The sequence below is a fragment of the Tiliqua scincoides genome, chromosome 14 (genome assembly GCF_035046505.1).
Source record: "Tiliqua scincoides isolate rTilSci1 chromosome 14, rTilSci1.hap2, whole genome shotgun sequence".
In the NCBI taxonomy this organism is placed as follows: Eukaryota; Metazoa; Chordata; class Lepidosauria; order Squamata; family Scincidae; genus Tiliqua; species Tiliqua scincoides.
Window position 1 is genome coordinate 3,387,014 of NC_089834.1, and position 72,089 is coordinate 3,459,102.

The 72,089-nt window shown below is 47.1% G+C and overlaps 1 pseudogene; it reads left to right on the forward strand.

The window, feature by feature from the left end:
• The first annotated feature begins 38,765 nt into the window (after positions 1–38,765).
• Positions 38,766–38,881, forward strand: LOC136634779 (5S ribosomal RNA; annotated as a pseudogene).
• The last annotated feature ends 33,208 nt before the right edge of the window (positions 38,882–72,089 follow it).

Genomic DNA, 72,089 nt, shown 5'->3' on the forward strand with positions numbered 1-72,089 from the left:
GCTGAGCTCCCCACCTCCACCAGCAAGCGTCTCCTTGCACTCCCAGCCGAGATTCATCAGGATGTCTTCAAAGCCATTTGAGATTGTCACAGTTAATCAAAAGGGCTCCCAAAGAGAGACTATTGGGAACAGTAAGTTCTTGGAAATCAGGTCACTGTACAAGATGTTTTGCTGTCGGTTTGAAACGGAAAGCATCGCACGCACCTGGGGGCCTCTGAAGTGTGGCTGTTGACAATCAGCTGACATGTTTTTTTCTCTTTTCCTTTCCTCTCTCTGCCCCTTCTTATCAGCCCTCCAAAAAGTGCACTTTACAGTCCAGTCTTAACTAACCTGCCCCCTGCACTATTGCAGCTACACCAACAGAGACCCCACTGTATTCTGCAGGGAGGACAATCACAGATATCTCCTTCGGGTGAGGGAACATACATTCCCATACCTGGGGGTAAGCCTCCATTACCCCATTACCTCTGATCTGTACCAGCTGCTTTGCGGTTGCAGCTCAAAGGAGTAAAAGAGAAAGACAGGGAAAAATAGGACAAGGATACCAATGCAAGTCACTGACACACCCAGTTCCACACACACCCCTCTCGGACACTCCCCTGTCTCTCCCCACTCCTGCTGCCAGCTTACCTGCTCTGCTGGAGGTAACCAGCTGCAGGAGTGGGCCTCCAGCCTTGTCACCATTTGCAAAAGTGCTCCCAAAATGTGCACCGGTCGTGACTTGATTTCTGGTGAGTCCCACAGAGCCTCCATTGAAAACCTGGGTGATGGAAAGATCAGAGAATTCATTGCCTCAAGTCCTGAGGCTATTCCAAAATTAGAGAGCTGCTGACTGCCCTGCAAAGAGCTCAACTCCTGCAGTTTGCAAGATAGCTGATAACTGCATTACAAAGAGCTGAGCTCCTACAGTTTGCAAGATAGCTGATAACTGCCTTACAAAGAGCTGAGCTCCTACAGTTTGCAAGATAGCTGATAACTGCCTTACAAAGAGCTGAGCTCCTACAGTTTACAAGATAGCTGATAACTGCCTTACAAAGAGCTGAGCTCCTACAGTTTGCAAGATAGCTGATAACTGCCTTACAAAGAGCTGAGCTCCTACAGTTTACAAGATAGCTGATAACTGCCTTACAAAGAGCTGAGCTCCTACAGTTTGCAAGCTTGTGTCAATATAAGGAGATCAATGTTTGAGAATCTTTTTTCTGGTGTGTTTTTTTCCAAGTCCATCAATGACAGGTAGTGGGGGCAGGTGAGGCTCTTCAGAAGGGCCACCTCATTACAAGGTGTTTTGTTTTTGCAAGCAAGCAAACAAACAAATTAAAATATCATTTCTTTCTAGAGCACCTTTTTTTTTAAGTCTGGTAAAATTAGGTGAGTTCCAGTGAGTGTCATTTTAGAAAGTGGGTCCTGGTGCTAAAACGTTTGGGAACCAAATATGCTCTGTTTTTTGAAACTGTGAGAGAGGGAGGAGGACACTCTCAGAGGAGTTTAAGAAATTCCTCCACCCTGCCCTGTGTTTCTACACCAGAATAATCAACGGATTTGTGATCCACGTGTTCTCTAGAGCCTGGTAATTATCACGCCTCTGATTCTTGGAATAACAGGGCTGGGTTATAATACCATCAGACGCCACTTTCTCAGTAAGCTTTCAGCTGGGATTTGGGTAGAAAGAAGCATCTTTCCTAAAATGACAGCAAAACTTCAGAAGCTCCCAGGGGCAGCCACCCTGCGAAGATCTTTTTGACTTTCATCTGCTTACCCTGAAGAATCATGTAACGCTCTGCAGGCCTGCTCAGATAGCGTAGCCGGCTCTCAAAACATCACTGTGGAATAAATGCGTTTGTTTGATTCTGAAGTGGATCGTTTCAAAGCCCCCCCATTGCATCTCTGATCGCTTTATTCCAAATACAGTAATCAGCTTATGTTCCTGCAACAAATTTCTGCACAGAGAGCTCGCCCAGACCAAACAGCTGTATTCTTTTATCAGTGGCACATAGACAGTGTGGGATTTCTGGTAAGGCAATCGAGAATTCCTGTATTCTGAACAGAAAGGATGGGCAACTCAAATTTGGGCAAAGAAAAACCCCGGCGGAGATCAAGGTCAGCAGCTGACCCCCATGCAAAAGGAAAGGCTACAGCGTTTGGGGCTCTTCAGTCTAGAAAGAAAGCATCTGTGGGGGGCATGACTGAGATGTACAAAATTATGCAGGGGATGGATAGAGTGGATGGAGGGATGTTCTTTTTCCTGTCACACAACAGCAGCACCAGGGGACATCCACAAAAACTGAGTGGTGGGAGAGTCAGGACAAAAGGAAATATTTACCTGGCGTCTAATTAGTCTGTGGAACTCTTTGCCACAAGATGTGGTGATGGCATCTGACCTAGAAGCCTTGAAAGAAAGATTGGACAGACTTTTGGAGGAAAAGTTCATCACCGGTGACAAGCCATGATGGGTATGTGCAACCTTCTGGTTTTAGAAAGGGGCTACCTCAGAATTCCAGGTGCAAGGGAGCGGCAACAGGATTCAGGTCTCTTATTGCCTTGTGTGCTCCTGGAGGCATCTGGTGGGCCACTGTGAGATACAGGAAGCTGGATCAGACTTGATCCAGCCGGGCTCTTCTGATGTATTGCCTACCACTGCCCACTGATCACCCCCAACCAGTCCTGCAATCCTCATAAGAACATAAGAACAGCCCCACTGGATCAGGCCATCGGCCCATCTAGTCCAGCTTCCTGTATCTCACAGCAGCCCACCAAATGCCCCAGGGAGCACACCAGATAACAAGAAACCTCATCCTGGTGCCCTCCGTTGCATCTGGCATTCTGACATAGCCCATTTCTAAAATCAGGAGGTTGCGCATACACATCATGGCTTGTACCCCATAATGGATTTTTCCTCCAGAAACTTGTCCAATCCCCTTTTAAAGGCATCTAGGCTAGACGCCATCACCACATCCTGTGGCAAGGAGTTCCACAGACCAACCACATGCTGAATAAAGAAATATTTTCTTTTGTCTGTTCTAACTCTCCCAACACTCAATTTTAGAGGATGTCCCCTGGTTCTGGTGTTATGTGAGAGTATAAAGAGCATCTCCCTATCCACTCTGTCCATCTCCTGCATAATTTTGTATGTCTCAATCATGTCCCCCCTCAGGCGTCTCTTTTCTAGGCTGGAAAGGCCCAAACGTCGTAGCCTTTCATAAGGAAGGTGCCCAAGCCCTGTAATCATCTTAGTCGCTCTCTTTTGCACCTATTCCATTTCCACTATGTCTTTTTTGAGATGCGGCGACCAGAACTGGACACAATACTCCAGGTGTGGCCTTACCATAGATTTGTACAACAGCATTATAATATTAGCCGTTTTGTTCTCAATACCCTTCCTAATGATCCCAAGCATAGAATTGGCCTTCTTCACTGCCGCTGCACATTGGGTCGACACTTTCATTGACCTGTCCACCACCACCCCAAAATCTCTCTCCTGATCTGTCACAGACAGCTCAGAACCCATCAGCCTATATCTAAAGTTTTGATTTTTTGCCCCAATGTGCATGACTTAACACTTACTGACATTGAAGCGCGTCTGCCATTTTGCTGCCCATTCTGCCAGTCTGGAGAGATCCTTCTGGAGCTCCTCACAATCACTTCTGGTCTTCACCACTCGGAAAAGTTTGTTATCGTCCGCAAACTTTGCAACCTCACTGCTCACCCCTGTCTTCAGGTCATTTATGAAGAGGTTGAAAAGCACCGGTCCCAGGACAGATCCTTGGGGCACACCGCTTTTCACCTCTTTCCATTGTGAAAATTGCCCATTGACACCCACTCTCTGCTTCCTGGCCTCCAACCAGTTCTCAATCCATGAGAGGACCTGTCCTCTAATTCCCTGACTGTGGAGTTTTTTCAGTAGCCTTTGGTGAGGGACCGTGTCAAACACCTTCTGAAAGTCCAGATATATAATGTCCACAGTTTCTCCCACATCCACATGCCTGTTGACCTTTTCAAAGAATTCTATAAGGTTCGTGAGGCAAGACTTACCCTTACAGAAGCCATGCTGACTCTCCCTCAGCAAGGCCTGTTCGTCTATGTGTTTTGAGATCCTATCTTTGATGAGGCATTCCACCATCTTACCCGGTGTGGATGTTAGCTCAAAACCCATTTGTCTCCCTTTTCCTCTCCCACCAAATCATGCCTGGTCCCTGCCACTGAAAAAAACAGAGAGGGCAGAGAGGGCAGGGAAGGGAGGCAGAAGAGTAGAGATTAGTGTTCTAGATTGGCTCATTCCCCCACTTCCTTTCCCTTCATGCACTTTCTGTTTTTGAAATTCTCTGCTCTTGAGTGCTGAGCAGCTGGTGACTGGCAGCTGAAGATGTGTGAACTGACCCTTCCCAAAAAGCCATGCATGTGCGACAACAGAAATATTATGGTGGTTGTCTTATACCTATACTGGCAGTGGCAGTGGCATCGTTTAGGGGTGTATGGACCATAAGAGGTGACAACACTGAGGTGACACAAGAGGTGACACACTAGGGGTGTGTGACACCAATAGTGGCCAAAATTTTGGAAACCCTTTTGGAAAATTTACATTTACAAAGAATACCATCATGCTTTATATAAATGGACAGGTAATTTAATGCAAAATGCAATGAAATAAACTGCTTTGAAATGTCTGTATTCTATCAAACTTTATGGACGAATAGCCAGAAAAGAAAAACACAACTGCCTTATGTCACTGAAAGTTGATTTTCTGAACTCAAAGCTGACCATTGACACTGATTGTTCTGAGAGCCAATGAGGTGTGATGATGACACAGCAGGGAACCAGTTAGGTGTCAGCTCTCATTTCCATGTGTCAGGCCTTTGGCATCCTAGGCCCTGAATTGTTGTAAGCCAGGATGTGGCAAGAGGGGCCTTGGCCTGGTATAAAATGTAATTAAAGGAACAGCAGCAGCTGCACTGTCTATTTATGCTGATGCAATCAGCTGCACCTGTCACAGGTGGGAGTCACGTGACTTGGGGAGAGATGTGTGCAGAGTCACATAGGCAATGGAGGAGTGGTGCAATGCGCCACTGGACAGCCAATCAGAGTGGGTCACAAGACAGTCTTGTGACTATGAAGTCACCCTACTCTGATTGGCTGGCCCCGGTATATATGGGGCAAGCACAGACACCAAGGTGTGGGTTGTTGTGGTGGAGTTTCTGCGTGCCGTGCTTCTGGTCTGTGTACTGATTTGGACTGCCTTCTTGTGACTGTGACCTGCTGTATCCCTGACTTCTGGACCGTTTGACTGACTACTCTTCTGCCTGCTCCTTCACCAATACCTGCTTCTGCAACAAACAAGCCTGTGTCTGCTTCTTTGGCTCTGTTTGGGATCGCCTACTTCTTGTGCTGTCCTCCAATGCTCCTGTGCCACTTCGCTATCGGGAAAGCAAGGGCTATCCTCCCCTGCTGACCTGACACCATGGATAAGAGCTCAAACTAGAACATTCAGTTGTGTGAGTGTCATCAAGTTGGCCACTGGTTTTCTTTTGTGGGTTACTGATTTGTGACCTTAAATAAATAAATAAATAAATAAATAAAGGGAATGGGGGTGACACCAACCCTAATAATGCCACTGCACTTAGGTTGTGTGCATGATATTGTTATTTATTCTGTATGGTCTGGTACAGGAGAAAGTCCATCATGGGGGTGATGCGATGTGCTCTTGCACCAGGTGATGCAAACCCTAGTTTGCCTCTGGTCTGTTCACACATTCGCATCAGCTCTGGGTGCTCCAGCTGCACAAAAAAAATCACAAATGCACAAACCAGCATAGCTCTCCTGCCATGAAGTCAATGGGATGGCCTCAGCATAAGGGCTAATACAGTGGGTTGTCTATGATTCTATATTTTCTGCCCCCACCCCTTCAGAAGGAATAATATGTTGCCCTGGAAGGGCTGTTTATACATCATTGGTTTTTACAGCCCTCATTCATGCTGAGTACATTGATTCTCACTGTATAGATTTCCAGCCTCTGTGTGGCACTAAAGGATTTTATCCGTTTTCTTATTGTCATGTTTAATTCCACACTGTCAAGTTTATTTCATCTTAATTGCCGAGACTTTTAGGTGCAAAGAGTTCCGTGGCATGGTTTGCAGCCATGTGGTTTTAAAAACAGATTCTCTGCACAGGGGCGTCAGACAGAGAGATGAGCAAGTGTGCAATTGTACATCCAACTCACCATGTAATGCATCTTGAGAAACCTTGTGTGAAGACAATGGCACTACTATAGGATGTCGCAGCTCGAACAGAGAAAAACGAATCAGATTCTCTGCAGTTTCTCCAGACGAGATGCAGAATAAAAATTAAAATAAAGGAGAAACACACTCACCCCACCGGATCAAAGATCTGTGGCCATAATCCACTATAGCAGTGGTCTTCAACCTTTTCGTTGAAATAAACTCTCCAAAATAAACAATGAGACTGGGGACCCCCTGCTGATCCACCCCCTCTGAGGACTCAATCTGCCCCCATCATCACTGCTGCCTGCCCCGTTTTCCCAGTACTGCTTGTGTCCTCACAACAACCCTGTGAGATAGCAGGACTGGCCTTAGGAGCTGCAGGGCGAGACGGAGAGAAGAGGTTGTACAGGATTAGATCAAGAACTCAGTTTTGATAAGACAGGACCATTATTGGATCGGATCCTTGCCCTCTCTTGCACAGGCTTGGAAAGGTTGACCGCCCAAATGAGGCTTTGCAGCCCCACTGGGGTCATAGAAGACTGCACTATAGGATGCACAGACTGCAAAAGAGTCAGGCTTTTGTGTGTGTCCAAAGTGAACATTCCCTTGTATTTCATTTAAATTATCCTTTAATTCCCCCTCCCATGTTTGCCCCTCTCCCTTCCCCAGAATGCCTCTGTGCCACTCAACTGTCAACTTGCACACCTTTGGCTGTGAACTTAGCACTGTCTTCCCAGCACAAACTTCTTTCCAGCACTCCTGCAACAACCATTGCCAGGGCTGTGTGCCGAAGACCAGTACTATGACCTTAGTGGCTTGGGCTGTAAGCTTAAATTGATTTGCATGAAACAAGCCTACCTTTTTCCTTGGTCTTTCCCTGCGTCTACTTCCCTCCTGTTCCTCTGTTCCATAGCAAACTCCTTATACTGAGCCATACGCTTGTCTGACACAGTACTCTATGCTCCGGGCTCGCCAAAGCTTCAGGTGGCAATCTTTCTTATCTGTCTCCTTTCCTTTTAGATTGTAGACTCCTTGGGGCGGGGGCCCTTCTTCTCCTTTTACATAAAGCAGCGTGCATATGGACTGTGCTCTGGAAAAAAAAAAAAACTGATATTGATGGCGGTGAATTCTGTTAACTGCATATTGGGTGAAGAAGTAATTTGATATTGACATCCTGAGATGGCACAAGCAAATCAATTATGCCCCCCTGTCCAGCAAAGGGACGTGCCTTCGGTTTTCTGCCACGGAAGTCTTAAGTGGAGCTCAGTGTGGCTGATAATAAAAACGACCTCTCCAAATTATCCCTTCCCTTGACAACATCAATAGCTGATCTCTCCAAACAGGAGGTTAAGCAACAGCTACTCAGGAGCATTAATGAGCAAACTATTAGGATCCACTGAATTTTATTTTTGCTCTGTGATTGTCTAATTATAAACCTAATTGAATACACACCACACTCTTAAATGACGGAAAATCTGTTTTTAATAATATCTCCGAAATTACCTCTTTTCTTGTCCTGACCTAATGGAATCTGTTTTTCACTTGTTCCTCTAAGTCTAGATGTCTATCTGTCTTTGGGGTTTACTTTGGGGTTTGGAGCTAATGAGGCCTTGGGCAGCTCATGCTTTAGTCTGATCTGATGGCAACACTATCAGGTTCTTCTTGCAATGTATTTGCACTGTCTCAGAATGCTCTTGTGGCATTCAACACTGCTCTATACCAAAAGTCACACTTTTTTTTCTTGGAGGGGTCATTGAAGCAGTGATCAGATTCAGATTCAGACACCTTTATTAGGCATTATTAAGCATACAAAAAAAATAACATAGCAAACTACAAATAACACCTATAACCAAACACTTCAGAGAGTAGGGGCACGCTTCAGATTAGTCATCTGAAGCAGTGGTAGGTGTACCCCCAGGAGTATTTGCCAGGACCTTCAAAAAGAATTGAATAATGGCAGAAAAAAGCAGGTAGCATCCCATAATGCCTTGCAGGCAGAGGCATCACTAGGGTATGGCCCACACCGTGTGACATGTACATGGGGGGTGATATGCACATGGGGGGCTCACACACTAAAATAGCAGTTTGTAGGAATAATGCCGTCATGTTATATACCATTCGATGTGTAATTTACAGCAGAATGCAATGAATGAAACCGCTTTGAAATATCTCTATTCTTTCAAAAGGTATGGCCAAAAAGCAAGTGGGGTGGGGCAATGGTACATCACCACACCCACCACCTGAGTTTTTGCCTCGCCCACTGCATGGGAGGAGGTCAACTATGGGGGTGATGCTCTGACCTCCCACACCAGGTGATGCAAACCCATTTGACGCCACGGCTTGCTGAGCCAGCAAGAAGGGCCAGTGCGAAATGACTCCCCCCACCATCAATTTTTCAGCCACAATCCCACTCAAGGCTACAACCCCCCCCCCCCCGGCGGTTTTTAGATACAAACCAAAAGTTTGGGAGGAAGATACATTGTGTCACATGTTCCTTCAGACTGACTCATCTTCCACTCTTGGTTTTTAAAAGGTACATGCTAGACAAATACGAAATTAAACATTGGAGAGGACCAGGCTCGATAATGGATGGTTTTCATTCTCAGTCTGTGATCTCCTATCAGTATAAGTAACATTAATCAAAGTTCATGTTTTATTGATCTCTTGGAAGGGAAAAAAACAACATGAGCAACCCTGGAAGGGGCAGCTAACTGTCCTGCAGTTGTAAAACTTTCATCCTTATCTGTGGGAAGAAGACCTGGGCTGGTGGCTAAGCTGTCCAGATCAGGAACATGGATTGATTTTTCCTCAGTGGGTCATAACCCCAGTGGATCCTGAAGCCTTATTTGGGGAGGAGGTCACAGCAACCTTTCAAAGCCTCAAGGGCTTCGATCCAGTCCAATCAAGGTCCTGCCTTCTCAAAACCGAGTTCTCGATATAATCCTGCACAGCCTCTTCTCGCTGTCCTGTCCCACAGCTCCTATGGGCTGGCCCTGCTCAGGTTGCTACCTCACAGGGTAGTTGTGAAGACATAAGAGATGGGGCAAATTGGGTGGGTGGATTGTTTCCTGGGAGGGGGCAGGTTCAGCAGTGGTCCCCCATCTCATTATTTATTTTGGAGGCCATGGCATGAAAAGGGTTGAATTCATTGTCCTAGTGAATTGAAAAGAAATGACCACATGGTTATTTATTATTATCAGGTTTTATAAACTGCTCTTCTTCTTCTTCTTCTTCTTCTTCTTCTTCTTCTTCTTCTTCTTCTTCTTCTTCTTCTTCTTCTTCATCATCATCATCATCATCATCAACAACAACAACAACAGTTCCTTCCAGCCCCCCCCCCCTTTACTTACACAAACATGCTTTATGGCACATCTGTGACAGGTAAATGCCAGTGTAATACTAGGGGGTCAGGACATTGGTGGTACCATCATCACCAACCCTTCTCCTTCCTGGAACTCCATCCACACATCTCGCCCCTCCCTCGGTCTGTTTCACCCCTCCCCACTCCATCTCCACCCTCCTGCCACCCTCTCTCATCTCGAGAACTGCCAACACAGGCCTTCCCAGTGGCGCTCCCAGCAGCACACTAAGGGCCCAATCCTATCCAACTTTCTAGCACTGGTGCAGCTGTATGGGACAACTGTTTCCATACCTTGAGGAGGTCTCTGTGATTGCCTCCCCACCACCCATACCTTATCTCTGTGATTGCCTCCCCACCACAGGATGCAGTGCATGCCCTGTGGGCATGGCTGCACTGGCACTAGAAAATTAGATAGGATTGGGCCCTAACTCACATGCTCCCTTAGCACCTACTGCAGTCGGTGCTATCACAGAAGAGGAACCAAGGACGGGTGGCTCTCCATAGTAAGAGCCAGTATGGTGTAATGGTTCAGGAGTTGGACGTAGACCTTGAAGATCCAGGTTTGAATCCCCCCTCAGCCATGAAGCTTCCTGAGTAACCTTGGGCCAGTCACTTTCTCTCAGCCTCACCTACCTCACAGGATTGTTGTGAGGACAAAAGAAGGGGAGCAGCTGTGTACACTGCCTTGAGCTCTTTGGAGGAAGGGCGGTAAGAAATGTGAAAAATAAAATAAATACTATGATTGGGCTCTAAGTGAGGAAGCACAGCAGGCGATAGATTTTATTTGGAGTTGAACCTTTGGCTGTAGGGCCTCAACCTGAAGTCCTTTTCAATCAATGCAAATGTGCAAAATTAGGGAGCATGTCAAGGTGTGCAAGAGCAGCTGTCTCAGCACAATTAAGGTGAGCATCACTCTCTGAACAAAGACAGATGATGCCCAGACCGTGTCCAAAACTGTGGCTGAATGAACAAAAGCCCCCTTAATTGCATTAAAAGCCCGTCATCAGTGCTCTGTTAAGTCCTTGAATTTTGTTTTTGAAAGAATTAATTGCTTTAATGTAGAAATAAATTGCTCTCCGGGTCTGCCTTTGTTCCCTTGCTGGAAAATGCTCCCAGATGTAATTGCAGGAGCTAATTGGAATCTTTTGTTCCGGGAAAATATGGCCAGGCTGGGGTGGGAGAGGTGTAAAGGGGTTCTGTATCATCCCATCACTTAAAGCAAGGTAAGCGGGCTTTTAGAACAGGTGGCACCACTAAATACCTGTATTATTGTTATTAAATGAAAGTCAACCTGTTGTTGCTCTTCATGAAATGTGATTGTAGGTGGTGGATGAGAACCAATCCTTCTTCTATGGGGGTTTTCCAATCCAACCTAACCAATGACAGTCAGTGGCAGTGGGCCAAAGTCCTGACTGCATTCCCAGCACTGTGTGCTGTTACTGCCACCACTGTTGAGGGATGGAGGCTGTTGAACCTGATCATGTGATCCACAGAGGAATGTGAGCTTGTGACCAACCTTCTGCTCTTCCCAAACCCTGAAGCTCATTCCTATGCTTGTCAGTGTAATAAAAACATAAGAACAGCCCCACCAGATTAGCCATCTAATCTGGCTTCCCGTATCACACAGTGGCCCACCAGATGCCTCAGGGAACACACAAAACCACAAGATGCCTACATCCTGTTGCCTCTTCCTTGCACCTGGCATTCAGAGACAGATTAACCAGGATAACAGATTAACAGGATAACAGATTAACCAGGATAACATGTATTCCTGTCATGGCTTTTAACCTGTGATGGACTTTTGCTCTATCAATCTGTGGAATCCATTTTTCAAGGCATTTAGGACTTCAGGTGCCATTACCACATACTGTGGCAAGGAGTTCCACAGACTAATGGCACAATGAATAATAATAATAATAATAATAATAATAATAATAATAATAATAATAATAATAATAATACAGGTATTTACATACCACCTTTCTTAGTCTTTATTCAAGACTTTATTCAAGGCGGTTTACATAGGCAGGCTAATTTAAATCCCCATAGGGATTTTTACAATTGAAAGAAGGCTCTATCTTTCAAGAGCCACAACAATTCAGATGTTTCATTCTGGTCTCCGTCCTGGCCTCCATCCTCCCACACTCAGAGCAGATGGAAATAGCTCGTCTCAGCTTGTCAGCTGCTTCAAGGTTGCACGGTGCCGGTGGCCTCGAACTGGCGACCTTGTGGATGTTATCTTCAGGCAAATGGAGGCTCTACCCTCTAGACCAGACCTCCTGCCCTGCACAATGAGTAAAGAAATATTTCCTTTTGTCTGTTCTTGATCTCAAGTCTCTTCCTACCCTTTTCAGCACATAGTGTACACCTGGAGGTCCCCAGGGTCCTGTAATCTGTAATCCCAATCAGCTTTCAGTGCAATCCTGTTGCCACACGATGCCAGCCTAGGGTGTTGCAAATCTGCCGTAAAGCACATTGTGACACCCAGAGAGCAAGCAGTGCTGGTAGGAAGGCCTGCACCATCCAATCAGTGCAGCATCCCAAAAGAGCACCTAACAGAGTGGGAGAGGGTTGGGGAGGGTGAATTCACAGAAGTCTAAGAGCCCAATACTGAACTTGGCATGTCGGCTCACTGCTGGGACACACTGGCACAAATGTGGTTTGTGAGCCCTAGCGCTGGTGGCTACCACTGGGCAAGCACTGACGCTCCGCCACTCAGCAGTCGTGCAGACTGCCGAGCAGTGGTGAGGTAGGGAGAGGCGTTGGGGGAGGCAGGGAGGAGGCGTTCTGGGGTGGGGGAGGTGGAGGGAGAGCGGGGAGAGGGCAGGATGGTGGCCCGGCACCGAGGCTCAAAATTCTATGCCGGCCCAGTGGTGCGCATGGAATTGAGTAGCCCCATTGTGGAGCTACTCGGCTTACCCAGGGGAAGGGAATGACAGTTCCTTTCTCCCGAGGAACTGCCAGCAGCACCTACAAAGCAGTGCCATTTTCAGCCAGGCAGCTCAGGAGCTCAGGGCTAGTAGTCAGTCCATCCTTGAAACTTCTAAGGTGCCCCATCTGGAAAAGGAGATGCAGCCGCGATTTCCTCTAAAACCTGCAGATTGCATCCTCACCTCTCGAAATCAGCAGAATGCCCCCCCTCCCCACTTGTGTAGCCTGCAGATGGAACTCTGAAGCTGATGAGGGCACTCCAGCTCAGACTGACTTTTAACAAGATAGTTCCTTCACAAGCCATGTTTCTAAATTGTCCTGTATTTGCCAGCCATGTGGGAGATCATGTAGACAGAATGGCATCTTAATCAGGAGCTTGTGATCTGTGGGGCTTCCGCCCCAGTGGATGTGTGAAAGGACATAAGGTGCTCCCAAAAGCAAGGAAAAATATGTGCCCTGATTCATTTTTTTTTATTTGATTGGAATTTAAGGTTGTTTTTTGAAGTTCCACTTTTAGCTATACGATGTACAGCTCGTATATGTCCAAAGCAATTTCAGAAAAATAGTAAATAATAATAAAAATAACAGAAATGATGATGATGATGATGATGATGATGATAGATAGATAGATAGATAGATAGATAGATAGATAGATAGATAGATAGATAGATAGATAGGAAGGAAGGAAGGAAGGAAGGAAGGAAGGAAGGAAGGAAGGAAGGAAGGAAGGAAGGGAGTCCATGAACAGATTGAAATTCTCCTGCAGGTGCATGAGGTTTCTCCTCTAAATGAATATACATTCCTTATTCTGAATCTACATGCACAAACTAGAAACTAGGAAGACAGACAGATAACAAAGAGTTATGTTCATGGCTGTTGGCTTTTTCCATGAAGGATGCAATGAAATCCACCCGGGTTGCAATATATAGAGATTTAAAGCCGAACAAACACCCACTTTATATTGATTTTAATTTGCATTTTAAATAAAGTCAGTTCTCTCTCTTGAAAGATAGTGGGAGGGGAAGAGAAGAGGGAGGTTTTGAAAGCCAAAATGTAACTTTTTATTAATTCCGGGAAGGCAATTCTAAATATTTTCGCCCACTCTAAATATCTTTGACCATCCTACTTCTAGATGGTCTGGATAGTCTAAATTCTGCTGATTCGAAGCAGGACAAATGGAGACATTTGGTCACTCCCAGTTCCTCTTTGAGGAAGTGAAACCGTGTGGTCAGGGCCCATGATAAGAGGGTACAGGGGGTAATTTGTACCTGGGCCCAGGTCAAAAAGGGGGCCCAGGAGCCAGAGGCCCCAAAATTTCCTGGGATCTTACATTTTCTGATCTCACCCGGACTCACTACCTGTGCAGGATGCTGGGGCTGCTACCGTGAGCGCATGGTAGTGGCTGCCGCAAGCCACATGAGCTTGGCCAAGGAATGTATACATGACACTGCTTAACGTAGTGTAATATCTGGGAGGAAAAAGGCCTGCTTTACAGTTGTTCTTTGGCTTGTGGATCCCCTTGCCCTGAAGGAGTGTACAGGAGTTCAGGGACTCCACTGCTGGGCTACAGCTGCTGCAGTAGTACATTTTGGTGCACAGAGAACACTTTCCATTCCAGTGTAAGCCTAAATACAACAATGCTAATTTTTTTGCAGTGATTTTCTATATTTAAAAGTTTTTAGGAATACTTAGAGTGCAACCTTAACTTGCACTGGACACAGAGAGCCTGAGCCATATCCAGCGCAGGTTTGAGGCTGACTGAAGGCCAACCTGGAGCAAGGGGAAATGTTTCCCATTACCCCGTTTCGCTCTGCAGCAGTCCCAATGGGACTACTCAGATCTGCGCCACCTGACAAGGTGGTACAAATTCGAGCAACCCTGGACTGCTCTGGGCCGCCCAGGAACAGAGTCAGGATCCAGCAGAACTGTGGGGTCCTGGCCCCGCCTCCCACACCCTACCCACCCACAGTCCTGCCTGCCCTGAAACACCTCCCTCCCACCTCCTCTCCACCCTTCCCACCCCCTCCTGACCCCTGTGTTGGCCACGCTCGGCCAATGCAACTCACTCTCATCCCGGGATCTGTGGCAGAGCGGGGAGGCCAGCGCACATCCGTATGCCGGCCTATCTCCCCAACAAGTGGTGCAAAAGTGCTTTACAGCACTTTTGTGACACTCTCGGGCCGGTGCAAAGGATTTGCTTAAAGAAAACACAGGTCATGGTTCAGGATGTGGACTCACCTCCCTGCATTACAATCTCTGCGCATGAACTGGAGGTTGTCCATGACTTTGTGTACCTTGGCTCGACGATCTCCGACACTCTTTCTCTCGATACCGAGCTAAACAAACGCATTGGTAAAGCAGCTACCATGTTTTCCAGACTCACAAAGAGAGTCTGGTCCAATAAGAAGCTGACGGAACATACCAGGATCCAGGTCTACAGAGCTTTCGTCCTGAGTACACTTCTGTACTGCAGCGAGTCATGGACTCTCCGCTCACAACAGGAGAGGAAACTGAAGGCTTTCCACATGCGCTGCCTCCGACGCATTCTCGGCATCACCTGGCAGGACAAAGTTCCTAACAACACAGTCCTGGAACGTGCTGGAATCCCTAGCATGTATGCACTGCTGAAACAGAGACGCCTGCATTGGCTCGGTCATGTCGTGAGAATGGATGATGGCCAGATCCCAAAGGATCTCCTCTATGGAGAACTCGTGCAAGGAAAGCACCCTACAGGTAGACCACAGCTGTGATACAAGGACATCTGCAAGAGGGATCTGAAGGCCTTAGGGATGGACCTCAACAAGTGGGAAAGCCTGGCCTCTGAGCAGCCCGCTTGGAGGCAGGCTGTGCAGCATGGCCTTTCCCAGTTTGAAGAGACACTTTGCCAACAGTCTGAGGCAAAGAGGCAAAGAAGGAAGGCCCATAGCCAGGGAGACAGACCAGGGACAGACTGCACTTGCTCCCGTTGTGGAAGGGATTGTCACTCCCGGATTGGCCTTTTCAGCCACACTAGACGCTGTGCCAGAACCACCTTTCAGAGCGCGATACCATAGTCTTTCGAGGCTTAAGGTTGCCAATACAAGGTTATATACCATTCGATGTGTAATTTACAGCAGAATGCAATGAATGAAACCGCTTTGAAATTGGCCAGAACCACCTTTCAGAGCGTGATACCATAGTCTTTCGAGACTGAAGGTTGCCAATATATATATGTATCTAGCTGCCAACATCGCACAGGTGGATACACCTGGGCTTCTACACCTGGGCAGAACTGGCTCCAAAGACTTTTCCAGCTGTCACCACCATCCCCCCTGCTCTGTTTTCTCCATCCCCACCCCTTTGGGGAAGGGGCCTAAAACTTTGTACCCCCTGATAAAAAATTCTCTTGAAGGTGGTGATCTGACTTGCAAATAAGTGCCATTAACACAGGCTCAGGCTTGGCAAAGCCTGCAAGAGTTCAATACTTGCCGCTAGGAGGGCCAAGATTAGGAAAGGCAGCTTGCTTCTTTGGCAAGCAGGCAAGAGAACATCAAATTTATCTAAATCTGTGGATGCTCAGCCTGGCCTCACCCCATAAATCTCAAAATCAGTGCTATCCATCAGATTCCTGGACATCTTAACTTTTGCTTGAAAAATGAAGGCAAAAAAAAAAAAAATCTCCCCAGCTCCTATGATTACCCAGAAGGAGAATAAGTGCTTCCTAACAGCTCTAGGATAAAACGGAATCAGTCTCCCATGATAAAAGTACCGATAAAGTTGCACTGAGATGGGAGCATCAATGGATTGGGCAGTGCAAGCTACTGAAACAAGATCAAAGGGGATTTGGGGTCAGGTCTACATCTGACGGAGGAGGACAATGGCACTGTAGCATGTCAGCTGTGGGGGGGGGGGGCTGGTGAAAAGCCTCTTATGCCATGGTGGAACCTTGCATATCCACGTTCAATATTGGAACTTGATTGCAATGCCACCTGCGGGACTCTGGAGGGCAGCGCAATCTCCAGGCACCTGAGACTCTCTTACCTGCTTGTACGAGACCTATAGGAAGTGCACCCCTTTGTGCAACTTCTTTCCTGCCCTTTCCCCCACATGCGCTCTCTTTCTCCCTGACCACCAAAGGAGAAGGGTGTTGATCCTGAAGCTCTGTCCTCCAAAATGGTGGACAGCCACTATGAACATGCCCCCACACACTCTGAGAGGACAGAGATGGGGTTCTCTGTTCCACACATAGTGGGAGCCTCTGAAAACTTTAGCAGATGCGTATTCTTGAGAAACTTGGAGTGAGTGAGTAAAGTACTTCTTCTGAAAGGTCAAAAATTAAAAAGATTGTACAGCTGGCCCTTGGTATCTGTGGGGGTTTAGTTCCCACTCCATGGATACTGAGATCTGCAGCTACGAAGCCAGAATACAACATTTCCTACTGTGGCACTGCTAAACTGCAGTGTTTGCAGGGCGTTCAGTGGTGCTCCGGAAGCCATTTCAGGTTTTTGTCACCCCTTGCCCTTGGCTTGCTCCAGGGTGACCCAGAAGTGGCTTCTAGAGCACTATTGAGTATCCTGCTATGACTTTCTGCAACAACTTTTTTTTCACCTTTTGGGCACAAGGCTGCTAAAGTTCTGTCCCCCTCCCCCCACATTCTGCACCCCTACCAAACCTGTTCTCCCCAAAGATAGCCAAGCGGAGCAGGAACATACAGCCCCCATCTGCGACTGCCGTATGTTTCTTATATGCTATCGGTAATCATTTTAACTAGCTAGTTTGTTGCTGCATCAAAGCACTAAATTACAAATGTAATGACTTTTTCATTGATTTCTGAGGGCAATTCCCGCCCCCCAGGGAAGGATGTCCCGCTTTCAATAATCCGTGATAAATTACACACAGCGGTACTCTATCCACACGCCTGTAATTGTCCTACTGCTGCAGAGGAACCTTAACCATTTGTGGGGTTAGGCAATGCTCGGCCCCCACCAAACATGGAAAAAAACACATGGAAATCAGTTTCCCACAGATGTGGCACATATTTGGATGCAAAACCCCTGCAGCCTTCCTTATCCCTTAGATTTTTCCCAGGGAATAAACCAAGTGCCCATAATCTGGTGCCCAACCTCTTCACACCAGTCCTGTTGCCAACACTCATGATGGTATTCTTAGAAACTCCCCCCCCCCCCAGTGATGAATCATCATTAAACCTAGGAAGGCAAGGAGTGAAATGACTGGTCCTATTTAAAATCTCCTGGATTGCTTTCATTACACAGGGGATCCACAATATCCTCAGGGGATCCAATACTGGACCCACTGCGGATACAGATCTCCGCAGATAATTGAATCTGTGCTGAGGTAATCTGTGGATGCTGAACCCACACAGATAAAGAGGGTCCCCTGTTCTCATCCGGAGACCAGTGCCACTTCCAAAAGACTTCAGGCCAACTTGGAAGGGTTGGCAACCTCCTTCCTTCCTTCCTTCCTTCCTTCCTTCCTTCCTTCCTCTCTCTCTCTCTCTCTCTCTCTCTCTCTCTCTCTCTCTCTCTCTCTCTCTCTCTCTCTCTCTCTCTCTCTGTGTGTGTGTGTGAGAGAGAGAGAGAGAATTCTACTGAGATTGTAAAGCACTGTGCTTAAACACTTAAGGGTGTTCTGCCTATATTAATATCTCTTTTATCTCTGCTTTAAGTGAAATTTTGCATCAGAGGAAGGACTTATTAACTCAAAACATGTCAAGCATTTATCATTACTCCATCAAAACTTTGCATATATATAAATATCTAAATCCCTCCAGCACTTTGGGGTCCCCCCTGTTCCCCCACTTTGCAGAAGTTCTAATTTTCTTTCCCAATTGGGGTGGCTCAGCTGACCACATCCAGGATCTGCTCAGATCCATCCAGCCTACTAAGAGAGCACTCTCCAGCCACTCTCTGTTTGGTTGAAACAGTGCTGTCACTAGGGAGTGAAGGGGGTGCAGACCACATCAGGTGACACCCTCAGGCCACCTAGTAGTGGCCAAAGTTTTGGAAACCTTTTAGAAAATTTGCATTTATGAATAATACCATCATGTTATGATATCATTGGAAAGGTACTTGCAAGCATAATTTAATGAAACAAACAGTGTCGAAGTATATCTGTATTATATCAAAGGTTATGACTGATCAACCAGAAAAAGAAAATACAATGGCCTTATGTAACAAAAAGTGGATTTCTTTCACTCAAAACCCACCAATGAGACTGTTTGTTCCAAGAGACAATAAGGTGTTGTTATGACTTAGAATGGAACCATTCGGCATAAGTCAGCTCTCATTCCCTGCCTAAGAGATCATACTAGAATTTTTATTCAGTTGTGTGAATTGTCATTAAGATGGTCACTGGGATTTCTGTAGGTGACTAAGGGCCAAATCCTATCCAACTTTCCAATGCTGGTGCAGCCATGCCAATGGGGCATGCACTGCATCCTGTGGTAGGGGGGCAGTCATGGAGACCTTTTCCAGGTAAGGGAATGTTTGTTCCCTTTCCTTGGGGCTGCATTGCGACTGCACTGGCACTGGCAAGTTGGATAGAAATGGGCCCTAATTTGTTGGGACTGAACTGTTCTATATTAAACCAGAACCTGAACTATTCTATATTAAAATAAATAAAATTCTTGGGGGTTCCACCAACCCTAGTGATGCCTCTGCATTTAGGCGATACATCTGATATCGTCATTTATTCTGTATGGTCTGGTCCATACAGAAAGGAGGTGGTCCCCATGGGGGTGACACAATGAGCTCTCACACTGGGTGACTGAAACCCTAGTGACATTGAAAGTCTGGGCTTACTCAAGAGCCAAAGTATGGATGGTGCAGGAGATAAGACAGATTGGCTGCAGGATAGTGTGGTCTGAGACCACACTCCACCTGCACAGCACCCCACAATGTATGTACTGGATCTCATGAATGGGCTGGCCCCCCGCTGGAGATGTCAGGGATTGAACACTGAACTTTCTGCATGTGTTCCGATACAAATATTTGTCTCATGAGCCAAGGGGCTGCTTTCTTCACCGAAAAGGCAAAAAATCCTTTGTGAGCCAGATCACATTTGGAGACAGTTATCAATGTTCTCTGTTTCTTCCAAGTCTATTTTTAAAGAGATTAAAACTCACACACAAACACACCCACACACCAGCATCACTCTCAGGTTCTCAATTGAAAGCCGTCTCCACTGGTAATTAAATCATTAAATTGCTTCGACGGCTGTGTTCACTGGGGTACCTTCTAACGCTGATCAGATAGCCACAGCTGTGAGTTTTTGATAAAAAATAGTTTCTGTTGCATCCATTGTCCTCTGTTATCTTCATTAACATGGAAGCGAGTTTCTAATTCTGGGGCGGGGGGGGAGTATGGGAAAAAAGAAAGAATACCTGCTTTATTTGTTCCTTCTTTAATCTTAAATTATCATTTCATTTCCTCTTGGAAGCCTTTAGAACTTCCATCCAATACATGAATTGGGGGGTGGTGAATTTATAATAGCTTATTTACATTTGACAGGAAACTGGGGAGGGGACCTTGAGGTCTACATTATGCAACCCATAGGTGTTTCAGGAGCACTGTCTGCTTTCCTGGGACACAGCAAGATTTCTGGTGCTAAGAGTGAATACAGAGTAGGGCTGAATTTTTACGGGGAGGGGGGCAAATGTAATTGTTTCATAGCACAATCTTATGCATGTCTACCCCAAAATAGAGAGGATGATGTAATGAATCAGGAATTGGACTGAGACATAGAAGATTCAGGTTCAAATGCCCCTCAGCCACAAAGCCACAAAGCTGGGTGACCTTGAACCAGTCATTCTCTCTCAGCATCACGTACCTTACAGGGACAAGAGGCAGGGAGGAACCATGAACACCATCCTGAGCTCCTCGGAGGAAGGTGGTATAAAAATGTGAAAAATGAATAAACATGTACTGTTGAAAGCACAGTGACTGTTCCATCCCGTGAGCTACAGCCCGACAGGACAGATTGATGGAGTAAGTGTCCATCATAGATTACAAGCCATGATGGGTTTGTGCAACCTCCAGGTTCTAGAAGTAGGCTACCTCTGAATGCCAGATGCAAAAGACTGGCAACAAGATGCATGTGCTTCCCAAGGCAGCATCTGATGGGCCATTGTGAGATACAGGAAGCTGGACCAGATAAGCCCTCTTCGGACTGATCCAGCAGGGCTCCTCTGATGTTCTATCATGGCCTTGCCCTTGACCAGCTGCAATGGCAAGACCCCCCACTCCTGACAAACCCACCCTGAACACTGCATGAGAAGCAACAGTCCTTGGCTCCCCTTCTCCAGCCCTGCATGGGCTCTCGCAACACCAGAACCAGGGGACATTCACTAAAATGGAGTGGCAGGCAAGCTGGAACAGACAAACGGAATTATTTCTTTGCCCTGCATGTCATTAGTCTGTGGAACTCCTTGCCACAGAGTGTGGTGATGCCATCTGGCCTGGATGCCTTTAAAAAGGGATTGGACAGAGTTCTGGAAGAAACACCCATCACAGGTTACAAGCCGTGATGCGCAGACACAACCTCCAAGTTTTAGAAGCAGAACTACCTCCGAATGCCAGATGCAAGGGAGGAGCTATAGGACATAGGCATCTTGTTGTCTTGTCTGCTCTCTGAGGCATCTGGTGGGGTACAGGAAGTTAAACTAGATGGGCCTTTGGCGTGATCCAGCAGCGCTCTTCTTATGTTCATATTATTATTATTATTATTATTATTATTATTATTATTATTATTATTTGGTTTGGCTGCACTTGTACTTTGGTTTGGCTGTATTCAGTTTGCCTGTACTTGAGGCGACTAAACAGCCACCGGGTAGATGGAGCTCGTCAGCCTGGGAAGGCAGCTCATCTGAGAGAAGGAAAACTCTGATCCCAAACCTCCACTGCCTTGTGGCTACATCCAGTTATGGAAAAGGCTTCAGGAGTCAACCTCGAGGCAAAATCCAGAGCCGGAGTCCCTGAGGCAGTTCATGGCTGAACACAGTCATGTTCTGGCAACTCCTGCGACGCCGCTGGAACCAACCATATTGGCCTCTGCCTTTCCATTGGACCATTTCAGCGACGTGGAGAGGGGGAATTTGCTGCATGGGTAACAGCCTATCCTCCATACCTACTTTACCCAGGCTTCACGCACTGGAGAGGACACTCTGTTCCAGAACCACCATTCAGAGCGTGACACCATAGTCTTCCAAGACTGAAGGATGCCAACTTATTATTATTATTATTATTATTATTATTATTATTATTATTATTATTATTATTATTATTAACTGTATGAATTAGAGCAGAAGATTTCAAGCGCATATTACATTTCAAAGATAATTAAAACAGTTTGGGGGAACCGCATCTGCAATCAGAAATGCAGCAAGGGAGGTGTTTCTCAAACTGTGATTTGGGACCCGCTTGGTGGGATGACCTGATTTCTGATGGGTCCTGCAGTGCCTCAAAAGAAAACACGGGTGATGGAAAGATCAAATAACTGATTGCCTTAAGCCCTGAGGCTATTCATAAATCAGAGAGTTGCTACTTGCCCTGAGCTTCTGCAGTTTGCAAGCCTCTGTCAATTGAGAGCGATCAATGTTTGGGTGTCCTTTTCCTGGTCTGTTTTTCCCCCTTAGTCTGTCAGTGACAGGTGCTGGGGGCAGATGAAGGCTGGGTCACATATCTAAGCCCCTTAAGCCCTGAGGCTATTCATTAGGGCTGCTTCTGAGCTGTCTGTGACAGATCAGGAGAGAGATCTTGGGGTGGTGGTGGACAGGTTGATGAAAGTGTCGACCCAATGTGCGGCAGCAGTGAAGAAGGCCATTTCTATGCTTGGGATCATTAGGAAGGGTATTGAGAACAAAACGGCTAATATTATAATGCCGTTGTACAAATCTATGGTAAGGCCACACCTGGAGTATTGTGTCCAGTTCTGGTTGCCACATCTCAAAAAGGACATAGTGGAAATGGAAAAGGTGCAAAAGAGAGCGACTAAGATGATTACGGGGCTGGGGCACCTTCCTTATGAGGAAAGGCTACGGCGTTTGGGCCTCTTCAGCCTAGAAAAGAGACTCCTGAGGGGGGACATGATTGAGACATACAAAATTATGCAGGGGATGGACAGAGTGGATAGGGAGATGCTCTTTACACTCTCATATAACACCAGAACCAGGGGACATCCACTAAAATTGAGTGTTGGGAGAGCTAGAACAGACAAAAGAAAATATTTCTTTATTCAGCGTGTGGTTGGTCTGTGGAACTCCTTGCCACAGGATGTGGTGATGGCAACTGGCCTGGACGCCTTTAAAAGGGGATTGGACAAGTTTCTGGAGGAAAAATCCATTACGGGGTACAAGCCATGATGTGTATGCGCAACCTCCTGATTTTAGAAATGGGCTATGCCAGATGGAAGGGAGGGCACCAGGATGAGGTCTCCTGTTATGTGGTGTGCTCCCTGGGGCATTTGGTGGGCCGCTGTGAGATACAGAAAGCTGGACTAGATGGGCCTATGGCCTGATCCAGTGGGGCTGTTCTTAAGTTCTTATGTTCTTATGTTCATTAAAATAAATTCAGTTTTTTTTCAAACAAAATATTACTTGTAAATACTTCTAAATATATAAATAAAAATATTATTTCTTTCTTGATCATCTTTTTTTTAAGTCTCAAGAGGTAGGTGGGTCCCAATCAGAGTGTCATTTTAAAAAGTGCTAAAAAGTTTGAGAAACACTGAGCTAGCGCAAAGCCTCAAAGCCCCCCACTCCCTCCCCACCAGCATGTTAAAAAGACCCCAATCCCAAAGATTAACCTATGAGTTTAGTGTTAATCAATGCAATTTGATCCTTTATTCGTGTGAATCCTTCCAACACTGACAAGACCAATTAACCTTCTGCACTGTCTTTGGACAATACAGTTCTGTAAAATATAGACGCAACCAGGGCCAATATGCAAGCTGTGTCCATGACACAGCCCCCTTCCCCCCTATGGGAAAGAACAGCAGTGATCATGGCTCATGCGGCTGGGAAGAGCAGGACCATCCCACAAAGTTCGAGTTAATCTCTCAGCAAAACTGCAAACCTTTTATCTAATTAATTATAGAGCCCAAACAAGAAATCAAGAGGGGGCTGAGGCTACACATTCCCCCTTTTTATATATACATATAAAACACTTCTGAGTCCTCCCAAACCCAGAGGAAAAATTCCATTAACAGCCTTATTAGCTCTATTTTCCATCGCTAATTACAGCCGACGCGAGATGGAATGTCTAATCATCAGTTTATTCACTCCAAGTGCCGGATAACACAAGGAGAAAGATTTCCATAGGAATGAGATGAAAGGTTTGGGGGGGAGGGAGAGAGACGGAGCGAGAGAATTGGATTTTATGTCATCATCAATGAAGACTGAGCTGAGCTAGAATGAAAAATAGACAAGAAACATGGTGGGGAGATGATCTTGAAACATCCTGATTATGTTCCTGGCAACGTTCATGCAAGTGTGGGCTGCTGTATTTGCAGGGGGCAGGAAGACAACCTATGAATGTAGTCACGGAGTTGAACGGGGTTTCCAAATGCCCCAGACAATAGCTGCCATTATCCTTTCTGCTTCTGAAAGACCGTACAACAAAACCTCCAGCGAGAGGCTGCATACAAATTTCCTGGAGGTGCATTATATGAAACCAGTGTTGAAAATATGTATCACGGCTGTCCGTCCGTCCCCCCCATTTTAATCAGCTACCTAAAAGCACATGGAACAGACAGCTCAAAGCTTTCACCTCCTTGTTTGCAGTGAAAAGTATTGCCATTCCATTCTCTAAATTGACATTCCTGCCCATCGGTGTCAGCGAACGAAACCATTTCCAAAGTCTAGTGAATTTTCTTTCTTTCTTTCTTTCTTTCTTTCTTTCTTTCTTTCTTTCTTTCTTTCTTTCTTTCTTTCTTTCTTTCTTTCTTTCTTTTATCCATCCATCTTCCCGTCCTCCTACCTTTCTTTCTTTCTTTCTTTCTTTCTTTCTTTCTTTCTTTCTTTCTTTCTTTCTTTCTTTCTTTCTTTCTTTCTTTCTTTCGAAGGGGAAGAGGTGGTGCTAGTCTTGGAACAAGAAATTTCTTCTTATTCTTCTTTAGTATTTAGCAGGTGCTTGGGGAGCATGTCATCCACTCAACCCAGTGTTTCTCAAACTAGGCAGGTCGCGAGCCAATTTCATGTGTGTCCCCATTCATTTCAATATTGTATTTTTAATATATTAGACTTGATGCTACCCTGGTATGTGACTGCATTAGGGGAAATGTGACAGACCTGTACTTTTAAGAAGCTACTGTGTATATTCTTTTAACAATGATAGTAAATGGAACTTACTCCTGTGTAAGTGTGGGTAGGATTGCAGCCTAGGATAGTTAAAAATTTTCCTGCTTGATGATGTCACTTCCGGTCATGACATCACTTCTGGTGGGTCCTGACAGGTTCTCATTCTAAAATGTGGTATGTGTAGGTCTGTGCAAGCTCTTGGTTTTAGAGGCAGGCTGCCTCTGATTGCCAGATGCAGCGGAGGGCACCAGGACACAGGTTGTGTCTGTGGTCTTGTGTGCTCCCTGACACAGTGGGCCACTGAGAGATACAGGGAGCTGGACTAGATGGGCCTTTGGCCTGATCCAGCAGGGTTCTTCTTACATGGCTCCCAGTCCTAAATGTGTGAGAACAACTGACTCAACCAACACACAGCTGCTGCTGTAGGTGCCACTGAGCATTATTCCTGACCCACTCCTGGTGTTGGTTTTTGTCACCTCATTAATGGTCAATTGCTGGTTTCTTAGAATGTGTTTGAGCCTTGTTTTCTTTGGTCCTGTCTGTTGAACTTTCCAATAGGAAGGTTAGAGGAGCTTAGGTGTGTAAAAACACAACACAACACAACACAACACAACACAACACACACACACACACACACACACACACACACACACACACAGGCCTGCCTAGGCTCACAGAGTCCCCATGCCACTGTTCTTCTGGGAGCTTCACAACCCAGAAGTTTGGCGATGACATCACTTTGCCCGGAAAGGTTGCTGACCCCTGCCTTACCATATTGGGAGATGTTCTGGGCACTAAGCCAAGGTCATGGGCCAGGATGAAGCCTCATCTAAAGGGATTGCATTAGCTACTTTTGCTTTGGGGAAGTGTAGAGAAAAAGGTCCAAAAATGCCATCCGTCATGCATCTGGTGTAGGTGGTGCAGACATGGTACACAGCATGCCCACCAGAGGAGCACATTTGCAGGTGCCACTTCTACTGTGAGGGATGAAAGAACACTACAGTGGGTTCCCTGCATCTGTGGGTCCTATATCCACAGATATAACCATCCATGAATACAGAGGGTCTACATGGGTGCCTCTGGAGGCGTCCCACAATTACTTACCTAGAGCTCCGGAGGCTTCTCATGTGTTGCGCAAGGCTGGCGACCCACTCCATTGGCCTCCACAGGGGGGGGTCTGGAACCAAACCCCCGCAGATAAGGAAGGTTCACTGTGTATTTCATTCTGTTTGTGTGGGGTCATTGCTTGCGCAAAGCTAATGAATCCAGTTTCTGACTTTCTCACACTGGTCTGTTCCATTGCTTTCATATCCAGACATCTGGTAATACATCCATAGCCTTGACGGCTCGAGACACAAGGCCACCAGAGGCAGGGCTGCAGCTTTCCACTCTTCCAAAGACAAGGACCTCCAGTGAGAGGGAAACCAGGATTGCCTTGTATGCCTTCCCCACTCGGTTTGGACTTGCACTGAAGTAAACATGTTTAGCAGCAAACAGAAGGGGAGTCGGAACTTCACGCATCACCGCATCAAATTAACTGGAGGCAAGTCATGAATTATACAGATAGTTTTGTAATTCATTTCCTTCACATTGTAAAGCTAATTAAAGGCTGTATTTTGCCCGTGAACTCCATAATTACTCTGACTTATGCTAACCAAGCATTTCATTCCTGGCCAATCCCGATCTCCGTATCGGAGTCGTCGTTAATCGAGCTCCCTGGGTTCTGGCGGTAGCTTGAACTGTTAAATTAATGGCTGCGGTGCCCAGGTTTATCGGTGATCCAAAACACATTGCCTTCTTGTCCGGAGGAAATAAACTTCTTTGCAATGCAAACACTCAAGGAAGCTGTGGAGGGGCTACTAAACGATCTGCAACTTTAATATGGCAGCTGGAAAACTGGGATCCAGATTCAAATCCCCACTAAGCCATTCAGGGCGCAATTGCAGAAATGACTTTGGCCAGAGCAAGTCCCTGGCATCGGCCTGGGAGGGTTGCAAAGGTGCCGTAAAGTATGTTTGCACCTCCTCTAGAGGAAGCCAGGCCAGCGCTCCAAGAAGCGCCGGCCTGCGGAGGCTGACATAGGCCTCTGTGTCATCTTCTGGACTGGGCAGATGCAAGCAGAAAAGGGAGGTGGGGATGAGGTGGGAGGGAGGCATTCCTGGTTGGGGGAGGGTGGGTGGTGGGCGGTCCGGGGGGCAGGTGGGCAGGCAGGCGTGGAGTGGGAGGTGGGGCTGGAATCTGGCAGTTATCCCAACCCCCTTTCCTAAGGAGAATGGCTTGAAGGTGCTCCGCTCTCCTCAGACTTGTGCACCTCTCCAGAGGTGGCACAAGTCCGAGGAGACCCATAGGGGCCAGTGGCCCATACCTAGGGGTAAGGGGAAACGTTTCCCCTTTCCTCTGGCTAAGCCGCTTATGGCCACTATCCTGCACTGGATACAGCGCAAGCCTGAAACTTCCTGGGTTACCTTCAGCCAGTTACTATCACTCAGCCTTACCTACTTCACAGGATTGTTGTGAGGACAAAAAAGGACGGGAGGAACCAGGAACAGGAAACAGCCCTGAGCTACTTGGAGGAAAGGAGGTGCAAAAATGTGAAAAAACAAATAAATAACTATGCCACAGAAAATCAGACAAAGAAAGAAAGAAAGAAAGATGCACAGGAAATGTTGTCTGTTAAGCCAGACAGCAGCATAATTTGCACACACTGATGTCCCAGGGATTTGTTGTTGTTGTTTTTCAATTATCTTGTCATCAGTGTTATGAATGCACATTATAGGCGGACAACGAGAACGCCATCCTTCTCCTGACACGGAGCCTTGCTGCAGTCATTCCAAGTGAGCCATATGATTGTCGGAGCGCAAATGATTTTCTTTTTTAACCCCTTCCAATGAACTGAATTCTTATTGCTTATTCAGATGCTCTTCCAATGTAAATCACAGGCCGAACGTAATCAAATGGAAGAAAATAATCCGGCCTGTTGAGAATGTTAAGCGAATTGCTTTGCGCAGAAGGCTATTCTGAGCCTTGACTCCAGGAAAAGTGTCTCTCTCTCCTTAAACTGCCATTCAGCTCATCCAGCCTCCAATGTTACTAGTTCTCCAGCACATTATTCAATAATAGCAGCTTCTGTTTCCTCATTGCTTCAATAGCCATGGCTATTCAATAGACATTCAGTGGATATGGCCATTTTCAGCTTCAATGCTCATAAATTTCAGCTGTCTCCCCCCCTTTTTTTTTTAAACTAAGACAGTCCTTATTTTCTAGTCCTATCTCAGAAATTTGGGGCCAAACTACACATTACATGATCAAAGCTGGAAGACATCTAGACCAGTAAGTAAGAACCACATACAATAAAGTGATTTTCAATCTTTTTGCATCTCGTGGCATACTGACAAGGCATTAAAATTGTCAAGGCACACCATTAGTTTGTTTGACAATTGACTAGGCACACCACAGGGACTGCAGGTGCTCACATCCCCCAGTGGCCCTACTAACAAATGATCCTCCCCCAGATTCCCATGGGACACCTGCAGACCATCCGTGGCACACCACTGTGCCACGGCATAGTGGTTGAAAATGCCTGCAATAAACTTCAGATGTTTGAGAGCAGTGAGAGAGATTAAGAGTCTCAATATTTAAGAAGGATTTAAATTCTTAAGAATATAGGGTGCAATTCTATGCATGTCTACTCAGAAGTAAGTCCCATTCTGTACTTAATCCTATGGTCCCATGGTATTTACTCCCAGGAAATGTGTATAGGATTGCAGCCATAGGAACATAAGAAGACCCCTGCTGGATCAGGCCAAAGGCCTATCTAGTCCAGCTTCCTGTACCTCACAGGGAGCACACAAGACAACAAGAGCCCTGCATCCTGTTGCCACTCCTTTGCACCTGGCATTTGGAGGTAGCCTGCTTCTAAAGCCAGGAGGTTGTGTGTACCTCTCATGGCTTGTAACCTGTGATGGAATTTTTCTCCATACATTTGTCCACTCCCCTTTTAAAAGCATCGAGGCCTTCAGGTGCCATTACCACATCCTGTGGCAAGTAGTTCCTCAGACCAATTACAAATATTTAGAAGTTACGTTTTCTTTTGTCCGTTCTGCCTCTCCCAACACTCAGTTTTAGTGGCTGTCCCCTGGTTGTGTGAGAGGGAAAAGAACATTCCTCTGAAGACCTGGATGCCTTGAAAAGGGGGATTTGACAAACTGATAGAAAAACTCCGTCATAGGTCACAAGCCATGACTACTAAATGCAACCTCTGGGTTTTAGAAGGAGCCTCTCTCTGGATGCCTGATTCAAGGGAGTTGCAATAGGCTACAGGTCTCTTGCTGTCTTGTGTGCTCCTGAGGCATCTGGTGGGCTGCTGTGAGATGCAGGAAGCTGGACTAGTTGCGCCTTTGGCCTGATCCAGCAAGGCTCTTTTGATGTTCCTTATGTTCTTAGGATTCAAAAGTATTTCCTGCAGTAATGGTGCATTGTGACAGCAAGCCCTTGACAGAGGAAGGTGAACTTCATAGGTTCTCTGTTTGTGCAGAAATGCAAAGGAGACCTTGGGAGACGGCTTTGAAGCCATTTGTTCTCTGCCTTGTTAGAAAGGGCTGGAGCTGGTCGTTCGCCTTTGTTGTGTCTAATTCAAAAGCATGAGGGTTCCTCCCCTTGGACACACTGGCAGCCACAGGAGATCTGATGGAGGCTTTGGTCTCATTCTCTCTCTAGTGCAGTTCAATCTCTGGCCAACAAAACACTCCAAGGGATACGAGGAGGGTCAGACGGCCCTGCACACAAAGGTGCACATTTGCTCCTTTGATTCTTTTAACATATAGTGGAGTTTTGCTGGGATTTGAAATGGCTCAAAACTGCAGAGGAAGGGCAGGGGGCTTTGGTACTGCTTGTTCCCTAGATATGGAAAACCTCTGATGGAAATGACAGTGTCCCTTCTTTGGGCACTTCCCTTACGAGGAAAGGCTACAGCATTTGGGGCTTTCATAGCCCAATCCTAACTCGCGCTGGGGCGGGCAGGCCAGTGGGCCTGTGCTGTATCCAGCACAAGTTTTGGGCTGCTCATGGGTCAGCCTGAGGCAAGGGGAGGCTTTTCAGCTGCACTTGTGATCAGTTTGTTCCTAGGCATCAGTCAAGATGCTGCCTTCCCTTGCATGGACCTATCCGTCCATGAAGTTTGGAGATGGAGTTTCTCTTCTGTACCACACTGCCCTCTACAGTTAGGTTTGAGATGATGCAGGACTTCTCGGTGGTGGCCCCCCAAATGTGGAATTCCCTTCCTTGTACTATGTGGCTGCCTCTCTCCTGCTAGTGCATCATCGGAGGCTGAAGACCTGCTTCTCAGAGTTTGCTTGAATCATTCTTCCTCTTCATGATATTGTTTTAATGACCGCTGTTAATTGTGGTTTTGCATTGATTGCTTTCCACTTCATCAGACACAAGTTTGTGCATGTATTTATTTTATGTACATATGTTCAGGAATGCAGAAAAAGAAAACAGCAGAATTTATTTCAATGGACTAGAACAGAATCAACTGACTTGCCTGTCAGTGGTGTAGCTAAGTAATCTGGCACCTGGGGCACATCCTCATAACACCCCCAAAAAAATTTTAACACCCTCCCATACATCTTAGAGGCCTTCCAAAGGCACTTCTTTTTGAGGCACTGGTTATCTATAGTAAAAACCTGAAGTGCCATTTGAAAGCCTCTAAGACACCCCCTCAAGGCATAGCACCCAGGGCAATGTACCCCTTGCAGCCCTTAGCTATGCCACTGATGCCTGTCATGTATGATGTCAAGATTAAAAATATACAGGCAATTGGCAACCTCCAGAGTAACGTTAATTAAATCTGCAATTCCCGTGCTGATGTGAGCCCCAGAGCCTGGTAAAGTTGTGCCAGCTGAGCTCTGCTGGTGCGGGAGGTCTGGGAGTGGTGTGTGAAGGGCAGAGAGGAGACAGGAGGAAGGAATTTTGGAGTATGGGAGGACAGGAGGTGGGCATTCCTGGGGGCAGGTGGACAGGGAATGGGAGGCGGGGCCAGGATCCAGCACTTATGCTGTATCCTAACCTCATTCCCGGGGAGCTCTGGGCTGCTCAGATTTATGCCGCCAATTTTGGTGGCGCAGATCTGAGTAGCCCCATGGGGCTGCTGCGGCTTTCCCTGGGGTAAGAGGAAAAGTTTCCCCTTGCTGGCCTGCAGTCAGCCCCAAACTTGCACTGGATACAGCACAGGCCTGCCAACCTGCCTGTTCCAGCCAAGTTAGGATTGCACTGTAAATCTCTTGTCTAGCTTAATACCCCCTGCGATGGCCTTGAGCTTTATTTGAAATTCTCATTCAGCTGCTTCATGCAGTAACGGACCTTCTTTCATTGGAGGTTTACAAACAGAGGCTGTGGATGGCCACCTGTCGGTTGCTTGCCCTGACTTAGACTAGACGGCCTCCGAGGTTCCTTCCAACTCTAATGTGCTACGATTCTATAATCAGTCCCTCTGGAAATCATCTTATGAAGTTGATTCATTTGATTCAGTACCACTGGACTAAATAACATTTTATTGATTTACTAGCTTCCTGGATTGCTTTTGCTAGAGATGAGCATGGCTTACCAAAAAGAATTGAAAAGTAACAATCAGTAGCGTAGCTGAGGGGGCGGGTACCCGGGGAGGGGTCAGATGATGCAATGACACCCCCATATCATTGTGTCACCCCCATGCCTGCGCAGTCACCCCCTAGCCTCGGGAATGGCTTCTGGGAGTGCATCTCTGTTGGGTGCCGTCTACCCCATCGTTGTTGTCCCCACACAGCTGAGGCTGTGGAAAACTGCCTGTCCTAGGGGGGGCCCAATGGACCCCCTTTCCCCCCAGTTTAGCTATGCCACTGGTAACTTATTAATGAAAGAAAAGCCATTTTTACAGGGGAGTTTGAATATGATGTATCAGCTTTGGGAAAAATGACAGCTGCGCATCTTTCATTTCAAATCTTTTCTCCAAAGAAGGGGTCAGGAAATAGCAGTTCTCCCCACATCTGTTGAGCTGGCTTCTCTGCCCCTCAGGTTTGCATTGCTGGGTGCCTTTCTCCAGGAAAGCACCAGCTGTCAAATGCTTGAGCACATCCTGGAACAAAGTCTCCCCGTGATGGTTTCTGTTCCGTATCCAGACAGACGAAGCAGTTGTCGTCATGACCTTTCTGCGCCAGCATCCGACGTCTGCTTTCCCCGTCCAGATAATCCTTCGGAACGGCTGTACCGCCAGCGCATCGTTAACTAGCTTCTGTCAAGCTGTTATCAGGTATCTGCACCTTTTGCTCAGACTAATAGTTGGAAAACAAAGAAACGACTCACAGAAGTGATGCCAACGGGGGAGAAGATCCTGGAGTACGTCTGCAGGCAAACGGTACTAATGAACCAGTTTTATCAAAGTAAATGTCCCATCCGGGTTTCAAGGACAGAGTGGAAGAGACCGATCGAAGGGGGAAAGTTCTTAAGGTCAAAGTGGTTTTGACACCATGGACAGTGGGTAGATCTGTCTCAGTTTGCTCTGCGAATTAAGGAGAATGGCTTGTTTTGTGGAAGGTAATTAGAACCCTGTTGGGTCAGGCCCTTACAAGGCCCTGTCTATCATAGAAATAGAGTTGGAATGACCTACAAAGTCATCTAGTCCAGCCCCCTGCCTGGAGCAGGAAATCCTCCCAGAGCATCTCCAGCAGGTGTCTGTTGAACCTCTACTTGGAGATCTCCAGGGAGGGGGAGTCCACCACTTCCTCGAACCTCCCTGACGGTCAAGAATTTCTGCCTGATGTCCAACTGGAATCGCCTCTCTTGCAGTTTGCACCCATCAGTGCAATCTCTACTACTCTCATTGATAGTTGAGAACAAGTCTGTTCCTTCTTCCATATGATAGCCCTTCAGGTACTTTGAAGAGCACCATCATATTCCCTCTCAGCCTTCTCTTCTCCAGGCTAAACATACCAAGTTCCCTCTTCGGACTTGTTCTCCCGCCTTCTGATCATCTTCAATGCTCTTCTCTGAACCTGCTCCAATCTAGTCCATCATCTTCTTCAGATGAACTCGCATCTTGATCTGGTCAAAAACCAGTCGCAGTGAGGCTTGCGCCAAAGACCCAGGAGCATCTACAGGGGGGTAGTAGAGTCATCTATGGCAGGCAAACCATTCTTGTGCAACTCTGAGCACGAGGGCCGCACAGCACAAACCGTGGATCTTGGATTAATCATGTTGATGGGGCTTTCTGCAGCCCCCAGGGGAGATCTGAGCTGTCATGGAACAGTAGGCCCATTTGGAAGCACTCCTGAGGAACCTAATGTACACACATCCCACTCTGACATGCCATTTGTCAAAGTCGTTTAATTCAGGAAACAATTCTTCCCTGGCTCTGCCTTTCAGAGAGGCCACCCCCCCCCCCACACACACACACATGCTGTTGGGAAGAAAGCAAATTCTATTCTACCATTGCTGATTCTAAATACAGACACTGTAGATCAGTGGTTCTCAAACTTGATAGCACCAGAACCCACTTTTTAGAATGACAATCTGTCAGGTCCCACTAGAAGTGTTGTTGTTAACCTGGAAGTGATATCATGGACAAAATGGCATAATCAACGTGCCGTGCAATCCTATCTTGCCCTGAAACAGGCAAACCAGGAGGCCTCTACTGGTGGTTCAAGTTGGTTGAATCAAGTTGGCCTCTACTGGTGGTTCAAGCACAAGGTGGTTCAGTTGGAGGCAAGCGGAAATTCTTCCCCTTACCCCAGGTAAGCCACTGCAGCCCCTATGGGTCCCCTTGGACTTGCACCACATCCAGAGGTGGCATAAGTCCAAGGAGAGCGGAGTGGCTTGCAACCACTCCACGCTGCTTGGGATTGAGGGCTAAGATCCGGCACATCTGCCAGGTCCCAGCCCTGGCTCTGTCTCCCCACCCACCTGCTCCTGGGACCGCCCTCCCCTGCCCTCTTCCCACCCCAGAATGCCTCCCTCCTGCCTCCTTCCTACTCTCCCCAGACCCTTGCATCAGCCAAACCTGGCCAACGCAACTAGCTGGGGCAAGCCACCACTGAGGCTAGATGGCGCGGCTTGCTCCTGAGGAGCAGAGGGTGGCAAAGGGGGCTTGCATAATGGTTTGGGAAGGGCATAAAGCAGAGCAGGGGTGGGGGTGAAACAGGACAGGGAAAGGTGGCAACAGCCAGAAAAGTCTTTGGAGCCCAGATCTACAGGGCTTCCCAATACGGACATCAGGTCTGCCTACCTACATGGCGTTGGCAGCTTGATACAGTAATATGGAAACCAAACACACTCCTAAATCTCTCTAAAATCTTTGAAATAAAGAAAACCATTGCAGAAGAACATCCTATTTAGGTGAACACAAGAATAGAGCGTCCTGTGTGCGCTTACCTTCATGGTAAGCAGATCCGCAAACCAAAGGGCTACAGTAGCACACCAATTTCTTCCCATGTGATGCTGTGTTAAGACAGCATGTATGCTTTCTTCAGCCTGGCGCATATGGCTTGTGGTAGCTGCCGCCATGCACCAGCGGTAGCACCCGTGTAGGCATGAGATTAGAAAATGAAATATCTCAGGAAATTTCTGGGCTCCCTCCTTTGGATCCTGGGCCCCCTTTTTGACCCTGGTCTGGGTACAAATCACCCCCTGTGCCCCCCTCATGGGCCCTGGAGAGGCACTGCCACTGTGCTCAATGGAATTGCCAATCTGTCAACAATACACACTGTTCTGCCTCGGTAGAAAGCAACTCACCCGGACTTGCTGCCTGCACGGGTGCTACCACTGGCGCATGGCAGCAGCTACCACAAGCCATATGCGCCAGGCTGAGGAACGCATGAACATAGTGGTGCAAGCAGCAGGTCACATGTGTGTTCCCTGGCATTCCTGGCTCCTGCTGAGAGTTGGAAGTGACATCATTAAGCTGGAAGTAGCATCGTTAAGAAGGTGATGGCCAGAAATAAGCACTTTGTTCTCACGTAGAAGCTGCAGCTGGCAGAAGAGAAAATGTGCTAATCCTGATCATCCTTTCAAGATATAGGAGAGCCAATTATCCCACAGGCTGCCCTTTCAGCCATGCTGCTTCTGCCAGAACAATTTGTAGCTCAGTAGATGAGAGATGCTCTTCAAAGTGATGCCTCAGCAGACGTGGCGCTGCTGAAAGGGCGGCCTGCAGGATAATTGGGTTCTCGTGGCACCCCAGCAGCTTCTCCCTCTCTCACTCCTCTTGTTCTGCTCCTTACCCCATCGCATTCCTTGCCTTCTGAGACCTCCTTCCGTCTCTCCCTCCCAGAGTCTCAGCAGCAGCGGTGCTGCTGAAAGGGTGGTGCTAGGACAGCCCAATTATCAGAGGGGCTGGATAAAGAACTTCCAGGGGGCACATCTGGCCCGCATGGCTTATATTTGGCACTCCTGATCTATGTAGTATTGAACTAAATGGACCAGCATCTCCACAGAAGGCAGTTTAATACATTCAGAAAGGCCCAGTGATGTGTAATGAAAATCCTCTGTTTGGACCAGAAGTTCAGGCTGATTCACTCCAGGTTTGTTTTTTCCCATCCCAGCTCAGGTCTGCATTGCCTCTTTCGCATTTCTTTGGAATGCCCTTCATGCACAGGAAATGGAACATGGCAACGTTGGGCATGGGGCCAGAGCATGCAACCACATTCCCCCCCCCCCCATGCACCTTCACTTCTTAATGGATCAGTGCCGAACAGGACTACAGAGCGCAGATTTTCTACTTCCTTGGGCAGAAAGCTCGTTGGTAACCCAAAGCTTGTGAGAAACTTGACTATTTCAGGTCATATAAAAAGCGCTTTTTCTTCTGTTGATCCCTGTTGTGCCAAATTAAGTTTAAATTGCCTTGTATACCTCAGGCAGGGTACCTGCCTTTACAATACCTTTGAACTCTGGGGATTGCCATCTTGTGGAAGATTTTCACTTGGACTCGTGGAGTTCTTAAAGCTACAAGTTGTTTCTATGTCCCCGATTCTGTTTGCCTTTCCAGTCTTAAATGGGCTTTTTGTCTTTGGATTGACCTTTAACTGTTCTGACTATATTGCAGAGTTTGGATCCTGGCAACCTGGAGAGCTCAGTCGAGCATCAAGACTTTAAGAACATAAGTAGAGCCCCACTGAATCAGGCCCAAGGCCCATCTAGTGCAGCTTCCTGTAACTCACGTAGGGCCACCAGATGCCTCAGGGAGCACATAAGACAACAAGATTGCAAGCCAATTTGCTGTCATCGTGGCTGGTTTCCTATGAAAACCTTGGAAGGGTGACTGTGTTAGCAATCTTTGGGGAGGCAGCAGGAAGGTTTGCCTCTGTAGGTTAAGTTGTAGTCATGGCTGGCTTCCAAAAAAGCAGGGCAACTGGTTTCCAATCAAAAAAAATATCAAGTTGCCTTCATTAGCAAGTTTTGGGGAGGCATCAGGAAGCATTGCCTTTGATCAAAAGCCATGAAAAATGGATTGGGTCTCTAAAGTACCAGGAGAGGCAGCTTTTCAATTGCCTCTGGGGGCGTATTGCAGAGCTCTCCTTAGCTCTGAGTGGGGGAAGAAGAAGTGAGTCTTTATTTATTGCGGGGGGGGGGGGAGAGAGAGAGAGTTTTCCCCAAGGAAGATACTGAGAGAGACTGAGCTAAAAGAGGAGGGGGAGAGGGATGGTGGGAGTGTGTATTCATGTGGTTGTGCCTCCCCAGATATGGACCACACTGCACATCATTGGACTGAGAACAGGGCATCTGAAGTCTCCCTGGTGAGCTCAGTATATCAATGGGATGCTTCCTCTTTTGTGATTCTCCTGACACCTTGGCTCTTGCAACTAGAGCCAGGGAAGGAGTGGCAAAAGAGCACTGGTGGACTTGGCCATAAATCCTGTTGCAAATAAGTCAAGCCACAGCCATCTTGCAGCAAGACGTCTCCATGATGAAGTATCCCTTTTGGAAAATGACCATTATTGAAGATGACATGAAGCAAGGCCTCTGAAAGCATTGGTTAATTGAATTGCTCGAATCCATTTTAATTGGCCATGACAGCAGCCTTACTGCGGTAATGAGAAACAGGAGATGGCTCCTCTGAAAAGGCCACCTGGATTCGCCCAGGCCAGCTCAGAAATACTCAATCCTCACTGATCAGCCTGACCTCTGGATCCAGAACTGAGTTCACAACCCCTTGTTGAACTGATGGGATTGCAGGGTGGACAACAGCTGCTCACCAGGCATTGAAAGAGGCCTGCCAACCAGCTGTATATGCAGGAAAAAAAGTCTTCTTGAACAGGAACTCCAAGACTCCATCCCTATGGTGATTTGTTTTTTTAAAGGAGCCTAGAACAGTCACAACTCAGAAGTGAAGCTGGGAAACTGAAAAAGCTGGCCGCCACTGAAATATTCATGTCGTACAGGCCTGGATGAAACTAGTGAGGTCCTGTAGTGTTTGTTATAAAGGGACCCAAAATTAAAAAACACATAAATATTAACATATAAATTATTTATTTGCATAGTAAACTAATTTAATTTTTTTTTTCATTTCCTACACAGCGAGATAATCCAATTGAATAATACATTGTCAATTAAATTAATTAATGCCAAAGGTCTCCAGCAGCTCATAGATCATTTTAGCAAGGCCTGCCAAGATTTTGGACTGACGATCAGCCTGAAGAAAACACAGGTCATGGTTCAGGATGTGGACTCACTCCCTGCATTACAATCTCTGTGCATGAACTGGAGATTGTCCATGACTTTGTGTACCTTGGCTCAACGATCTCCGACACTCTTTCTCTTGATACCGAGCTAAACAAACGCATCGGTAAAGCAGCTACCATGTTTTCCAGACTCACAAAGAGAGTCTGGTCCAACAAGAAGCTGACGGAACATACCAAGATCCAGGTCTACAGAGCTTGCATCCTGAGTACACTTCTGTACTGCAGCGAGTTATGGACTCTTCGTACACAGCAGGAGAAGAAGCTGAACGCTTTCCACATGCGCTGCCTCCAACGCATCCTCGGTATCACCTGGCAGGACAGAGTTCCAAACAACACAGTCCTGGAATGAGCTGAAATCCCCAGCATGTATACACTGCTGTAACAGACACCTGCATTGGCTCGGTCATGTCGTGAGAATGGATGATGGTCGGATCCCAAAAGATCTCCTCTATGGAGAACTTGTGCAGGGAAAGCGCCCTATGGGTAGACCACAGCTGCACTACAAGGATGTCTGCAAGAGGGATCTGAAGGCCTTAGGAGTGGACCTCAGGTGGGAAACCCTGGCCTCTGAGCGGCCCGCTTGGAGGCAGGCTGTGCAGCATGGCCTTTCCCAGTTTGAAGAGACACTTGGCCAAAAGTCTGAGGCAAAGAGGTAAAGAAGGAAGGCCCATAGCCAGGAAGACAGACCAGGGACAGACTGCACTTGCTCCCAGTGTGGAAGGGATTGTCACTCCTGAATTGGCCTTTTCAGCCACACTAGACGCTGTGCCAGAACCACCATTCAGAGTGCGATACCATAGTCTTTCGAGACTGAAGGTTGCCAACTACCAACCTAAATTAATTCCAAATCTGGAAAAAATAGAGCATATGCTTATTAGGAAGTCTGCTCTGATAAACGTCGTCTTTGCTCAAGAACTGACGGTAGTCCTCTGTATCTTCAAACAAGACTAAGGGTTAAACCAGTGGTTCTCCAAACTTTTCAGCACCCCGGTGCTGTTTTATAATGTTTTATAATATAACCCATGTTTTATAATGACTATCAGTCAGGACCCACCAGACATGATGTCATTAACCCAGAAGTGATGACATGGCCAGAAGTGATATCATCAAGCAACAAAATTTTTAACACCCCCCCCCCATATGACAAAATCAAATCATCAATTAAGTTAAAAGTTTATAATGAGTATAAGTTTAAAAAAATATTTAAAATAAATAATCTTTCTGACCCTCCCAAGCCAGTTACTGATTTGTTAAAAAAATATTCCTAAACTGTTACCCTGCACATGCCCAATCTCGTCTGATCTTGGAAGCTAAGCAGGGTCAGGCCTGGTTAGTACTTGGATGGGAGACCGCCAGGGAATACCGGGTGCTGTAGGCTTATACCATAGTCTTTCGAGACTGAAGGTTGCCAACCATTCCTAAGCATCTCAAAGGCTGCAATCCTATCCACACTTACCCAGGAGTAAGCCCTATTGATTATCATTGTTAAAAACATAGACATGGTAGTCTGTGCAAAGTATAGATCTGTCACATTTCCCCAAATGCACCCATGCCATAGCAGCATCAAGTCGCATATATGAAAAATAAAATACACTTTGAAATCAATGGGAACCCAGCTGAAATTGACTGGTGACTCGCCTAGTGGTTCCAGACCTACAATTTGAGAAACACGGGTTTAACTAGGGGCAAGGGATGTTGAAGAAAGCAAGGCTGCAGGGTCATGCAAAGCACTACAAAATGCTTACTAGATTTCTGAGTAGATCTGAATAGGATTTCAAAGGAGTTGCCACCTTGGGTAGCCTTTAGCTCTTGCAATGCCCCCTCTCCTGGCCCCTGATACCCGGTGGGTTGGGTCACCCCTTCTAGCCACACCACTGGGATCGGTGCCCTTGAAAATGTGGGGCCCATAGCACATGCACCTTTTGCTACTATGTTGATCCTGATATCATACAGTTTGAGCAACACTGCTCTACAGCATCTCCAGTAGGTGCCTCTGCTTGAAGATCTCCAGTGGGGCAATCTGTTTTGCTATCATAGCTTCCCAGGAAGAATCCAAGGAGCAGGAGAATTCTCTTGGAGATATTTAGCCACCTTCTCATTGAACTATGCTTCCCCAACAGCAAAAGACATGCCTATGCATGTCTACACCGAAGCAAGTAGTGCCACTGTATTCATTGGGGCTTATTCCCCCAGTGTGCAGGAGTATTCCCCCAATGTGCAGGAGTATTCCCCCAATGTGCAGGAGTATGTGAGAGTATGTGCAGGATTGCTGCCTGAGTTCCCTGGGGACAGAAAATGGTGATTAAACCAGTGCAGGTCTTCCCAGGGAGTATGCAATCTGTTTGATAAAAAGGGCATTCACACAGACAGTCTCAGTGTTGGCTTCTTCATTTTAGGGGAAAAAAATGGAGCGCATCGAGCTGCCTTTGGCGGTTCTTCTCATCCGCCTTCAAAGACAAACTTTGAAAAACATTCACAGAGGTTTCTTTCCTTTTGACCTGGGAGGGGATGGGGTGGGGAGGGAGAAGTACAAAAAAACATACAGAGTAAGGCATGTGAAAAAAGAGAAGCTTGAATCTTTCTGCTGGAATAACCTCTCTGCATTCCTCTCTGCTGCTGGGGGATGGAGGTCTAGGCAAAAAGGAATTCTGTGCCAATGAAAGGATTTTAAGGAACAACAGATCCCTGCTGCTTGGGGTCTGCTTTTGAGACCAAACGCTGCCAGGCATAAAGTCAGTGAAGGGGTGCACCACTTTTGAAACATTGCTGGCTATTCCAAGTTTGTGTCTGCACCCAATTTCCAAGCATAGGTTTAAATAAGCAGAGCCCTGCTGGATCAGGTCAAAAGGCCCATCTAGTCCAGCTTCCTGCTTTTCATAGTGGCCCACCAGATACCTCAGGAAGCACACAAGACAAGAAGTTACCTGCATCCTGGTGCCACTCCCTGGTATTCTGGGATAGGCAACCTCTAAAACTGGTTGGTTACACATATCCATCACAGCTTGTAACCTGTGATGGACTTTTCCTCCTGAAATCAATCCAATCCACTTTGCAAGGCATCCAGGCCAGACACCATCACTGCATCCTGTGGCAAGGAGTTCCACAGATCAATTACACACTGGGGAAAGAAATATTTCCTTTTGTGCATCCTAACTCTCCCCATACTTAATTTTAGTGGATGTCCCTTGGTTTTGGTGTTGTGCGAGAGGGAAAAGAACATCCCTCTGTTCACTCTATCCATCCCCTGCATAATTTTGTATGACTCAATCATGTCCTAAGAACACAAGAACAGCCCTGCTGGATCAGGCCATAAACCCAGTTCGGTATCTCACAGTGGCCCACCAAATGTCCCTTGGGTTCCTTTTTTCTAGACTGAAGAACCCCTTGTAACAACCTTCCTTGTAAGGGAAGTGCCCCAGTCCAGTAAACATTTTGCTCACTCTCTTCTGCAACTTTCCACAATGTCCTTTTTGAGATGTGGCAATCGGAACTGTACGTTGTTCATGAAAACTGTTCATGGGCTTCCACAGGCAGCAATAGGTGTTTCTTTCTGAAGTCCAAAGCTACCAGACTGGAGCCTAATCCCACTTGGGAAGAGTGAAAATGGCAAAGAGTGCAACCTATTCATTACAGTCCCACTCTGAATCAAGCCATGACTCATCAGCTATTTACCAAAAAGATGAGACTTTTTTTTCCCCCATCAATCTTTCTAAGTCAACCAGTCAATTAATTGCGGCAAATTACAGATCTTCCATGTTCAAATGTAATTAACAGCCGTTCTGAGTTTACGGCTGCTGGAGACATGAAGATTTTTTTTTAAACTTGCTGCTACGTATTTATGATTGCATTTTATTGCTAATATCTGGTATTGTATTTTTAAAGACTGTATTTAGATGGATTTTTATATGTTGCAAGGTGCCTTGTGCTGGGTATAAACACTTTTACCTCCCCTCCCAAGATCCCAGGGCACGGTGTAGCTTTAGAGAAAGTGCTTTGCATTTTCTGGCTGAGAAGAACTCGAGTTTCTACAAAGCCCTCGAGGAACGTAGAAATGTAATTACCTGTATATGATACCGAACAACTTGCAAAATGGGATTTTAACGCTTAGTTCCCAGTGTCCCTGCAGGGGTGGAGAGTGCCTTTACCGCTGTAGATGTCATCTTTAGCCTTCTTTTGCAAAAACTGTGATACATTTGTTGACACTCGGTGATTTGGCAAACAGCTTCACACAACCCAACTTGATGAACATTGAGGATTCTGAGTGGTCAGTAGGGGGCAAACAGCAAAAACTTATACCATTTTTCTTTTTAAATTTACATCTCATGGGCAGCTCCTGACTCAGATGTAACAGATTCAGAGCCCAATCCTGAGCTCAGTGTGTCAGCAAACCACCATAAGGCACGTTTGTGGGCCCTGGTGCCGGGCAAGCCTGGCTAGCACCGGGCTACTGCCAGATGGACGCCCAATGTCTGCCGCTTGGCAGTAAGAGCAGAGGGGAAGTAAGTGGGGGTGAGGGGGGAGTTGAGAAGGAGGCGTTATGGGGAAGCAGGAGGCAAGGAGAGGGTGGGGGGAGGTGTGCTGGGGAAGGGAGTGGGGAAGGAGGAAGGCGGGACAAGTGGAGCAATGCTCCGCCTGATCCAAAGCCCCTGCATCGGGTTCACCGCCCAACACAGAGGCTTTTGATTCACCGCCAACCTTTTTGTTGGCGGTGAATCAAATAGTCCCATTGCGGGGCTATTCTCTTTACCCAGGGGAAGGGGACGAAAGTTCCTTTCTCCTGAGGAGCCGCCAGCGGCTTCCCAAAGCATGCAGGATGCAGCAGCAGTCATTTTCAGTGCCATCGCAGCCCTGCACCCCAACCAGCTCAGGATTGGTCTGTTATACACAACTCGTGACTCAGGGCCAGCGATTCGAAAAAGAGTCATGACTTGAATAGACTCAAGACCCGACTCACTTTTGTGTGTGTTTGTGACTCTGCTTTGTGTGTGGCTTACTTATTGGCTTACTTTTTTTTTTAACTGTGCCTGACTTGCACTGCGACTCGTTTCTTGCAATGACTTGGACCTGAGTCAAAATTATAGCAGCTCAGGATGAGTCGCGACAGCCACCAATATGACTCGTGACTTGACTCACCACAGAAGGTTGGGGACTTGCGACTCAACTCATGACACAGTGCAGTGACTCTGGCACATCCCTGTCCAGGAGCACCTACATGGCCCACTAAAGTGTGTCTTACTTCTTGACTGTTCAGAGTGCACTGGCGCTTGTCCCACTTAGGACTGCAGCTCCAGTTTGTCCGTCCGTCCCGCTTTTTCTTCCCATCCTTTCTGGCCAGAGTACCAGAAAGAAAATAAATATTGGAGGACAGTAACTGACATTGATAGTGCCCGCTAAGTTTGTCAGAACGAAATACAGTCCCAATCTTGGAAGGCAGCAATTGCACAGGCCCCAACCAATCCCGTTGCTTCAGCTCTTTGAAGGGGAAAAATAATTGGCAGAAAAGACTTTCTGGGTGACCTGCGTTGGAAAGGATCTGCAGGGACGAATGTTCTGTTTATTCAGATGGCACAAAAATGCTAAAGGCATGTCCTCAGCTTGGCAGGGGTCACTCTGCCCCCTGCCCCCCATAGCACTGGGGTGTGCAACATCCATCAGCCAATGCTAGGAGAGTCTCCATTGGTCCTTCAACCCACTCAAATCTATCTTCATAGACACACTTGTTTCTCTGTCCTCTTGCACAGGTCACCTCCAAGCTGCTTCTTCATGCAGTGCAATCCATCAACCTCTTGCAAGGGCTGACAGGGCACAACTCCAGGGATCCACACTGCTTAGAAGTAGCTCATACTGCAAGCAACAGGCAATTATCAGCCCCAGAAGCTTGGTCCTCCTCTGCTGCAAGGAGATAGTCTGGTTAACTGCTCTTCTCTCCTCTACACTTCCTCTTCTGTTCTGTTCCCCTTTTCCTTTTATAACTATGGGAGGATGACAAAGAAGAGTGTGGAAACAAGTGCACAAGCCAGGTGTAATGTGTAGCAATAATAATAATAATAATAATAATAATAATAATAATAATAATAATAATAATAATAATAATAATAGTACAGGTATTTCTATACCCCCTTTCTTGGTCCTCAGATTTCTCCTCAGACTTTATTCAAGGCGGTTTACATAGGCAGGCAATTTAAATCCCCGAAGGGATTTTTACAATTTGAAAGAACATAAGAACATAAGAACATAAGAACAGCCCCACTGGATCAGGCCATAGGCCCATCTAGTCCAGCTTCCTGTATCTCACAGCGGCCCACCAAATGCCCCAGGGAGCACACCAGATAACAAGAGACCTCATCCTGGTGCTCTCCCCTACATCTGGCATTCTGACTTAACCCATTCCTAAAATCAGGAGGTTGCGCATACACATCATGGCTTGTACCCCATAATGGATTTTTCCTCCAGAAACTTGTCCAATCCCCTTTTAAAGGCATCTAGGCTAGACGCCAGCACCACATCCTGTGGCAAGGAGTTCCACAGACCGACCACGCGCTGAGTAAAGAAATATTTTCTTTTGTCTGTCCTAACCCGCCCAACAATCAATTTTAGTGGATGTCCCCTGGTTCTGGTATTATGTGAGAGTGTAAAGAGCATCTCCCTATCCACTCTGTCCATCCCCTGCATAATTTTGTATGTCTCAATCATGTCCCCCCTCAAGCGTCTCTTTTCTAGGCTGAAGAGGCCCAAACGCCGTAGCCTTTCCTCATAAGGAAGGTGCCCCAGCCCCGTAATCATCTTAGTCGCTCTCTTTTGCACCTTTTCCATTTCCACTATGTCTTTTTTGAGATGCGGCGACCAGAACTGGACACAATACTCCAGATGTGGCCTTACCATCGATTTGTACAACGGCATTATAATACTAACCGTTTTGTTCTCAATACCCTTCCTAATGATCCCAAGCATAGAATTGGCCTTCTTCACTGCCGCCGCACATTGGGTCGACACTTTCATCGACCTGTCCACCACCACCCCAAGATCTCTCTCCTGATCTGTCACAGACAGCTCAGAACCCATCAGCCTATATCTAAAGCTTTGATTTTTTGCCCCAATGTGCATGACTTTACACTTACTGACATTGAAGCGCATCTGCCATTTTGCTGCCCATTCTGCCAGTCTGGAGAGATCCTTCTGGAGCTCCTCACAATCACTTCTGGTCTTTACCACTCGGAGAAGTTTGGTGTCATCTGCAAACTTAGCCACTTCACTGCTCAACCCTGTCTCCAGGTCATTTATGAAGAGGTTGAAAAGCACCGGTCCCAGGACAGATCCTTGGGGCACACCGCTTTTCACCTCTCTCCATTGTGAAAATTGCCCATTGACACCCACTCTCTGCTTCCTGGCCTCCAACCAGTTCTCAATCCAGGAGAGGACCTGTCCTCTAATTCCCTGACTGTGGAGTTTTTTCAGTAGCCTTTGGTGAGGGACCGTGTCAAACGCCTTCTGAAAGTCCAGATATATAATGTCCACGGGTTCTCCCGCATCCACATGCCTGTTGACCTTTTCAAAGAATTCTATAAGGTTTGTGAGGCAAGACTTACCCTTACAGAAGCCATGCTGACTCTCCCTCAGCAAGGCCTGTTCGTCTATGTGTTTTGAGATCCTATCTTTGATGAGGCATTCCACCATCTTACCCGGTATAGATGTTAGGCTGACCGGCCTATAGTTTCCCGGGTCCCCCCTCTTTCCCTTTTTAAAAATAGGCGTGACATTTGCTATCCTCCAATCTTCTGGTACCGTGGCCATTTTGAGGGACAAGTTGCATACCTTAGTCAAGAGATCTGCAACTTCATTCTTCAATTCCTTAATAACCCTTGGGTGTATGCCATCAGGGCCCGGTGACTTATTGATCTTTAATTTATCAATGAGGTCTGAAACATCTTCTCTTTTAACCTCTATCTGACTTAACTCCTCGGTCAGGAGGGGCCGTTCGGGCAGCGGTATCTGCCCGAGGTCTTCTGCCGTGAAGACAGATGCAAAGAACTCATTTAATTTCTCTGCCATCTCTAAGTCTCCTTTTATCTCCCCTTTCCCTCCCTCACCATCCAGAGGGCCAACTGCTTCTCTGGCGGGTTTCCTGCTTCTAACATATTTGAAGAAGCTTTTATTATTCCCCTTAATGTTGCTGGCCATGCGTTCCTCATAGTCTCGCTTGGCCTCCCCTATCACCTTCTTACATTTCTTTTGCCACAGTTTATGTTCCTTTTTATTCTCTTCATTAGGGCAAGACTTCCATTTACGGAAGGAAGCTTCCTTGCCCTTCACAGCCTCTCTAACTTGGCTGGTTAGCCATGCGGGCACTCTCCTGGATTTAGTGGAACCCTTCTTTCTTTGCGGTATACACCTCTGCTGGGCCTCTATTACTGTTGTTTTAAGCAGCCTCCATGCACTCTGGAGAGACTGGACTCTTTTTACCCTCCCTTTCAACCTCCTTCTAACCAGCCTCCTCATTTGAGGGAAGTCCGCCCGTTGGAAGTCAAGGGTTTTTGTTAGAGATTTGCCTGGTATTCTTCCCCCAACGTGCACGTCAAAACGGATCGCAGCATGATCACTGTTCCCCAATGGCTCAGTAACGTTTACATCTCTAACCAGGTCCTGCGTACCGCACAAAATTAAATCCAGAGTCACCTGTCCTCTGGTGGGCTCCGTGACTAGCTGATCTAAGCCACAGTCATTTAGCACGTCAAGAAATCCGGTTTCCTTATCGTGACCAGAACACAAATTGACCCAGTCAATATGAGGATAATTGAAGTCCCCCATGATTACAACCCTGTCCTTCCTTGTCACCTCCCTGATCTGTTTCCTCATTTCAAGGTCCCCATCAGATTTCTGGTCTGGAGGACGATAGCACACCCCCAGTATTACATCGCTGCTCAAGCCTGGTAATTTAACCCACAGAGATTCTACGGTGGAGTCGGACCCACCTTCAATCTCTACTTTGCTGGATTCTATCCCTTCCTTAACATAAAGGGCCACCCCACCTCCAACACGCCCCTGCCTGTCCCTCCTGTAGAGTTTATAGCCCGGGATTGCGGTATCCCACTGATTCTCCGCATTCCACCAGGTTTCCGTTATGCCCACTATGTCAATATTTTCCCTTGTCACCAGACATTCCAGTTCTCCCACCTTTGCTCGTAGACTTCGGGCATTCCCATAAAAGCATTTATACACGGAATGCCCCAGGATGGGCTGCTTATTCGCTCCTTTGTCCCCGCATCCTCTCAGTGTGCCAAACTGTCTATCACATCCCATCTCCCTACCTTTCCCAATTTCTTCTCCTACCCTGCCTTTGTCTTGTTGTTCTCTAACCTCCCCATCCTCATCCCATAGGATGAGGATAGAAAGAAGGTTTCTATCTTTCAAGAAACCACAACATTCAGATGTTTCTTTCTTGATCTGGCTTCACATTCTGGCCTCCATCCTCCCATGCTCAGAGCAGATGGAATAGCTCGGCTCAGCTTGTCAGCTGCTTCAAGGTCGCACGGTGCCGGTGGCCTCGAACTGGCGACCTTGTGGATGTTATCTTCAGGCAGATGGAGGCTCTACCCTCTAGACCAGACCTCCTGCCCATTGACCATAATGGAGACTTGCCTAGGATTGGACTCTAATCCTCCTTTCAGGCCATCTCAGACAATGACCTGCAATACAAGCACTGAGGCAGTTAATACCATATTTTGGGGGGGGGGGGGATGAACCTACTAATGTTAAATTCAGGGTACCAAAGGCTTTGACGTTGCCTTATTGAAAAAGCTGATGTATTTGATTTGTAAAAGGACAAATGGAGCTGGACTCCCCTGTCATGAAATTTGGTGCGACTTTATTGCACTCATCCATCACAGCAGACGGTCACCGAGACCGCCCTCCTGCCACCATTCTCTTGGGAAAGATCATCTTGCAACAGGCATCCTGGGATGCAAACTGCAGGCTTCAGATCTTGATGCATTTCCATCTCTGATTTCAGAGCTCATCAGATGCTGGAAGCTAAATCCTTCAGAAGCCAGAATACATATTCATGGGCATAGGGGGGATTTTGCATACAGTTCTGGTCACCACACCTCAAAAAGAAGAGTGTGGAACTAGAACAGGTGCAGAAGACAGCAATTAAAATGATGAGTGAGCAGGGACAGCTTCTCTTATGAGGAAAGGCTACAGGGTTTTGGGGTTCTTTAGCAAAAGGGGAGAGATGATTGAGACATACAAAACCACGCAGGGGATGGAGAAAGTGATGTTCTTTACCCTCTCACACAACACCAGAGCCAGGAGACATCCACTAGAATTGTGTTAGGACAGTCAAAAAGAAATATTTCTTTGTGTGATTAGTCTGTGGAACTCCTTGCCACAGGATGTGGTGATAGTGTCTGGCCTAGGTGTCTTGAAAAGGGAATTGGACAGATTTCGAGAAGAAAAGTCCATCAGAGGTTATAAGCCATGATGGGTATTCACAACCTCCTGGTTTCTGAGGTAGCCTGTCTCTGAATGCCAGGTACAAGGGAGCGGCAACAGGATGCAGGTAACTTGTTGTCTTGTGTGCTCCCTTAGGTGTCTGAAGGGCCACTGTGAGATACAGGAAGCTGGACTTGGTGGGCCTTTTGCCTGATGCAGCGGGGTTCTTATTATTATCTCATATTCTTATTATTGAAAATGGTTATGTGCACTTTCAGGAAGAAATGAAACAATCCCAATCTTGTATGAGGCTTAGAATTGTGCACCAGGACAATTCACAATGAGTGATAATAACCACAGTTCAATCCAAAGTCAATTCACCCAGTAATGTGATAGGAAGTCCATGTCATAATTCAGACCCTTCTCTTTGAATGCTGCCGTCTCACTATAAATTCCAGTTCAGCTTTTTCTTCCTGTCATTCCCTTTGAAGAGTTGTGTCTGAAGCTTGTTTCTCTTGGAAGTCTGCAGCAGGGCCATTTGCTTGTTTCATTCTCTCTTGCAAATTCACTCAGCTGTTCTCATTTTTTGTTCTCTTAGACCAGGAGTGTCAAACTTGTTCCATAGAGTGGGCCCAACAGCTTTCATGGTGCTGCTGAGGGTTGGAGGTGACATCATTAAACAGGAAATGATGTCATCAAGTATTCATGTCATTCATTCATGACATGTAGTTCATGTCAATTCATGTCATTAAGGAGATGATGGCCAGAAAGAAGCACTTTGTTCTCATAGAAACACATTAGTTGCAAATGGCAGAAAACTTTAAACCTTGATCATATTTTCCAGATATAGGAGAGCCAAATGATCACCTGGGCTGCCCTTTAAGCAGCTCTGCTTCTGCCACAGCATCACTTTGTTGCAAAGCAGCTGAGATGTGGTTTGCGACGTGACGCCTTAGCAGATGTGGCGCTGCTGGAAGGGCAGCCTGTGTGATCATTTGGGCTTTCCCAGCACCTTGGTCATGTCTCCCTCTCTCACCCCTCTTGGTCTGTCCTTATCTTGTAACATTCCTTGCCTTCTGAGGCCTCCTTCTGTCTCTCCCTCCCAGAACCTTAGAAGAAGCAGTGCTGCTGAAAGGTTGGTTCTGAGAGAGCCCAATTACGATGGAGGGGGGGGGGGAATAAGGAGCTTCTGGAGGCATCCAGCCCGTGGGTCTTGTGTTTGACACCTGTGTTGTAGATAGACTGATCTCCTGGACAGTTGTCTGAAAACCTTGACCATTTGCACCATCTTGGAAATTTAAATAACTTATTTTTAAACTAAAGAAAAGGGAGGGGTATGCAACTCTGGACTGAAGATGCCTGAATTGTGCCAGCATGTAAACAGAAGGAATATTCCCTCGCCCTTTGGAGTGCACCTCTTGCCTTCCCACCTTCCTGTGAAACTGTGGTTCATAGAATCATAGAGTAGATGACCTACAAGGCCATCTTGTCCACCGCCCTTCATGTAGCAGGAAATTCTCCTAGAGCCTCTGCTTGAAGAAGTGAAGGAGAATCCACCCCCTCCCTCAGCCCTCTGCCCTACCCCCAAGAATTTCTTCCTGCTCTCCAACTGGAATCCCCTCTCTTGCAGTTTGCACCCATTGGCTGTAGCTCTGCTCTCCGCGGCAGCTGAGAATAAATTTGTTTATTCATATACCACATCACTGAGTGACAGCCTGCAGTGTAGGGCAAAGATGCTTTGCTCAAATAATTAATACCAGGAGCTTCTGATATTGATTTATGCTGTTGGTATTCCAGGCAAAATTATGCATTGTAGGTTATTATGCTGCCGAGTCAATGTATTCCGCTCTGGTGCAAAAAAAGAACACAAAAAACCCAGAAAAACACCCAAGGAGAAACTCATCTGTAACATTTACAGCCGAAAAGGTGGGGGAGAGCAAGAAAGGCAGTCTTGTGTTGCATGGGAAACAGGGTTTGAAAAGGAGCAGGTGCCAAACTCAAGAGGGGTCTCTCAGAGTGCAACAACCTGATACATTCAGGATCAAGCATTATAATATACTCTGGAGCAAGGAGAGGTGCTTTTTTCTGTTCAGTATTAATGTAACTGCAAAGGGGGGGGGCTTTCAAGGAAGCCCACAAGAAGGGTCAATTATATTGTTCACACTTACAATGCACACATGCCTGTGCTGGATTCCAAAATTAAAACATTTTGTGTCCCAGCTGATAGCTTTGGTGCAGGGCGGTGCTTCTAAAATTGTGAGTCAGGACTCAATGGGGGGTCATGACCCAATTATCAGTGGGTCACAAAACTGAAGTTTGATAACTAATAAGGAAAAATATATTGGGCCCTGTGGAAAGTGAAACTGAGCCGCACGTACGCATTTACTTGTGAGTCAGTGGCTGCACTTTGATCCTTTTTGAAGGTCAGGCCGAGGGGAATACAACACCACCTGATCCAATGATCCTGAATGATCCTGATCCAATGAACTCAGGGCCCAACAAGTTCTTGAGAAGGTTCATTCTGTCCTGTTTCCCGCCCCCGCCCCCCATTCAAGCTTACAAGGAAAAATGTATTGAGCCCTATGGAAAGTGAAACCAAGCCACAGGTGTGCGTTTACTCACAAGTAGGCAAACTTGCCTTGGCTCTTATGGAAGGCAAGTAGGGGGTAGGATCATTACGTTTGATGTTAAAGCACTGAGCTGGGAGAGGAGACAACGGCAGTCAGACGTTTCTCTAAGCCTAGGGCCAAGCTACATTCTACACAAACGTGTGAGCTGGTGTCATTTAGCAGTTAAGAGACTCACAGCCCTCTGGGCTGCCCGTTCCACGGTACAGCGGTGCCGACGTGGTTGCCACTGTATCCCATGGGGCCAGGGAGGCAGCCGGAAATCTCCTCTGGGTGACAAGCCCCACACTTCAGGGAGACAGGCCCCTGCCTGCCCAATGGGATCTGAAGCAGCTCAGTTGTGAACAAGTAGTTCTGTGTAGGGCTTTCATGCTCAGGAAGCAGTTAGGATGTGGCAGAGGCCTCCTCCATCATCCCTGCCCCCTTCCTGGCCTGAACGACCCTCCCCCACCTAAAAACAGTCCCTCCCTACTCCCGTTCAGCCCTTCCCCTGCCTCACCACCACCTTGAGGTGTCTTTACTCCAGTTGGTGGGCATAGCTCCAGCGCTGACAGAGGCTTGCCAGTGGTGGCCGCTGATGGCATTGACCTCCACATGGTCACGGCATATTTTCCAGCATATTTGGGACCACATGCATGCCCATCGCTGGCAGGAGACGGCATAGGATTAGGCTATAAGTTATGAAATAGCCCTTCTCTGGTTCAAATATTGCACCTGCCATGAATTCACTAGGTGGTCTCAGATGAACCAGGAAACCCTCAACCTCATATATTACTTCCATTGTATATAGATGGAGAAGACTGAGGTTTGAGTGTCAACCTCATGGTCATGCCCAGAAGGCCCTCTAAGGCCTTTTGAGACTCAGGGAAGCAGCACACAGCCTTCCTGGGCCTCGGAAAGCCTCCTGGATGTGGAGATGGAGCCGACCTGCAGATTCAATTATCCATGGGGTTTGGACTCCCCAGGGAAACAAGGTCCAACTCTATGTCTTACCATTTTGCAAACTTTTTTTTTCTCCAAACAAACAGTAAAAAAGGTTCATTGTGCCTTGATTTGGATTCGGTCATGTCACAGGGCAGGTAAATTTAATTACCCAGGGGCCAGTTGGCCATCTTTGAATTGTGGCCGCTGACCATCCATGTTCCTGTCTGAGGATCTCTATCATGGCCAATGCCTTTACAATCTCTAAAAGAGCGCTGAGCACCAAGGCCGCGGAGGAGGAATAAGAAAATCTTCCACGTAAGCCGAGGCAGTCTATCCTTCATTTGCCTGGCAGCCCTTTGAGAGTTTCTCGGATATTTCTGATGTGAGAGATTTAAAACTCACACGGAAGGAGATAATGTATGCACAGCTCACTTGGAGAGCAGCTAATTTATATCTAACTGTCACTAGACTTAATCAACCCAGGCTGTCTGAGCTCTGGCTGAGCCTTGACTTTGGGGGGGATGAAGAAAAAAATGAGGTCCTGGGTGAACTGGAGACGAACCTGGTTAAATGAGCATCTGCTGCCCACAGTCAGGAGAGAGAAATGCTTTGGGCAGGTGAAGAACTTGCTCAAACAATTGTGCCAAACAACAGGATCTCCAATCCTGTGCCAAAACTCTGGCCAACACTGGGTGAGAAATGTACAGGCATCCCGCGGTATCTGCAGACCAGTATCCACAGATCTGGTAGCCATGGATCTGCTTAGCCACAGTTCTTCTTGGCCCTCCTCCACACACCCCCTGCACCCAATTACCTTTGTTTATGTTGATGACAGTGACACAAAGGGAAAAGGTTTCTTGCTTTAAACCAGCAGTCTCCAATCTGCTGCGTTTAGAAAAAGTAATCCCAGCATGGTGCTTCCCATTCTGTGCTCAGCCTCTTATCTTGCCACCCAATCTGTTCACAAACTTGCTCCGCTTCCACTGCCTGTTGTCCCAGCAGGTTCTGCGCCCCGAATTCTGGGTGCCATGTGGCTGCCCAGCACGAGTTTGGGATGGAAAGATAGCGGGGCTGCAGGGCGGAACAGACAGCACCACGCCACGTAGGGATGACTTTTCTCAACACCGGATCTGGCCTGCAGGCTGTAGTTTGGATCCTGCTGCTTTAAAGAAATGCTATAAGCACAAGGGTTATAGCAAGCGGAGCAGGCAAGCAACCTGAAGCCTAGAGGAGTTTTCCTGCTTCCTGTTCGTTCTTAGTGTATTTTCTAGGCTGCTTGCCTGCTCAGCTTGCTATAAGCTTTGTGCTTATTATAGCGTTTCTCTAAAGCTAGAAATGTTTTCCTTTTACACAAAAGTCATCAACATGAACAAAGGACATGAGGGGGTACAGAGAAAGCAGAGAGATATGGTTCTTCTTTATCCATAGTTTCCTATACCACAGGGGTGTGTGTGTGTGTGGCAGGAACGCATCAGTCGTGGATACCAGGAGAAGCCTGTATTTATTAATTCTTTAATCTGCATCTGGATCTAGGGGCTGGGCCGTGTTGGAGATGCCGGTCCACAGATAGAGCCCCCCGTTGACTTGCAGAGCCTCCTAGTCCCAAGCAGTTCGGGTGTTGGACTCTGGGATTCCAGGCTCCTCCTTGGGCCAATGTTAAAAGGTGGCCATCCAGAGAGGAAGCTGCTTCATTGCTCCGCAGAGTCTCTTGGTGTTTTGTTTCCCATTGTGAGAATTGTTGCCTCTTTCCCCAGTACAGCGCACTGCTATTGTGTCTCCTCTCTGCTAATACTCCAGTGCTTCCTCCAGTTCCAACCCCTTTCCTCTTCCTGGATCAGTTGCATGAGCAATCTGTTACTCATGCAGCAAATTACCTCCCCCACTTGCTATGCTACTGGCAAATTTTAGGAGCAGCAAGAAAGAACAAAGTCAACAGATAAGGTGAACTCAGCTGGTGAATACTGGTGTCACCAAAACATCATTGGGTGTGTGCCCATGCATGCATTTGAGTATTGCCTAAAATAGTCCTCCATCAGTGAGCTACATGCTCTCCAAAAATTGGCCACAGGTTCATATTGCCACTATAATGGAGCATGTTCTCCTACGGAGCTTTCTCCCAGCAATCATAAGGCTAATCATTAACGGCCCCCACGCCACAAGCACGACACGGATTTGTCAGGCCATTTTTAATCCTTTGGAAGAGAAGTCCACCAATGTAGAACATATTTATTCACTCCGAACCCATCTGGACACACAAGGGGATTCCAGTCACACTTCATAGTTCTGAGATGGAGAGAGTGAGAAAACGTCTTACCTTTAAATACTCCTCGCTTTCAGAGAAATTGTATAAAAAAATGCGTGAATGTAATTAATGACGGGTTGAGACAGGCAATATTACATCTGCACAATAAATGAACTGCAATAACTAAAATATTTGTAACTGTAATTGAGGTTCACATTTGTAGGCTTGATGTGGTTTACATAATTCATCACATTACCACTGACCCCTCCCACCCAATCCTCTGCTGTCAAATGGAATTTGAATATTATCCATCATCTCTGGAACTCATTACATGGAACAAAATTGTGAAATTAGCTTCAGCTATTCAGCACTGGATCTCCAAGGTGAAAGGTGAGAGAACCGGGGACACAAGTTTCCCCAGCGTTGTCCTCTGCGGGCAAGGATTGAAATGGAAAAGGCTGTCAGCACAGCATGGCCACAGAATTGGAAGGGACTTTGGAGGTCATATAGTCCAACCCCCTGCTCAGTGCAGCAACTTCTACAGCATCCCTGACAGGTGGCCAGCTAACCTCTGCTTGAAAGCCTCTAATGAAGGATAACCCACCACTTCATCAGACTCTTCCCAGTGCTGGACAGCTCTTTCAGGTAGAAAATTCTTTCTCACATCTAGCCTCTATAGTTTCCACCCATTGGTTCTAGTCCTGCCCTCAGGAGCCAGAGTAAGTATTTTTCTGTGGCAGTCCTCAGGAGACATTAAGATGGATGTCATGTCTCTCTTTATACTTCTTTTTTCTCCTAGAGAAACAGACCAAGTTCTTTTAACTATTAATCTTCATAGGCAGTGGTTCCCAAACTCACCTGGGTCACAACGTCCCTGCAGCTTCTCAAGTGAGCCAGGAGGGGTGCCATAGGTTGTTGCAACACTTAAGGGCATAGCGGCATATTCACAGAGGCTCTGTGGGATGTCCCCGGTCTCCACTTCTACCTGTTCCCCCACAAGACCCAAGATGACATCAAGATCCAAGAACCTCACAAGATCCAAGATGACAGCACCCAAATCTCAAAACATTTCGTGAGATCCAAGAGGGCTGTGATCTCTCATGAAATCTTGCAAGTTCCGAGATGGGGGCAAGCTCCAAGATGGCAGCACCTGGGGGGAACAGGTAGGGGGGCGACCAGGGACCTCCCCTGTGAGTGTGCTGCTATGCCCTTAGGCGTTGCGACACACACTTTGGGAACCTCTGCTCATAGGACATGGTTTCCAGACCCTTCATCCTCTTTGTTGTCCCCCTTTGAACCCATTTCAACTTATCAATATCAGCCTAGCCACTCCCCTCCCCTCCACATTTCCGCTTCAGTTGGCCTCATGGATGTGCTGGCCCTGGGGACAGAACCACCAGGTATCTGCTGCTGCTCATGCTGAATTTGGGTTTTTCCTGCTGGACTTTTTTTTTTTCCCCCCCCTGCTGTTTTATATTGCTCTGTTTTGTGATCTTGACTGTGATCTTGTTCACTCAAGTCAACCTTTCTAGCAAGCAGTCTTCAGGTTGATTTCATTTAGAGCCAAACCTGGACCTTTGGCTTGTCATTTTGCTCTTGGGGCCATGTCCCAGCAAGCCCTCTCCTTTGGGCTACTTTGAATGTTGTCCATGCTTAACAAAGCATCCCTCAAAGGCAAAAAAAACAAACAAAATAAAAGCTGAGGAGAGAGTAAAAAAAACAGTCTCTCTACTGAACAGGGACAGTTAGAAGAATATGGCCTTGTCAGCTCCCGACACCCGTTCCCGATAGAGAAGACATTTCATTACTTAGCACAATAGGTAGCTTTTTTTCTCCCCTTCAGCTCTAGCACAAAACAGGTGGGGAGGGGAGAATAAATAGATAAAATACCAATCTCTTTTTTCCATTTGCTGCTGGTGTCACCGCATGCCGCGGCTGCCTAACAAACAGCCAAGCCAGACACTGCACTCGTCTCCTAATTACCCGGCGTGGCAGTGGATCATTCAAGGAGTAAATGAGAGGCTGTTATCAAGGGGTTCTCCTGGGCTGGCGTGTCTTGGCTTTGCTTAGGGAGAGAGTTGAGGACTGAAATAATAATAATAGCAACAACATAATAGTTAGCGGCAATGTGGGGAAACATCTTTTCCTTGAATTTGTATATCCCACCTCACTAGCAGAGATAAGGGGGAGCCGGGAGGGGGAAAAGGGCCTCTGGGTCACATGGGTGGGGGATGCCACTTCTCCAGGGAAGATGTCCCCGAGAGCCCAGGTGAGTGAAAGTTAGGGTTAGGAAGCCACAGAGCAAGAAGCAGTAAATAGGGTAGACGCCTCTGTAGGGGACAAAGAAACTTGGGTGAAGGGGGGGATAAGCTACCACTACGAGCACTGTGGCTGACCAAGGAGAAACAGGAGGAGGCTCCAGCAGCAGCAATACCATGGCCTGCCCTGCCACCCTAGTCAACCGACCACCACACTGCAACAACCTCAGCCTGAGCTGCCTCCCCTGAGGCCACTTGCTCACCCTGTGGGCACTATGAGGAGAAGTACTGGGCCCAGTTGTCCCTGTGCTGAGGAGACAGAGTGGCTGAGGGAGACAGTGGCGGACCTCCCATTATGTTTAATGGGGCCAGGTGTGAGCCTCTAGGACACCGTGGAAGCCTCTCTGAGGGTTGGAAACAGTGCTTCCCGGAAGCACAGTTTATAGCACCTAGGAAACTTCAGGAAGCTTCTCCGACGCAGGCTCAGGTTGCGCAAGGCTCTGTGAGCCTCAGATGAGTGTGGAGGGGTGAATTTCCGCAGGGCAGTGGCAGCTCGCAGGGTGGTGCCATCGTGGACCTTTTTCCCAAGGCATGTGGCTGGGGAGGTCCGCCACTGGAGGGAGGAGGAGGGGCGGGCGAGCTTGACTGCCACTGGCCCCCATACCTTCCATCCTCCTCACTTCTCTCCTCCTCCCACAGCCCCACAGGTTTTGTTGTTGCTCACAGAGTAATTGCAAGTCACTCTGAGTGGCCAACTGCTTTTTTTAGCATTTTTTCTGGTTGGAAAAAAAAGCTGCTGGCTGCACAGAGAAGCTCACAACAGCTCCAAGTGGTAAACCTAGAAGTAATTAGCAGTGATGTCATCATGTCACCACAATTACTTCCAGGTCAGGCACTTCCAAGGAGTGACATCCGATGTCATGAGCGCTGGGTGCAAGATGCCCTAGCTACACCAGTGGCCCACCTTTACCTTCCTGATAGGAAGGCATCCAAGGTGGCAAACAGCACAATCACAACTATAATACTCCGCACTGAGGCAGCAGCACCAGAGTGGGCTACGCTTTATCCCATGGGGGAATTTCAGCTGCTGGATGACTCCTTGGGGTACAGGACATTTATCCCCTTGCCCTGAGGTAAGCCCCAGCAGCCTCAATGGGTAAACTAGGACCTGCGCCTGCTAATTCATTGGCACAAGTCGAAGTGGATCCATGTTGGCAGATCAGGCCAGGTAAGCAGGATGGGATACAGCATGCACCAATACCTCCCCCCAGGCCCAATTCGCCCGCCACCACCCCCATCATCACCCTCCCCCCATTCCCCACCATGGCCTTCCCACAGGTGCTGCTAGAAGGTGCACTGTTGCAAAGTGCTTTATGATGCTTTAGCTATCCACTGGCGCAATGTAAGAATAGGATAGGATCGGGCCATGACATTCACTGCAAGGTAAATCACAAAGCAGCAAGGGAAACTCAGCAGTCCGAAGCAAATGATACAAGTGAGTCTTCAGCTGCTGACAGAACTCTAGCAACAAGGGGAAATCAAGTGGCAGATGGGAAATCTGGGAAACAAGGGGAAATCAAGTGGCACATACAAGATGACGCCACAGAGGAGGACTTCTCACATGTTGATGACAGCCAAACCTCCACTGGCAGTGGACTACTCAGAATGGTCCCACAAGAGATGAACAGTATGAAGGACGCTCTCCTTCAGACATAGCCTGAGGCATTTAGGTTTTCAAGGCAATAAATACCTTCAACTACATCCAGGCATGGATCAGCAGCCAGTGAAGTTGACCCAACAGATGTGTGATGGTTGTTGGCATCCTTCAGTCTTGGAAGACTATGGTATCGCACTCTGAATGGTGGTTCTGGAACAGAGTGTCCTCTCCAGTGCGTGAAGCCTGGGTAAAGTAGGTATGGAGGATAGACTGTTACCCATGCAGCCAATCCCCCCTCTCCACGTCGCTGAAATGGTCCAATGGAAAGGCAGAAGCCAATATGGTTGGTTCCAGCGGCGTCGCAGGAGTTGCCAGAACGTGACTGTGTTCAGCCATGAACTGCCTCAGGGACTCCGGCTCTGGATTTTGCCTCAAGGTTGACTCCTGAAGCCTTTTCCATAACTGGATGTAGCCACAAGGTGGTGGAGGTTTAGGATCAGAGTTTTCCTTCTTTCAGATGAGCTGCCTTCCCAGGCTGACGAGTCCCATCTACCCGGTGGCTGTTTAGTCGCCTCTTACGACAAGTACAGCCAAACTGAGGGCCTATTCTTATACCCAGCCCCCAAGGGATATGCTCAAACCATGTGAAAACCATCAAGATTCATGTAGCAACTTTCTGCAGTAGCTGAAGTTTCACCCCAGACTTCATGGACAGCCTCAAGTACATTGCAACAGTCCAGCCTGTAGGTAGTATAACTGCGCCAACATTCTTCTGGGCAGTTTTACCAATAGATAGATAGATAGATAGATAGATAGATAGATAGATAGATAGATAGATAGATAGATAGATAGATAGATAGATAGATGGATAGATAGATAGATACTTTATTGTCATTGTACAAGGTACAACGAAATTTCAAAACACTATACACAAACAATCATGATGCAGTCACTTGCATGACTGTATCAAGATGGCTTTTTTGCAATGTTTGATCAATGCACACTGTGAGAGGACTTGATGTTTCTTTCATGGGGTGGAAGTACTAACCCACATCAGCATAGCAGGATATTGTAGAGCAGTGATTTTCAAACTTTTACATCTCATGGCACACTGGCACTAAAATGGTCAAGGCACACCACCAGTTTTTTGACAATTGACAAGGCATACTGTGCTGCCAATGGGGGGCTTGCATCCCCAATGGCCCTACTAATAACTAATCTCTCCCAAATTCCTGTGGGGCACCTGGAGACCATTCACAGCACACCAATGTGCCATGGCACAGTGGTTGAAAATGGTTGTAGAGTCTTGAATAGAGTCTGCCGTAGCTGTACAATGTGTGCTTTTGGAGAGGAGCAGCAAAATCCTAAAAAGGTAGCCATCTTATTTTTAAGCACTTAGGGTACAATCCTAAGCAGATCTACTCAGAAGTAAGTTCTTTTGTGTTCAATGAGACTTACTCCCAGGAAAGTGAGGATCTGATTGCAGCGATAGGAACATAAGAATATAAGATGAGCCCCACTGGATCAGGTCAAAGGCCCATCTAGTCCAGCTTCCTGCATTCCACAGTGGCCCACCAAATGCCTCAGGGAACCCACAAGGCAACAAGATCCCTGCATCCGGTTGCCCATCCCTTGCACCCAGCATTCTAAGGGAGCCTACTTCTAAAATCAGGAGGTTGCACATACCCATCACGGCTTGTAACCTGTGATGGACTTTTCTTCCAGAAATCTGTCCAATCCCCCTTTCAAGGCATCTACACCTTCAGGTGCCATCACCACATCTTGTGGCAAGGAGTTCCACTGACTAATTACACGCTGGGTAAAGAAATATTTCCTTTTGTCAGTTTTTTTGTCTGCTTTCTTTTCTGTATTCTTTTGACTTCAGGAAAAATGCTCGCCCAGCATGTTCTTTACTTGGTTTCAACTGCTGGTCTTTGGGAATCCTTTCTCTAAGATGCACAGGGGAGAAAAATGTGGGATGAGTCATGACCTATTATCCTGCCTTGGAGTGAAAGAGAGAGAATAAGCTGGCTGGAACAATTAAAGAACCACTTGATTCTGCCAATTTGGGGGCTTGGGGTCTGTCTAGAGCCCTGGTTGGCTAGTGGCAAAGCTGGCTGCAGTTTTAACAAGCATCAAGTCACCTCTGTGGGACCAAGCAGGTGCAGGACTATTCAGGAGAGTTGGCAAGAAAACATCTGACTTTCGTGTGTGTGTGTGTGTGTGTGTGTGTGTGAATCTACTAGAAACAGCACTTACTCCATGGTTCAATTTCATTTCCACTGGAGGGCTGCCATTTATTCCTCCTGCTAAAAACGACCTATTGCTGTTCACATCAGAAACAAAGTCTAATGGTCACCATTTCAAAAGAAGCGAGCCTGCAGTACTATCTGGTACACCAGGTTCAGTTTAGCCTTTTGGACCAATTGGGCCCTGTGCCTAAGGGGGCCCCCGCACTGGGGTAATCTATTCTAGTCTTGTCAAATACACACAACAGCACATTGCAGTGGATACTCTGAATTTTTTCTCCTAAATAAAATAATAAAATCTATATTTTTACCCAATCATGTGGTGTTTTTAAGTGCTTAAGCAGAAGCACACAGAAAGCCTTGGTAATATGGCAATTGCGGGCAAACCCCCCCTTGTTATGGCAAACCGACAGAGATGCTAGTTCCCAGGCTGAAGTGTGACAATAGCTGATACAGCACTCTGTGAAGAAGCACCCATTGTTCTCACCCCTGTATGAGATTCTAATGTGGCTTTATCTGAGAACCGAATGTAGCAATGTTGCAAGTACAATAAAAACGCAGGAGGAGGCTAGTAGAATCAGCTTCTCTCTCTCTCTGCACTCTCAACCCTCAATATGTCTGCTGTCTCTTGATTTTCTGTCTGACCATTCATTGCTTCTGCTCTGGCACCTATATCCAGTAACCTGACCCCTGGGCTTTGGTTGCTCCCCCAAGGGTCACTGCAACACAATCATTTCACAGTCACTGGAGCAAGTGGTTTTGCAACTACTTACACTACTTTTCAAAGGTAATCTACACATTTTGTTTGTTCACTTCTATGCTTACAAGTCCGTAATGTTGCTTAGATCTGTTTGGTCCATTCACTCACATGCACTTTTTAAACACACATTTTGATTGCTTGCCATTCTACCACTGAGTGATAAAGTCTGTAATAAATTTTATTTCTATCTTCCAGAGTCTACAGATCTTGGCTGTGAACCCGGGGCCCCGCAAAAAATGTTTCCCAGTTCAGCCCCACAGCTCCTCAAGCTGGCCCTGCTATACACACTTACCCATAAGTCAGTTCCATTAAACTGAATAGGACTTACCTCTGAGTAGACATGCATATGATTGCACTGTAAGAAACTATATGTTTACCATGGATAACTTCCCTCCCTCCCCACACACAAACCCCACACAAACCACCTCTATTTCTTAATGCCTTTATGAAGGAGAAGACACAAGAATGAGAATTCTCTTATCCACACTGAGACGGCTTCCATTTATCATCCAAAATAGATGAGCGACGGTACCGTATCATTCAGGCAGCTCCTGCAGCGATAAACTGCATTTTTTCGTTCTGGTACGAGATAACCACTGTTGTTTAATTTTGTACAATGCACCACTCGCGGCCAGCACTCCCCACTGGAAGGCAAGACCCAGTCGTTGAAAGATTAAGCCCTGTGTATATTAAATGGGGGAGGGAGTCTTGAAACATTGACCTGAAAATGCTCTTGGAGGTGTTTTCTGCCAGCATTTGCTTTGCTTCCTCATATACCATTTTACTGGCAGACCACAAGCAAAACCAGTTTACGCTGAAGAGCTGGAACCTCAGGTGGAATTTTCAGAGCACCAGTCAGGAGCCACCAGGGTGGGCATCAGCTCATAAGACCATGAGAATAGCAGAAAAGCCCCACTGGATCAGGTCAAAGGCTCCTCTAGTCCCGCTTCCCACATCTCATAGTGGCCCACCACAGGGAGAACACGACAACAAGAGACCTCTATCCTGTTGCCACTCCCTTGCATCCGGCATTCAGCCTAGAACTCAGAGGTATATCCATCATGGCTTGTAACCTGTGATGGGCATTTCCCTTCATAAGCCTACCTAATCCCCTTTGAAAGGCATCTAGGCCTTCAGGTGCCATCACCACATCCTGTGGCAAGGAGTTCCACAGATTGGTGACAAGAAATATTTTCTTTTGTCTGTTGTAGCTCTCCCAGTGTTAGTGGATGTGGCCTTTTCTGGATTGAAAACTAGGCATTTGTCAACAGTGGAGATTTTGTACTGCATTCAGGACTGAGAATAGTTAGTTATCTTTGCTTTCAAAACACCTGACAACGGATTATCCAGAGCTTCCACCAGGTGAGTCAGTTGATTTCCCCAGTGATACACTGCCAGGGGATTTTGCACCATATCAACCTGATGGGACTGACAAAGGAAGAGCTCCATTTGGGTTTTCATTGCCACCTACGCAGTAGCACAAAATAAACTTGAGACATGGATTCCTTTCTTTCATTAAAGATCAGCTTATGTTCTACTGCAGCTGAGGAGTGATGGTTTCCAACCTTTCTACCTTTGGACTCACCGTGGCATGGATTTGTTGATGGCATGCTTGGCTTCAGGGAAGAGAGGGAGACCCCTAGGGAGACCCCTAGGTGGCAGCATACCAAGGTCATTTGATACGCAGGGCCCATAAATATTTGGCAACCCACCCACCCCCAACAAATATTATTTCATTTCATCATGACATGAAACAAATAATGGTCACAGCAGCAGCTCAGTTAACATTCTTTTATTGAACTTTGTGTGTGTGTGTGTGTGTGTGTGTGTGTGTGTGTGTGTGTGTGTGTGTGTGAAAATTTTGTAAGTTTGTATGCAGAGTTTGTAAGTTTGTATTAATTTTTTGTTGTGTTTCAGGACCCCTTGCAGATAAGGAAACCCATGAATAATGAAATCTGTGGATTTGGGGGCACTGTAATCTTCCAGAGGTGAGCGGAGCTATGCTCCCCTCGCCCCTGAAGGGTGTTCACATGGTTGGAGAGGCTCTATGCAGCCTCCCCAACCTCCAGAATGCCTTTTAAGGCCTCTGGGAGGCCTTAGAATGTGAATTCCAGTTTTACATAAAAATTGGAAATGACCTAAGGACTCCCAGTAACTTTAGAAGGCATTTTGATAGGCTGGGAGGCTATGCATGGTCTCTCTAGCCCTCAGAATACCCTTCAGAGATGAGGGGAGCACAGCTCCCCAAGTGATCCAAGTGGACCATGGATACTGGAATCTGTGGGTCCTGAATCCATGGATAACACAGATCCATCTGCATTTATATTTGTATATTTTATGTAACTTTGTATATATAATCATACCAATAAATGTGCTTCTCTTGAGGGTGGCTGCAGCCAGTGCTAGCCAAATCATGGCTGCAATTTGGTCACCCCCACCACCACCTTGGGGTGACCTGTTAGATACCCCCCTGCGGCCTGGCACCCAGGGCCTAAAGACAAGGGTCATCATTCAGTGGTTGAGTGCTTGCTTTTCCTGTAGGAGGGCCCAGGTTCCATTCTCTGCTGGATCTCCAGGTCAAACTGGGAAAGGAGACCCTTGCCTGATCCCCTGGACACCAAGGCTAATAAGAGCAGCCATTACCAAGCAAGGTAGACCAAGGATATGATGTACAGGCACACACACACCCATATCCATGGGGATGTGTTCCTGGCCCTCTGTCACCAGGGTCGAGCCCCAGCAATGCAGGTCTCCCTGAGGGCTCCTCAGGAGTAAAGGGCTCCTTGGGAATAAGGGGCTCCTCAGAAGTAGGGAAGCTGAGTGAGTCCGACATGGATCCAGCCCCCAGGCAGGGTGTCTCCTCGGGAGTAGGGGCTAAGATCACAGGGCCTGAAGGGGTGGCACCAGCTGGGTTGGTTGCTGGGTTCATAAGGACTCCAGCAGCCAGTGGGAGAGGTTACTCTACCTGGGGCTTAGGCTCTGCGAGGTTGGCTGGGGAGCACTCAGACAACCCCCCCCTTACCTTCCCAATAGTGGACTCTTGCCTTGGAGGGGTGGGAGTCACCCCTCTGTTTTGAGGGTTGACCCAAACCCTTGCAAAGACCTGTGGAAGAACCCTCAAGGAAGGGGCTGCCCAGAGGTACCAAGGGAAAGTGGAACTACCTGGGGGCCCTGGGAGACCTCACAGCCCCTGTGCAATGGGGGCAGCCAGGAGGACCAGTTCAGCAAACAGGCAACCTGGGCTGGGGCACCATCAATGCAGCTTGTCAACCATCTGGGGGGCTGGCCCCAAGCAGCCTCAGAGTTGCCCCATAGACCCTGTGCGACAACACCGGCTGTCTTGCTAAAACCCCAGCTTCTTACCTGGCTTTGTTTGCACTGTTGTTCAGGCTGCTTGTTCTACCCTAGATCCTGGGACTTAATCTATGGACTGTGGACTTGCCTATAGCCAGTGGACTTTTGTATTCCATACCTGTTGGGTCTGTACTCTGCCCGTGAGCAATACGCAAGGTCCCAGCGAAGGAACTGGAGCCTAATGAATGTCAAGCATTTGACCAGAATAAACAGGCTCTGTCAAGACCATCATCGGTCCCTGTGGTTACTGCCAAAGCGGGATAAATCGTGAGTTGACCCAGGCCCACCAGTAAGACCCTCCGGGGGAGAGGCAGGATCCCGCCATGAACATACTCCCTCTTGAAGGTAAAAGAAACCACAGAAATGGGGAACCCTTTCTCTGTGGCCCCCTGTGACCTGCTTCCTGTTAATGTTCCCTGAGATATCCTTTCTAGCTGCAGCCTGCCTGCTTATCTTGCTATAAGCTTTTTGCTTATAGCGTTTGGGTATAGCAAGAGACAGAGCCTTGACCTTTTTGCAACTGTAAACAACATGAACCAAGGTAATAGGCACAGAGAACTGCGGGTAAGAGGATATGTGGATACAAGCTCAGCCAATACACAGGGTGCCTGTACCCAGATGGCTTAATTACGGCTGCAAGATTGCCCCAAATTACCTGTTCTGCCACTTTGGGCTTTTTTTTTTCAGATGTGTGGCAAAATTTAGCCCAGGCCATTTGGGGCTGCTGTTGGCTTCTACCTCTTTTCCACTGGGCTTCCCTGGGTTCCAGCCCTACTAATATTCATAGAATCATACAATCATAAAGGGACCTAAATGTCATCTCAGTTAACCCCCTGCCTGCAGGGGGTTTTAACGAGTTGACAGTCTTGTGACCTCACCAGGTTCCACTTCTGAAATCTCAACTTTCTATATGCGCCCTACTACCTGATAACCTGAGGACCGATGGTCTGACTTAGTATTAATTATTTAATTAACAGTATTTATATACCGCTTTTCAACTGAACGTTCACAAAGCGGTTTACAGAGAAAAATCAAATAACTAAATGGCTCCCTGTCCCAAAAGGGCTCACAATCTAAAAAGATGCCAAGGAATACCAGCAGACAGCCACTAGAACAGACAGTGCTGGGGTGAGGTGGGCCAGTTAGTATAAAACGGTTTTGCATATACCATTCATTTATCTATAAATTGGTGTTTATGTATGTATGTATACCTTTTTTGGTGCGCTGCATTTATGGAATGTACTCCTTGGGGAGGTTCATCAGGCCCCCAACACTAAGGTCTCTTAAGAAGGGTGCAATCTGATAACCCTTTCCTGGACGTCCCTTTGAACACAACGGAACTTCCTTCTGAGCAGACATGCCTAGAATTCTGTCAGCCTGGTTTAATTCCCGGTTTTATGCTGATTTCAATTTTGACTGTGCATATTTTATTTTGACATAGTTTCTTATTTGACGCTCCTGTTCTCGTAATCCTCTTTGCGAAGAAGTCATCATTGGTTCAGAGAACTGATCCTCATTTCAATCAGCAGGAACCATGCCATCCCATTGGAGAGCCACTGTCAGTCATAGTTGACAATACAGCCCCCTCCCCCCCCAGGATCCACGGATCCAGTATCTGCATGTTCACTTATCCTTTTTCCTGTTAACATTCATGGAGACATTCCCTGCCTGCTTTTCCTTGCTATAAGTTTCCTGCTTATAGTACCCGGGTAAAGCAAGATGCATGATCTTCACATAACTATAAACTGTATCCTTTTCCTGTATCTGCAGGGGGCAGGAATGCATCCCCCCATAGACAGAGAGAGACACCCGTAGTCCCTGGGCTGCTCAGACCTGTGTCAGCAATTTACCTAGCACATATTCAAGTAGCCCCATTGCAGTGGCTGGGGCAGTGCTCAGGGGAAGAGGAAAAATATCAGCTTACCCCACTCCGTTGGCAACCTTCAGTCTCGGAAGACTATGGTATCGCGCTCTGAATGGTGGTTCTGGAACAGCGTCTAGTGTGGCTGAAAAGGCCGATTCGGGAGTGACAATCCCTTCCACACTGGGAGCAAGTGCAGTCTGTCCCTGGTCTGTCTCCCTGGCTATGGGCCTTCCTTCTTTGCCTCTTAGCCTCAGACTGTTGGCCAAGTGTCTCTTCAAACTGGGAAAGGCCATGCTGCACAGCCTGCCTCCAAGCGGGCCGCTCAGAGGCCAGGGTTTCCCACCTGTTGAGGTTCACTCCTAAGGCCTTCAGATCCCTCTTGCAGATGACCTTGTATCGCAGCTGTGGTCTACCTGTAGGGCGCTTTCCTTGCACGAGTTCTCCATAGAGGAGATCCTTTGGGATCCGGCCATCATCCATTCTCACGACATGACCGAGCCAATGCAGGCGTCTCTGTTTCAGCAGTGCATACATGCTAGGGATCCAGCTCGTTCCAGGACTGTGTTGTTTGGAACTCTGTCCTGCCAGGTGATGCCGAGGATGTGTCGGAGGCAGCGCATGTGGAAAGCGTTCAGTTTCCTCTCCTGTTGTGAACGGAGAGTCCATGACTCGCTGCAGTACAGAAGTGTACTCAGGACGCAAGCTCTGTAGACCTGGATCTTGGTATGTTCCATCAGCTTCTTGTTGGACCAGACTCTCTTTGTGAGTCTGGAAAACGTGGTAGCTGCTTTACCGATGCGCTTGTTTAGCTCGGTATCGAGAGAAAGCGTGTCGGAGATCGTTGAGCCAAAGTACACAAAGTCATGGACAGTCTCCAGTTCAGCTTACCCCAAGTTGCACAATAGTCACCTCCAGCCCTGTGCTGGATACAGTGCAGTCCGGTCCGCCTGCCTGTTCCAGTGCTGGTTAGAATTGGGCTGTCACATTTCCAAATGTTTGCATCCATTACCTTCCCCCTCCTCTTCTGTAACATTACAGGGAGAAGCAACCCTTCCCAAATGGTCTCTCCCCTAATGATGTCCCCACTGAATGATTCTGAACTAGCTCAATTTGGAGGGTGATGCTCTTTAGGCACCCATCATAATTAACCTGCTCCCAACTCCCTTCAAAGATGACTTTCCCCCATTAACATTGTAAATGATTCAGGCTGCAAACCTTGTAGACTCAGTGTGTGCTTGTGTGTGTGTGTGGGGGGGAGGGTGCTGTTATTCACTTATCAAAATCCTCCCAGACTGTTTGCCATGACCAAGAAATGTGTCTGCTGTGTTGGTGTCTACAACTTCTGTTTCCATCGCCCTCTCCCTTCTCCTGTATGCCAGACCCCCAATTACTATTCTCAAAATACTGGGCAGAAAATGAATGGCCTGCAAGCAAAGACAACTCTCTTCCACAGCCTACTGAATACTCATTTCCTACTGTCATTTTTTCCCCTGTCCATTAATGAGATCGTTAAACGCAACCATAATTGGTTTTGCCCAACGATTGCCAGACATTTGAGAATTTGCAGCAAGGGAGGCACAAAGAAACCAAGTTAAGAGAGCTAAGGAGAACAATGCCATTTGAAATGATTTTCCTAAGGAAAAAAGACACCCATTCTGTCTTTCCATCTATTGCTCAAGACCTCCCAACCAAATGGCACCTCTTTCCTGGAGCTCTGCCAGATTGCTACTCCCCTTCTGCTCCCTGGATTTGAAAAAGAGAGATGAGGAATAGAGCAGAAGTGTGAAGGAGAGGAGAGTGGTGGGCCAGAGTGTCAGAGCCACTCTAGCCCTTCACTCTCCATGCCTTTACACTTCCTCTTCTGCTCTTTCTCCACTCTCTCTTTTCAGAACTTTCAGCCTCTCACGAAAGCTGCTGTGAGTAGAGAATTGGGGGGGGGGTAGGAAACATGCATCTCACCCTTTCCTTGAAGGGAATAATAATTCATATTTATCAATAAATACATATTTATCAATAAATAATTCATAATTATCAATAAATTAATAATTCATATTTGTATCGACATGATTAAATATAAATTAAATTGATAAGTGATGAATAACCTTCAAAAAATAACTAGATGTGTGAGAAACACATTGTTGTTTTTCTAAAATTTTAAGATTTTGGTGTTTTCCAAAAGGTAGAATGCAAGTGTTCATTGTTGTGGCGTGTAATTCTGCCATCCTTTCATCGTTATTATTAGAAAAGAAAAACAAAATGACTTTGAAATTAATTGGTGACTTTGATATGATTGATACTGACACTGAAATTAATTGATGACTTAGAGCCTCCGCAGCGCGGACCACGTAAGGCACGTTTGCGGGGCTTACCGCTGGGCTCACACCGGAGCTGGCTCAGCTCAGGCCAGCATTGAGCCAGCGTGCGGCGGGCGCCCAAGTTCCGTGGCTCGGAAGTCTCTTTGACCGCCGTGCTGCAGAATGGGAAATGGGGGCGTAGTCAGGGGCGTGGGGGAGGTGTTCCGGGGAGGCGTGGTAGGGGGCATGGGGGAAGCATGTCGGGGGCAAGGGAGAGGCGGATTCGTGGAGCCAAACTCCGCAGGATCCAGGGCATTCGGGTAGGGCTGCTCGCCCTTCACGAGTGCCTTCACTTTAGTGGTGACCAAACAGTCACCGCTAAAGTGAGTAGCCCCATTGCGGGGCTGCTTCCCTTACTTGGGGGAAGGGGACAAATGTCCCCTTCTCCCGAGGAGCCTCCGGCAGTAGCGCGGGAGGTGCTGGATCTGGCAGGAGCCCTCCGTGGAGCCGCCAGGTCCCGCAGCTCCGGGCAGCTCAGGAGTGGGCTGTTAATGACATTGATATCAATGTATCAGGAACAGGTGCATTAGATCAGATTCAAACATGCAACATCAATCAGTTCAGTTCAGTAAGACCTTTATTGGCATAAAGTACAGAGAAAGAACAAAACAAAACAGAAATATACAAAGACAACACAACATAAGCATAAACATCAGTCACTACCCAGAGACCCAGGGCTCTGCCTGGCTATTACCCCAGATAAAAAGGAAGCGACATTATCCAGAGTCTCAGAATCAGGTGTGGAAAGGAGAGACTGAAGCATGATTGAATCCTCCCAGCCCTGCATCCTAGCTAACAATGGGCCTAGATATTTCTTGCGTGACGCATCATGTAGCGGGCAGTAAAAAAAGGTATGCATTAAAGTCTCAATGCAGTCCCTACCACACTTGCATTTCCTCTCTGAGTAGGGGATTCCGCTGAACCTGCCAGTTAATAAGGCAGATGGAAGAGCGTTACACCTTGCCAGTATGAAAGCTCTCTGGGCCTGTGGGCACACCAGGTGGTAAAAGAAGGAGGCTGGTTTCCCAAAACTGACTGGAATATGGAGAGGGAGTGGAAAACATGTGGTTCTTGGCGGCACTAAACAGCTCTTGTTGTTTGATATCAAGAATTCTTCCTTTAATGATTCTGTAAGCTGCATCACAGCCAATCATACCTAATTCTGCAGTGTCCAGCCCTATTGATTTAATTTTAGTTTGATCAGTGATCTCTATAGGCAGGACTGGATCCGATAATAATTGGTGCATTAGACCAGAGGAGGTAGGGTTAAATAAAATCCTAAACCAAAATTTCAGAAGTCTTAACCATGCAGTAGTCCTTAATCAAATTAACCACACCTCGAGACACAGAACCGAGTAGGGAACGCACCTGGGTAAGCCCAAAATCTTCCGTAAAAAGGAGGCTTGGATGCGTTCTAGTGGTTGGTTAATAACCTTATACCAGACAGGAGAGCCATAAAGAACCTGAGAAAGAACCTTTCCCTTAAACACCTCCCTTAAACCTTTCCCTTAAACACCGTTACAAAACGCCTGGCCGGAACATAACCATTGCCGCAGGTGAAAAAGAAACGGGAAATGGCTGAGGAAGCTAGTTTGGATGCGTTCTGCACTGCCTTGCGATGAAAAGCCCAAGTGAGCCCTTAATGGAAGTTGATTCCCAGGTACTTGAAATGCTTAACCTGTTCCATTTTGTTGCCATTACAAGACCACTTAAAAGCCTTCCATCTGTTAGCAAATATCATTATCTTAGATTTAGCATAATTGATCTGCAATTTGTTGGTCAAAAAATACTCTGTGGCACGCCTGAGCAGACGTTTCAGGCCAATCCTAGTACGAGGTATCAGTACTGCATCATCCGCGTACAGAAGTAGCGGCACTTGGCTTGTGCCAAGCTTTGGACAATGGCCATCTACTTCCTTCAGGGAAGGAGCAAGATCATTTAGAAATAGATTGAAAAGCATGGGGGCCAAGACACAGCCCTGTTTGACCCCTTTGTTAGTGATGATGGAGTGAGTTAGATTCCCCCTCCAGGAGCATCTAACCCTGCAGGAGGTATTTAAATGGAGGGACCTAATCAGCAGCAGTAATCTTTTATCAATCCTCATGTCCTCCAACTTGGCCCAAAGAAGCTCCCTATCCACAGAATCAAAGGCATCTTTCAAATCAAGGAAGGCTACATAAAGACAAGCCTTACATATCCTAACCTGTTTATAGGCCAAATGAGACAGGATCAGGCAATTATCCAAAGTTGATTTGCCCCGACAGAAGCCAGATTGCTCGGGGCCTAAGATGCCTTGCGAAGTAACCCAGACATCAATCAAGTATCATAACATCAATCAACAACCCAACATCAATCAAGTATCATAAATACAGAACATCAACCAAGGCCACAAGAAATTATTTTTTTCCAACAGGATCACATGCTCCAGACTGAAGGAATATATCTCTGGGCTCAACCCGCCATGACTTCTGTGCAGGAAATCCATCCATTTCCATGAGACTTCGGGCTTTCCATAGCCATGCAGCGAGTAAGGGTGCAATCCTATGTACACTCCTCTGGGAGTAAGCCCCATTGACTAGAATCAGACTTACTTCTGAGAAGACATGCATAGGATTGGGCTGTGCGGCTTCAGTCCAGGGAAGTAGACTCGCCACTACTTGCTCCCAAAGGACTTGAGACTTGAGGATAGAGATTAGACTGAAGACTTAGGATTAGGGACTTGAATACATCACTGCTAAGTAGACATGCAATGGGCCTTGCCCCCCCTCCACACTTGATCACTTTCCCTCCACCCTTTCTTGCCTCTGATTGAATTGAGTCACTTCTGTAATCTTGTAAAATCACCCCATGAAATCCCTGTGCCACTTGAAATCTGCTACTTTTATGATTCAGCAAAAGGACATTTACAAACCAGCGGATTTATATTATTTGGTCAGTTAATTGGCCTATTGAGATACAGCACACAACGGAGCTCCTCAGAGAACGTGTCGGACTGCATGCTGCACTTCCATTAAGGAAGGAAGGAAGGAAGGAAGGAAGGAAGGAAGGAAGGAAAGGGGGAGGAATTGTTCATATGCAGTTGTTCTTAATGGGTCTGAGGAATAGACACAATGCATGCGTAGGAACAGTGCCTGGAGCCAGTACCCAACCGTCTCAAAACCAGTACCCAAAGATTGGTCATGTGCTTGTGTGACCAAGATGCAGAGCTCAGGATGGGAGCATGATGAGGGCAGGAGCAGGCTTGAGTTTCGATAGCTGGGGTAACTAAGGTCAAGTTTAACCCTCACCCCACCATCACCTGATCAAGTGCATCCATTTTAGCACAATCCTATATCTATCTACTCAGAAATAAGGGCCAATTAGTTGAGGACAGATGATGGTTGGGCAGATGATAGCTAGAGCAGTATCATCAGATGGTTGGGCAGTATCATCTAGAGCAGGGGTGCCCAAACCCCGGCCCTGCGGCCACTTGCGGCCCTCAAGGACTCCCAATTCAGCCTTCAGGAAGCCCCCAGTCTCCAATGAGCCTCTGGCCCTCCAGAGACTTGCTGGAGCCTGTGCTGGCCTGATGCAACTGCTCTCAGTATCTGTTGAACCTCTCACCTGAACTGAGGGACGAGGGCTCCCTCCACTGCTTGCTGTTTCACATCTGTGATGCAGCAGCGGCAGCAAAGGAAAGGCCGGCCTTGCTTTGTGCAAGGCCTTTTATAGGCCTTGGGCTATTGCAAGACCTTCATTCATTCATATGTTCCATCTCTAATATACTCATTTATGTAAATTTATTCAAATTTGAAATGTAAATTCATTCTTTTTTTACCCAGCCCCCGACAGTGTCAGAGAGATGATGTGGCACTCCTGTCAAAAAGTTT